The sequence below is a fragment of the Parambassis ranga genome, chromosome 3 (genome assembly GCF_900634625.1).
Source record: "Parambassis ranga chromosome 3, fParRan2.1, whole genome shotgun sequence".
In the NCBI taxonomy this organism is placed as follows: Eukaryota; Metazoa; Chordata; class Actinopteri; family Ambassidae; genus Parambassis; species Parambassis ranga.
Genome location: NC_041024.1, coordinates 24750710 through 24820633, shown reverse-complemented (window position 1 = coordinate 24820633; position 69924 = coordinate 24750710). Strand labels below are relative to the sequence as shown.

Below are 69924 nucleotides of genomic sequence, written 5' to 3'. Positions count from 1 at the left end.
CGAGTGTACTTTTTAACGTTTTCACTCAAACTCCACCTCTTTGCTGTTGATGAATGCAGTGAGACTCACAACCTTGGTTTGAAGTCCCATCACTTGTTAGCAATCCTAATCATCTGTGTGCTTTACTAGCGCATTCTGTGTCATAGAATTAAACATGAAAATCTCATAAGAAAACCATTCATGCTTTTGTTAGCTCCCGTTTGGACAACTGTAATGCATATTATACTGAAGTTAACCAAGCATGCGTCCATTGCTTACAACTAGTACAAAACGCTGCTGCTCGCATGCTCACAAACACTTGTAAGAATGATCATATAACACCTTTCCTCTACTCTCTCCACTGTGAAGTACAGAATTGACTTTAAACCTCTGCTGTTTGTTTTTAGTGCTGTCAACGGTCTTGCACCTTCTTATTTATGTGAGATTTGAAACATTCATCAACACTGCAGGGCTTTATGCTCTGCTGACCAGCAGCTTTTACGGGTCCCTCGGTCTAGGTGCAAGCAGTGGGGCGATCGCTCTTTTGCAGTGGCAGGTCCTAAACTCTATGTCTTTATCTTTAAATCATTTTGTTAGCAAATAACTAAAAGGTGACTTTCTAAAAGTTTTCATGCTCAAAGTTTAAATATTATTTATTGCTTCCACACAATTTGTAGGGGAGGGATAATAATCATGGTTTGATTATAAATTTAGGGATATAATTTGTTATTGTTAAATAAAAAATACATTATTCAGATTCATTTGATTTTTTGTGTACCTAAATAATACATTGTTTTACAGGATGAAACACCAGGAACTGTTCACAGCTGGGTGTGCAGATCCTAGACATCCACAAAGGACCTTCCAGGAATAGTGACGTCATTTTCAAGACAAGTGACTGGTGAGCAGGCGAAGTTTTACAGGCCTAAAATGACATTTTATCTCCAACATGTACGACTCAGGTGCCATTCAGGTTTGTCAGGTACTACTTGTGTGGCGCAAGGCAGAGCCGCAGTTATTCTGGTATGTGGAGCTCAGTCATAAGACATTCATCAGGTCTAACTCACTACATGAATACAGGTCGCACTCACTTGTTCCGTAGCACCTGCCAGGCCGCCTCGATGTCGGCATACAGGTTCTTCTCGGATGGCTTCCCGGTGCTGACTCCGTAGCCCGAGTAATCGTAGGAGAACACGTTGCAGTTTATCCTGGAGCCAAGACCGATGTAGAAGCTGCACATCTGTCCCAGGTCCACGGCGTTACCGTGTGAGAACAGCAGCGTGTAGCGACTGTTCGGGGCGCAGCGCACAAACATGCATGCAACCCGGTTACCCCGGCTGCTCCTGGTAGTGAATACTTCCACTGCATCGAGCTCCCGCTGGGAATACTGCCAGTCCGCCCGTTCTGTCAAGTGCAAGCTCGTTACGCCGTTTGCATCGGTGTGCATCGAGTATGTGGGCTCAGGTGGAAGAAAGGCTAGCTTGGCCGCGATACGGCTCGGGCAGGGCGGACAGCAGAACAACCAGCATAGTTCACCGATAGAAAACCCATTCATCCTGGGGCCTTGTTCGGGCATTTAGGCGCGGACTTAACAGGTGGTCAACAAACAGCTACTGAATTAATAACACAGTTCTCTTCCACCTTCGGTCCAGTTTATCATTACACGATGTTCCTGTGAGTAGCAGTGCAGGATGACAGTCTGGTCGGCTTTGCAGCTAACGCGCTAGCCGGCAGCAGGTAGCTAACAACAAAACTCAGACTTAACGCAAATTACAGCTTTACTAAATCGCAACATTAAGCTTCATATTATTTTACAGCACACATTTGTGCCGCGAGTGGTCTTGACTGAACTATTCCGTCCTTAGAACACATCACTTGCTGTAAGTCAATATTTGATGCTAATAGACTGTGGAAAGGAGAGCAGCCATTTCTCTTGAAGGGAGACGAGCCGGTCTTCCGGTACAACCGGATATCCGGTTCGGCATTTTTTTCTTTCTTAAATTATATATTATTTAATTGTATGTCATTTACTTACAAGCACTAATGTTACGGCAAAATTAATGTCATAAAACAAAATTGTTTTATTTGGAGGGCGTTTATTTTACATTATCTTTATTGTCATTATTGTGACATATATACACACATATTGGAACACCTGGGCCATAAATGAATTCAAAAACATACATTTTCTGATTTTGTCGTTTGTATGGTCCAGACAAAATGTTAGGGACAATTTTCAACAGGAGGTGCAGCTCAAACCACTTTTTTTTTCAAATCTCATAGCAGCAAAGGGTAATAGTCTTTCAAAAGCAAAGAACATTCACAGGAGTCATCCACTCATTGTCAGTGTCTGATGATGAGGGAGAGAACAAGCTGATCGTCGTCCCAGCAACAGTGAGTCAGAAGTGTGTGATGACGGTGACATTTTGTCCAAGTGTGACTGTTGAGAGCAAAGACTTTCAGTCATCTTTCTTCTGTGATCATAAGCCTGTGAGTGCTGTGGAAAGCTGCTTTTATTGTGCTGAAAGCAGAGAATGAGGTTATAGCAATAAAGACTGATTTGCTCTCATATTGTAGACAGACAGAACAGGTTTGAGATGGGAGTGTGGAGCAGTTTGTTTCATGCTTTATGTTGCTGCAGAATTCTTTGAAGTACACATCACAGATTGAGACAGGTTGAATTTATGAATCTGTCCTTCCCTTCCAGACATTAAGGTGCTTTCATCCAAAAATCAGACATGCAAATGACAAAAGCAAAACAAATAACTGACTTCAGTGGTGCTTAGCCATGTGTGAAAAAGCAGATTTACGTCAGCTCGATTCATTGTGACTGGTAATGAGGACATTAAGTATCTAAAAGACCTCAAACCCTGTTACTGTGTGTTGGAGGACAAATGTTGGATGGTATTGTTTCAAACTAAGGCCAAATTTCTCATCAAGTTCTTATGAGTTTAGCTTTAATCCATAAATTCAGAATTAACTACATTTCACATATTGGAGGTAAAAACTGTAATTGCTTGTTGTTGAGAAAGAAACCGGAAATGAGTGAGTATTAGCATTAATTAGGCTAACCATAGCCTAATAACCCCAAATTAACAAATGACATGACAAAAGGTAAACTGCTGTGATTATTATGGCTTGATCCAAAAAGAATGCCCAGATTCACAGCTATGTTCAATTAAAATGAGACCCATACAATCGTGATTAATTATTTATTACCAAATTATTCATAGGGTTTCTAGGTAGTACCCCCTCTTCTAATTCTGTGTTTTGTGTACATAACATAATAACAATCATTTTGTAACATTGAACTCAGTGAGGCCTGTTAGCTTTGACATTCAGGTCTTAGGTGGTGGGGCGGTGCACGTCAGGCCAACGTGTAGGGCTCTGCGTCAGTTACTATCATAATATTGTAGCAACTCCAACAACTCTTGTTTTTGCAATGACTTTTTTTGGTTTGATAACAACGTCAGAAGTTACTAAAGATTCTAAAATAAATCATATTCATATGAAAAACAGGAAAAGGTTTTACATTTTTCATAATGTCACGTTAAATGAATGTGAGGCAGAAGAAAAGCTACTGATAAATAATTCTGATGAATTTTGTATAAAGAGCACGCTATCTCTTGGCAGGAAAACATAACATTTCTTACACTTTATTTTTCTTATGGATGTTGTTTTTGTCCTGGTCTCCATCTTGAATCAGACTATCTGATGAAATACAGGCTGAAATCAAGGAAAACATTCACCATATCAAATATCAGCCTGAGCAGCCACTTTAGAGAAACACACACTAGTTTAGCTAACAATCAAACCCAATATATTCACATGGCAACATTAGAAATCTGGCTCAGACACAGCACATTGGTAGTTATGACTCAGGAGATTTGATCTACAATTCAAAGTAGGAGTGAGAATCAATGCAAGTTGAACATATTTACATTCCTTAAATAAATAAAAAAATAAAAAGGTGAGGTCTCAGCAGTCCTGCCGTCCCAGCCCAAGGATTTCATTATGGTCACTTTCCTATGATCCAGTCCTCCATTAGGATTTAGAAGATATGTGCAGCCAACATGAGCCTCTGATTTGAACAAATAAACGCAAGCCCAACACATCATCATACATTAAGAACAGATTAAATCGACATGTTGTTCCACTAATGATGGAGAAACTTTTTCCACATTAAAACATGCACCTACATTAATCAGAATGCCACTTCAATACCAAATAGAAATGTTATCGTTAGCATGTGGATCAAAAAAAATAAATAAAATTAAATTTCGTCTACACGTCTTTTTTTCCTCATCTTCACGTCATCATAAACATTTCTGAGAAAACTCTTCTTTGTCCCATCTTGTCCATCAGAAGGACACCATAGTGTCATGGTCACCCTTGGTCATGGAGTATTGTCTGGGGAAGTGTGTATGCAGTGATCCTAGTGGGGCATTGTCTTTGTCATATTAATACTGAAAGTACTGATTAGAAACAGCAGTTACATATGACAGTCTGAAGCACAAACTCAAGGCCCAAGGGCCAAATCCGGCCTGCTACAACGCTCTATCTGGCCCGCACTACAGTGACTAAAACATACATGATCCAGCCCAAATCTTAACTACCCACAACATTCGACCGAGTAAAACCACAGTAATATTAACAAAAACCATTTATTTTTTTGTAGCGAGTTTGACCCCTGGTCTAAAGACAGTGCTAGCAACTAGCCATTTAGCAACACTTGTGGCTAAAAGTGCAGCTGAGTGAATTTTGCTAACCCTTTGGAATTTCCTCATTTTCTGTATAAGTTTGACCCCAAAACATAAACCAATTTTCACACAAATGCTGAAAGTTGAAAAAGAGAACCTGATCAAATGAATTAAACAGAACTAATTCACTTTGTCATTTAGGTTATTTATTCAGGGAAATTAGCTAATATTATTGTATGAGTGGTAAAGCTGTCAGTATCATCTGTAACATCCAACATCAAAATAGCAACAAGTTATGACCCCCCACCAGCAGACTCACAAATCAGCGCCCCCGGTTCCATCCATGCTAGCAAGTCATCCTTGTTCAGATGCATCAAAACAAGCCCAAACCATGCTACTACCACTACATGTAACAGATGTGTTTGTTATGATCCTGTGTTTGTTCCTGGTTTTGTAATCTTATTGTTTATCCCTCTTGTCATTTATTAGTACACTCAACAAAAATATAAACGCAACACTTTTGTTTTTGCTCCCATGTTTCATGAGATGGACTTGAAGATCTAAACTTCATTCCAGATACACAATATTACCATTCCTCTCAAACATTGTTCACAAATCTGTCTAAATGTGTGATAGTGAGCACTTCTGCTTTGCTGAGATAATCCATCCCACCTCACAGGTGTGCCACATCAAGATGCTGATCTGACATCATGATTAGTGCACAGGTGTACCTCAAACTGCCCACAATAAAAGGCCACCCTGAAATGTGCAGTTTTGTCTCACAGCAAAATGCCACAGATGCCACAAGCATTGAGGGAGCGTGCAATTGCATGCTGACAGCAGGAATGTCAACCAGATCTGTTGCTCGTGCATTGAATGTTCATTTCTCCACCATAAGCCGTCTGCAAAGGCGTTTCAGAGAATATGGCAGTACATCCAACCGGCCTCACAACCGCAGACCACGAGTAACCACACCAGCCCGGGACCTCCACATCCAGCAGGTTCACCTCCGAGATCGTCTGAGACCAGCCACTCAGACAGCTGCTGAAACAATTGGTTTGCATAACCAAACAATTTCTGCACAAACTGTCAGAAACCGTCTCAGGGAAGCTCAACTGCATGCTCGTCGTCCTCATCGGGTCTTAACCTGACTCCAGATCGTCGCCGTAACAGACTTGAGTGGGCAAATGCTCACATTCGATGGCGTCTAGCACGTTGGAGAGGTGTTCTCTTCACGGATGAATCTCGGTTTACATTGTTCAGGGCAGATGGCAGACAGCGCGTGTGGCGTCGTGTGGGTGAGCGCTTTGCTGATGTCAATGTTGTGGATCGAGTGGCCCATGGTGGTGGTGGGGTCATGGTATGGGCAGGCATCTGTTATGGACGAAGAACACAGGTGCATTTTATTGATGGCATTTTGAATGCACAGAGATACCGTGATGAGATCCTGAGGCCCATTGTTGTGCCATACATCCATGAACATCACCTCATGTTTCAGCAAGATAATGCACGGCCCCATGTTGCAAGGATCTGTACACAATTCTTGGAAGCTGAAAATGTCCCAGTTCTTGCATGGCCAGCATACTCACCGGACATGTCACCCATTGAACATGTTTGGGATGTGCTTGACCGGCGTATACGACAGCGTGCACCAGTTCCCACTAATATCCAGCAACTTCGCACAGCCATTGAAGAGGAGTGGACCAACATTCCACAGGCCACAATAGACAATCTGATAAACTCTATGCGAAGAAGATGTGTTGCACTGCATGAGGCAAATGGTGGTCACACCAGATACTGACTGGTTCTGAGTCCCCAGACCGCCAATAAAGCAGAAACAAAATGCACATTTCAGGGTGGCCTTTTATTGTGGGCAGTTTAAGGTACACCTGTGCACTAATCATGATGTCAGATCAGCATCTTGATGTGGCACACCTGTGAGGTGGGATGGATTATCTCAGCAAAGCAGAAGTGCTCACTATCACACATTTAGACAGATTTGTGAACAATGTTTGAGAGGAATGGTAATATTGTGTATCTGGAATGAAGTTTAGATCTTCAAGTCCATCTCATGAAACATGGGAGCAAAAACAAAAGTGTTGCGTTTATATTTTTGTTGAGTGTATTTTTGAGATTTGGTTCCTCTTTCTCTGCTCTTCCTCAGTCCTTCCCTCTCTCCTTCTGTTCCTCCCTCCTCCTTCTCTGCTCCTCCTCAGTCCTTCCCTCTCTCCTTCTGTTCCTCCGCCCTGATTATTAGCTCCCCCCTGATTGTGTTCACCTGTGTTTCACCCTCCTTATTTAAGCCTTGTGCTTCCCTTTGTCTTAGTCAGATCATTGTGTTTGTCACTCCCGTGCCATGAACTTCTTCTCCCCAGGTTTGTTGTATTGCTTTGTACTTTTTGTTGCTCAGTCGTAGTTTAGTTTGGTCCTTCTTGTACCCTGGACTGTATTTTTGGCTTCATTAAAGCTCACCTTTGTTTAAACACTACTTTGGTCTGCATTTGGGTCCAATTCACGCACCGAACACAACAGAATGATCTGACCTAAAAATGGACCCAGCAGACCAATTAGTTGACCCGGTGGAGCTCTTTTTCAGTTGGAGGGTCTTAAACGAGCACATGGTAAAGATCCATGATGCCGTGAACTGGGTGGACCACATGCCATCTCCCCCCTCAGATGAAAGGGAGATTCAGCAGTGGTGTGCCCACCGAATGTCCCTGCTACTGCGCTTGGGGGACCTCCACGGGGAGATGCAGGAGCTTCGGGTCAAGATGGAGGAGGTCCTGGTCACTGAGCCGTGGATGCTCTCAACCTACCACCCTGTGTACCGGAAGATGGAGGAGTTCCCCCCTCCGGTGGCTCCAGCACTCCCTGCCTGGGCCGTTCGCCCAGCCCCTGCTACCCCTTCAGCTACTCCTTCCTCGCCTGTTCCTGCTTCAGCTGGCAGGTCGACGATGTCGCCCCCAGCTCATCTCTCCCTGGGTGTTCCTGCAGAGGCCGAGGGCTCCGTTCAACCCATGGGGCAGGTCTCCCCGCTCCGTCAGAGCTCCTCCCCGCTCCTTCAGAGGGCGGACTCCAGACGACGTCGCTCCTCCCCGCTCCGTCAGAGCTCCTCCCCGCTCCGTCAGAGCTCCTCCCCGCTCCTTCAGAGGGCGGACTCCAGACGACGTCGCTCCTCCCCGCTCCGTCAGAGCTCCTCCCCGCTCCTTCAGAGGGCGGACTCCAGACGACGTCGCTCCTCCCCGTTCCGTCAGAGCTCCTCCCCGCTCCTTCAGAGGGCGGACTCCAGACGACGTCGCTCCTCCCCGCTCCGTCAGAGCTCCTCCCCGCTCCTTCAGAGGGTGGACTCCTGGCGACGTCACTTCCTCCCGAGCCACCCGAGGGTGGTCTTCCCTGTGCTGCCCCTTGTGAACTGTCTAACGAGACAATGGATTTTTTATTTTGTGGAACAGCTGTGGCTTTGACGTTGACTCTGGGGATAGTCTATTCGGATTATGTTGGACTTTCAGCCTCAGCCTCCTGTTCGGTCCTGGGTCACAGTCCTGACCCAGTAGAACCTTCAGCCGTTGTGACCAGTCTAGTCACCGAAGTTTCCTCGTCTCTGGTTTCCTGTCCGGCCCCCGGAGGGTCCTCGTCTCTGGTTTCCTGTCCGGCCCCCGGAGGGTCCTCGTCTCTGGTTTCCTGTCGGGACCCCGGAGGGTCCTCTGCCTTGGCTTCGTCTCGGTCCTCCTGTCGGGATCCCGGAGGGTCCTCTGCCTTGGCTTCGTCTTCGGCTCTGGCCTCCTGTCCGGACCCTGGAGGGTCCCCGGCCCTGGCCTCCTGTCCGGACCCTGGAGGGTTCCCGGCCTCGTCTTCGGCTCTGGCCTCCTGTCCGGACCCTGGAGGGTTCCCGGCCTCGTCTTCGGCTCTGGCCTCCTGTCCGGACCCTGGAGGGTCCCCGGCCTCGTCCTCGCTGGTGTTCTTCCGCCCGGACCCTGGAGGGTCCGCGTCTCCGTCTCTGGTGGTCTTCCGCCCGGACCCTGGAGGGTCCGCGTCTCCGTCTCTGGTGGCCTCCAGCCCGGACCCCGGAGGGCCCAGCTCTCTGTCCCTGCTGGCCTTCAGCCCGGACCCCGGAGGGTCCAGCTCCCTGTCCCTGCTGGCTTTCAGCCCGGACCCCGGAGGGTCCAGCTCCCTGTCCCTGCTGGCCTTCAGCCCGGACCCCGGAGGATCCAGCTCCCTGTCCCTGCTGGTCTTCAGCCCGGACCCCGGAGGGTCCAGCTCCCTGTCCCTGCTGGTCTTCAGCCCGGACCCCGGAGGGTCCAGCTCCCTGTCCCTGCTGGTCTTCCGACCGGACCCCGGAGGGTCCAGCTCCCTGTCCCTGCTGGTCTTCCGACCGGACCCCGGAGGGTCCAGCTCCCTGTCCCTGCTGGTCTTCGACCGGACCCTGGAGGGCCCATGACTCTGCCTCCACTGGCCTTTTGCTTTGGTGTTTTGGCCCCCTGGCCATTTTGACTCTGTTTTGGCCCCCTGGCCATTTTGACTCTGTTTTGGCCCCCTGGCCATTTTGACTCTGTTTTGGCCCCCTGGCCATTTTGACTCTGTTTTGGCCCCCTGGCCATTTTGACTCTGTTTTGGCCCCCTGGCCATTTTGACTCTGTTTTGGCCCCCTGGCCATTTTGACTCTGTTTTGACCCCCTGGCCATTTTGACTCTGTGGCCTTTGGCCATTTCTGTACCTCGTCGTCCTCCTGAACTTTTGCCCATTGGGTCACCCTTTGTTGAACTTTGGCTCCTTGTAATTTTGTTTTGGTCCCTCCTCCGGGCCTCCCCCCTCCCTCCCGGCTCAGCTGCGCCTTTTGGTTTTCTTTCCTGGGACGTCTGGGAGCCGTCCCTTGAGGGGGGGGTACTGTTATGATCCTGTGTTTGTTCCTGGTTTTGTAATCTTATTGTTTATCCCTCTTGTCATTTATTAGTATTTTTGAGATTTGGTTCCTCTTTCTCTGCTCTTCCTCAGTCCTTCCCTCTCTCCTTCTGTTCCTCCCTCCTCCTTCTCTGCTCCTCCTCAGTCCTTCCCTCTCTCCTTCTGTTCCTCCGCCCTGATTATTAGCTCCCCCCTGATTGTGTTCACCTGTGTTTCACCCTCCTTATTTAAGCCTTGTGCTTCCCTTTGTCTTAGTCAGATCATTGTGTTTGTCACTCCCGTGCCATGAACTTCTTCTCCCCAGGTTTGTTGTATTGCTTTGTACTTTTTGTTGCTCAGTCGTAGTTTAGTTTGGTCCTTCTTGTACCCTGGACTGTATTTTTGGCTTCATTAAAGCTCACCTTTGTTTAAACACTACTTTGGTCTGCATTTGGGTCCAATTCACGCACCGAACACAACAGTGTTCATGTATTGGAATGCAGTGTCCTTCTTCCTACCAACATTGTGCTTCTCATTTAAGCCAGATAATTCTATTCTGGTCTCATCTGTTCACAGAATGGTTTCCCGCTGGCCTCTGGTTGGTTGAAATGAGCTTTAGCAAACTGTAGACAGGCAGCAGTGTTCTGGTGTTGGTAAGCAGCACCAAACATTCCTTGGTATCACTCTCTACTAACTACTCTGTAACAGGTTTGTAGTGCAACATAGTGGAGATTCACCTTTTTTATGAGATTCTGTTTGCACCTATGATGAAGAAATAAAAATGATCATGTTAGAAGTGTCAGGATAGTGTAGAGGAGAGGGCTCAGCCGCAGAGCTGAGAGTTAAACAGTCCAGATTTATTCAGTGGTCGATACACAGGAAGGCAGTCCAATAAAGCAGAGGTATAAAAGGATAAGTCAGGCAAGGCGGAGAGTCAAAACCAGGAGATCTATAGGCAGAAGTACAGACTGGGGCTAGTCTATAGCATTAATACAAAACAGGCATAGATCAACTAGAGGAGGAAACTCTGGCAGGAGTGCAGGGAGATGCATTAAATACACAAGGAGGGGGAAGACAACAGGACACAGGTGACACACATTAGGTCAGAACAGGTAATCAATGGGAGGATTGGGGGCGCACACATGAGCAGGGGAGGACAAGACATCTGAAGAGGGAGGGAGTGTTAGAACTACAAAATAAAACAGGAAACCAAAAGAGGAGACCTGACAAGAAGTGCTCACTAACACAGATTTAGACAGATTATTATTGTTTATACAGCACATTTTACAATCAGAAATTGTCTCAAAGCTCTTCACAGAGACCCAGAACCTGAACCCTCTTAAGAGCAACAGTGGCAAGAAAAAACTCCCTTTAACAGGAAGAAACCTTGAACAGGACCCGACTCATGAGGAGAACCTTCCTGCTGACAGTCGGCCGGGTAGAGAAGGAGAAGAAGAGGGAGACAGGACAGAGAGGACGAAGGAGAGAGAGAGAGAGAGAGAGAGAGAGAGAGGAGAAGAAGGGAAAGAGACACAAAACTACGAGGAAAAACTGGGCGTACATTTAGTACCATGATATAATGGATCATACGTCGGCCTGATGAGGGGAGAGGAGGGGAGAAGAATAAAAAGGAGAGGAGGTGAAGGAAGAGAGAAATTTGTGAACTCTATTTAAGAGAAATAGGCCTTTTGTGTACATAGAAAACATTTTATCTTTGAGTTCAGCTCATGAAAAATGGGAACAAAAACAAAAGTGTTGCGTGTACATTTTTGTCACACTTTGGACCCCTTAGTACCAACTGAGCCTGGTTTAAAGACCGATGTTTAAGCACATGTTAGGAATAGCAGCTGTATAGAAGTCGTTGTATAAATTTGACTTGAGCTACGGCAGTACATTTATAGCCCGATGCTGTTATTCACCTCAACATTTGCATTGTAACATTTAATTTCAGTTCATATTTAGACTGTCCATTATCATACATGTTTAATGGAGATGTATAATTACGCACTAGCTTCTGTAAAGTTTACACTTTCTTTCTGTTTGTTGCTCCCATTTAGAAATTTAATGACATCAAATTATGTCTACATCCTGGGACACTGGCAGCCTTCCCTGAATTCTGTGATGCATGCTGTTATGGATAAGTATAAAAAGAGTCAGAGATACATTGCTTCCTTTATCATGCAGTATAACAGGCCAACATTAAAAGGCTGCAAAAATAATCAGTGCACTTGACTGCATTTGTGTTGCTATATCGGATGCATATAAGATATCAAACATAGTATTCATAATAAATTTGGTGGCACACACACACACACACAGTGACTGTGAAAGATGGCAAGTAAGGTGCCCGGACTCTTTGGGTGACAGATGAGCCCCCCCCCCAAAAAGTCTTTTGTGCATTTCCTACTACAGGCCTCTCCTTTTCCCCTAGGCTCTGCTCCCTTCAGCACCTGGACTCTGAGCCACAGTTTCCTTCTTGACAACTTAGAACAAAGAACTGCAAGAATACAATGAGAATGTATAAAACTTTCTAACTCTTTTGAAGTAATTGTGACTCTCTGGATCATTCAGGACCCGGCAGCTTCCAGGAGCACTCCTTCATGTGGGACACACTTAACGCTGGGAATGGACAGTGTGTCTTGTCCGAAACATCATTGCTTCTTACCACTTCCATCAACCAAGACAGCATGTGTCACATTTTCACACATCTTTGTTTACCATTCAATGTAGTGTATAATACTTGTTATGTTAGTAGGGGTTTGGTGATTGTGATCCACAGTCCTCCAGTAGCAGAATCAGTGACAGGGGTGTGTGATGAAAATTTCATGTTCCTCTCTGTTGCCATGTGTGATTAAGAGCCTCTGTTCCACAGACTAATGTATATGTCTAACTCCTGTAACCTCAGAAGGGGGAACTATCCAGGGTGTTGGCATCTATAGTTCTGTTCTGTTACAGGTATCAGGTTTTTGAGGAGATTGATGGTAACAGACTCTAACAGAGCGATCCAGCCCACACACGAACACACGTACAGAGAGATTCTTCACAAGGCTTTGTAAAAGAGACCCCTAATCTCAGTCCAATAGAGCACCTTTGGCATGTGGTTGAATAAGGACTCAAAGTGCAGATCAGCTTGGTGTATCAAAGGGTACATTTAATGTCCAAACAACAGGTTCATACACAGAACATCAGTCAAGAGTAGGCAAAGGTACAGAGGATGATCCAAAAACGATCCCAGTCTAAAAAACAAGGCCAAAACCACAATATCAAAAAGCTAAGGATTAGGCAAACTAGGTCATACACGAGAATCAGAATGACAATACTAAGGCTGGAGCTGCTAACACACAAGATGTTCCGGCAACACTGACATTAAATACACCAGAAGGGAGGAAATCACGAGACACAGGTGACACACATTAGGGCGGGGCAGGTAATCAACGACGGGAGGAGACACAGGAGGAGGGGGGAGACAGGACGACAAGCGGTTCAGATGATGCCCCCCTCCCTGATTGTTTCCACAGGTGTCTTTTTACCCTCCTTGTATTCAATGTATTTAATGTCAGTTGCTTTCTACCGGTGTTAGACTCCTGTTTTGCTTCCTGTCTTGTTCCCATTCTCTCCCACTCTGGATTACCTGTGTTACTTTGTGTAATGTTTTCACTGTATTCCTTGTTTCTGGTTTGTTTCTGTTTGTTCTTAGTTTGTCCCCTTTGGATTCTTTTGGTTTGGTTTTAGATTTTTTTTGCTTTAACTTTGATTAAAGCTCACCTTTTGTTGTATACCTTGTTTTTTCTCTGCATTTGGTCACAGTCTGACTTCGACACAGGATTTGTTGAGTGTTTAAATAAAATCCAGCCTTTTGCTTTGCATCGGTCTCCAGGTGTGTTGGTTAGATGTGTCAGATGGGTCATGTTTTGCACAGCTGTGGAGCTCTCTGTCTGATGTGGAGCGCCACTTTGCCCACATCCTTCCCCTCACACAGTGATGCTGCTGAAATCATCTGCTAAATGTAAACAGAACCCAGGAGATCTTGGTGGATTTTAGATGGGTGAGAACTTTGCTCATGGCCATGAACATCAGGGGTTGGTGGACTTAAAACTGATGTTGAGTGAGGAAGAGGAAGTCACTGAATAAACTGCTCCTTTCTCCGTGACACACAGCAGAGACAGTGTGTTAGATAGGAAGCTTTATACTCTCAGCAGCCTCCAGATAACCATTAGAAACAAGCATCTAGCCCACCACAGTTCGCCTGGGAAACATCCTCAGCCTGATCTAATCTCTGAAAAGACTCTCTTCAGATAGAGTTTCCCCTCAGGCTCTGACTGAGTGTCAGTGTGCAGGGAGAACACACTGGCCTGTCAGCAGATTGATGTCATAATTGATCCTGTGGAGCCGCTGCTAACCTGTTCCTGACCCCTCCTGGTGAAAGTGAAGAGGGTTCTTCTGCAAAACATCCACCTAAGTATCCAACGCAGTTCCATAAATGCCATGATCTTATACAACACAATGGAAACAGTCACTGTCCTCACATTAAAACATGTTGACTCTGCCTTATATTAATAATCACGGTCCCTTTATGTTAATCTGATGTTGATGGTATTCATGTCTGAATAGGAAGCCTTTTAGTTGCTTTTATGTAAAAGCCGCAGCGTCAGTCCTCCAAGGCTGGGCTGAGCAACACATTTCTTTATCAACACGTCTGAATCGGATACAACATTAAAAAAAAGGCTGCAGCAGCACAAGATAAAACCTGCAGAGGGGGCGACCAACTTATTAACTCAATTCAAAAAGAGAGTCTCATATCAGATTTGTGGAGGCTTATTGCTGCTCCATGATAACAACACTGTGCTCTGTTACTTTCTCCTGACTCATGAAAAGATGTTCTGCATGTCATTAAGGCACATTTCCTCATGATACTTTTATAATTACTGTAGTAAATGATTCTTTGCATTAACATATTGCAGATGATGGGTTGTTGTAGAGAACCCTCCCAGAGGGCAATGAAACTGTAAAGGAAAGGGCTTTTAAAATACTTGAAGGTGATTGGATGGTCAGTCCTGTTTCCACTTCTCTCGTTGAAGTACGAAGGGGTGCAGACATGTCCCCATTGATTTGAGAGTGGAAGGTGAGAAGCTGCCCTGTGTGTACCAATGTTGATGGAGAGGTTTCAGTAAGGTGCTCTGTAACACAGCACATGCAGAGAGGACATTAACCATCAGGTAAACACGCAGTTACTACGTGATTTAGTGAATCTTGTAGAAGCTTGTAACATACACATGGATACACTACACTTCAGAAATGCATCTGGCGAGAATTGTTGTTGTCGTGCTAAAGAGGCAACAAAAACATGCTGCTTACGCTACGCTTCAGTTACGCAGCCTGTGTAAATCTGGGGTTAGACTGAGTTTTGAGATTTAATTTAATCCTTGTCAGATTATGCAGTATTCCTGATCTTCTGCCTTGTCCCTGCATGCACCGTAGCCTTTTTTGACTTGTGTCTTGGTGTTAGATCCCTGCCAAGGTTTGGATTAAAGGACACTAGGAATAGGTCTTCCTGTTTTCAGGTTTGATTTATTACAATTTTGTAATTAAGAGCCCTGTCCACCTTTATGTGTTCCTATTGTGTTGACGTTATGGCCCGCTTGTTATGACCATAACAAGAGAGGAAGACACACTGCCAAATTCAATAGATTTTAATCATTCATTAACAATTTATTTCCCAAACAAAAAACAGATATGAGGTGTGTAAATGAGTATCAGTGGTGTGTGTAAATGAGATGAGTGTGAATGTGAGATGGATGTTGTAAATATAAAAACGCACACAATGCAGAGTCAGCAGAGTCAACAGTGCTGGATCAGGCAGAGTTAATACCTTGCAGAACACCGGCCAGGTGCTCTGCCTTTCTGATCAGTTTAGCTCCACCCTGATGGAAAGCTGCAATCCAAACACAACAGCACCATAGCAACCAGTAGGCCCTGTGGCCGTCACAGTTGGACTAACCTATCACATCCTTAGCTATTTATGTACTCTCAGAGCAATTCTTTGTATGTCAGTGCACACTCGGCCAACAAAAACTGATTCAGATTTTAATCTCACAAATCTCATGAGTTGTTTTACTCAGTCGGGACCCTCTCGGGTCAGGAAATGAAGCCGGTGTAAAAGTGCCAAAAATTGCAATTTCAGCAATGACATCTTAAAGTCAATCCTCTGAAGACATCCATGATAAAATGTTAAGAAAAAAACATACAAATAAAAGCAAACATTGGATACTGATGAAGGTTCCAGGTTACAGATTGATGTTATAATTAACATGGCACAGATTGACAGCAAAACACAAATTAGTGGATGGATTAGTGTGTGATAATTACACATGATAAAATGTGAGGGATGTACAAATGATGGCAGCTATCCAGAACAAACCTGGGAAAAAAGAAAAAGGAGTGTGGAGGATCCATCCATCTGTATTTACAATCAGTGGTTTTGCTGACATTGGGCAAAGCATTAAAAAAATAAAGTAAAATAAATATAAAACAGCAGTCAAACACGGGACATGAACCCAGGACTCCTGGAGGAACATCTGAACTTGGGTTAATACAAACAACATGTTCTCACTCCCTGTTTCTGTGGTTTCTGTGTTATTATAACAATAATTTGATATGCAGTAATAGGAAAATATGTCATGATAACAAGGAACATGCCAGAATGTGATTGTTGTAGGTTCTCTTCCACACTTTACAGTCTGTTTGATTTTACAGGCGGAGGTGGAAACTAAGGTGTTGGTGTATATATATATATACACACACACACTAACACCTTACTGTTGAACTTATCTACACAAGAAAGGGGTAACAAGACACAGGTGAAAAACATTAAGGTGGGGAAGCAATCACAAAGGAGGAAAAACTAAAAGAACAAAATAAATTAATGTACACACAGCATCCCATATTGACAGAAAAACACGGAATTGTTGACATTTTTGGAAGATTTTTTAAAAAAGAAAAACTGAAATATCACATGGTCCTAAGTATTCAGAGCATTTGCTCTGTATATTTAGTAGAAGCACCCTTTGATCTAATACAGCCATGAGTCTTTTTGGGAAAGATCAGCAAGTTTTTCACACCTGCATTTGGGATCCTCTGCCATTCCTCCATGCAGATTCTTACCAGTTAGCTTGGATGGTAAACGTTGGTGGACAGCCATTTTTGGTTTGGCTGTAGGGCCAGCTCTAGGAAGGGTTCTGGTCGTCCCAAACGTCTTCCATTTAAGGATTATGGAGGCCACTGTGCTCTGAGGAACCTCAAGTGCAGCAGACATTTGTTTTTTACCTTGGCCAGATCTGTGCCACAACTCTGTCTCTGAGCTCTTCAGGCAGTTCCTTTGACGTCATGATCCTCATGTGCTCTAACATGCACTGTGAGCTGTAAGGTCTCATACAGACAGGTGTGTGTCTGTCCTCATCAAGTCCAATCAGTATCATCAAACACAGCTGGACTCAGATGAAGGTGTAGAACCATCTGAAGATGATCAGAAGGAACGGACTCACCTGAGTTCAATATATGAGTCACAGCAAAGGCTCTGATACTTAGGACCATGTCATATTTTACTTTTTCTGTTATAAATAAATCTGCAAAAATGTCAACGATTCTGTAAGTAAGTTCTGTGATAAGGGGGTCTGAAAACTTTCTGTACCCACTGTATATGGCCTCTGACCAACACCCTGTGTGTAGCATTGTGCACAACTGTAACACTTCTGTCTGCATGCATTTTTGGTATGAAGCAGTGCAACATTAAAGCAAATGTTAATGAGCTGACATGCTAGTTAGACTGACAGTGGAGAAATGTTGCTTTGTGCAAGTTATACTCATTAAACTATTTCATTACATGAATAATATACACTGCTCAAAAAAATTAAAGGGAACACTTTACCCATGAAAACACATCTCATGGGTAAGAAATCATGCTGGATATCTATATTCATACGGACTGAGTAATGCATTAGGAACACAAAGATGCAACATCGATTGATGGAAATAAAAATTCTCAACCAACAGATGGCTGAATTTAAAGACACCTCAAACATCAAAATGAAAAAATGATGTGGTGGACTAGTGCATTTTGCTGAAATTTCATAGCATGGAACTGCCTGCATACACTTGCAACATGAGGCCGGGCATTGTCATGCACCTGGATGAACCCACAGCCCACTGCTCCAGTGTAGGGTCTTACAATGGGTCCAAGGATTTTACCCTGATACCTAATGGCAGTCAGGGTTACATTCTATAGCCTGTAGAAGTCTGTGCATCCCTCCATGGATATACCTCTCCCGAGTACAGCTGAGCGGCTCAGGGTTGCACTCGGACTTAAATGAGAGGTCATGTGATGAGTTTCAATTAGATGAGATTTTAAGGTGTTACATTGTTGTCAAAAGGCAAACGAGCTGCATGCATGCGCACATTTGAATAATACGCATAAAAAGCTGTCAATCAAAATGTACTTAGGGCATCAGCCCCGCAGGCCTCCCTCCTGAAGTCTGTTTCTGATCGTTTGGTCAGTGACACCACCGGCCTGCTGGAGGTCATTTTGTTCATCTCTGACAGTGCTCAGGTTTTGTCCTCCTTGCACAAAAGAGCAGATACCGGTCCTGCTGATGGGTTGCGGACCTTCTATGGCCCTGTCCAGCTCTCCTAGAATAACTGCCTGCCTCCTGGAACCTGCTCCATGCGTTAAAGACTGTGCTGGAAGAACCAGAAAACCTTCTGACTCTGGCATGTGTTGATGTGTTATCCTGGAGGAGTTGGACTGTCTGTGCAACCTCTGTAGGGTCCAAGTAATAATAATAATAATGAAGATTATTATTTGTAATGCACTTCATTTGGTATCAAGTCTCAAAGTGCAACATAGTGGGGTTTAAAAACAGAGTACATAGTTGATAACAGATTAAAAAGACAATAATAATCAATAAATGATAAAAAACAAGATAAAAAGAAGAAACAGTGTAAAATAACTTATCTAGGATATATTTGCTTAAAGAGGAAGGTCTTCTTTAAACCTTTTCATGCTACCAGTAGCGTGCCCCAGTAGTGACCCTCTAATTTCAAGAGATTCACAGAGATTCAATGTGTTTATTGTCATGTGCACTGTAAGGAAACAGGTTTCCCTTTACTATGAAGTTCTTACTTCTGAATGCCATGAAAGATTCAGGATATAATAAAAACAACAATTGAGAAGAGCATGCAAAACATAAAAAACATAAACATATAAACTAAGTAAAGCTATATACATTAATGGTCATGGTCTCCAGTGCACCTGTTGTTAATTTCATTAGCTCCCAAGCAGCTAAAACTGATTAATAATCCCCTCTGCAACTTAACTGACCGGATCAATGTTCCAGACGTTCAGGTGACTTTGACTGAAGCTTTACTTTAGTTAAAAATGTTCCTTTAATGTTTTTGAGCAGCGTATATAAAGAAGTGACATAGCAATATTTGTGTCTATTGCACACGCCCCCTCTCCTTCTCTTTCTCTGTTTCTAAACTGAACACCTGGTGGTTTTACCCTTTTACTAGCCATTGGTGGCACGACAGTCCAGATTTACATGAAGCATCTCCCACAGTGTCAGCCAAGAGTCCGGAGTACACCATGATTGTGCCATGATTACTTTAGAGCAGTGTGTGTGTGTGTGTGTGTGTGTGTGTGTGTGTGTGTGTGTGTGTGTGTGTGTGTGTGTGTGTGTGTGTGTGTGTGTGTGTTTGTCAGGAACAGGAAAGTCCCAGCCTAAGCTGTCATGCAGACGACAAGACACTACAAAAAACATTTTCATAGTCATTCAGAAATAAAAATGAATTATATTTTTATAAAATATAAAAATATAAAATTATAATGATCTGAGATTTAACACAGATGTCAGAATCATCATGTCAAAAAGCCAAAAGTCATATAAATGCATTATTTAATAAAGAATGTAATGAGGTGCATGGAGACCGTCTCTGGGAGAAGGGGATTCTCTGTGTCTACAACAAGCACGTATCTTACACAGCTTACAGTATCAGATGTTAGTCTGAGGATGATCCCTGTTCCTCTCCCTCGGTTATCAGTATCAGTGGCGTGCAGAGCATCTCTTCCCCTCACATCACGCAGCATTAGCACAGCAGCACAGTGTGTGGCTGTCACAGCTGAGAAGCCTGCAGCACACACAGCTTCTTCTTTCCTGCCACTGCGTATGTCACCCTGGCTTCCTCAGCTAGATCTCCACCAAGGGAAAGTAGGATGTGACGGATCCACAGTGATGATGTGCATGTGCATCCAGCTTCTGGTTTCTGATCAGTGTTGGTCAGAGAAGGACCACTTTAAATATGGACGTGATGGCTTTACGGACATATTCTTCATATCCCTCCATAATAACCACCTGTTCCCACACATTAATCAAACACATCCTGGAGGTGGAAAAAAAAAACTCATCACCAAACTGAACCGGAGCTTCGACTTTGATGAGACAGCCAGTGGCGGAGGAAGAACTGAAGCTTGGTTGTAACAACACTCATGCATTCTGATAAAGAATGCAGATAGCTCCTGATAATACTTATGACTCTATACAGATGTCACACTAGTAAATTCCTGCCAGCAACTCTATATCCACCAATCATTTTTGGGCCCTCTAAATTCAAACATATCTTTTGATTACTCTCACAGGTGGCTCAGTTCAGTGGAGGCTGGATCCATGTTCAATGGTACCTAAGGAGGTCTACAGTCTATTCTACTGCTGTGCTGCTGCCAAATGCCGATGGAGCCGCCTGAGTGGTTTAAACTTTAGACACATATTTTGAGTAGATCAATAGAGGCAAAACTATATTCATAAAATGTAACGAGTAATGACAACCATTGTAGAAATGTAATGAGTAAAAGTCTGCACTATTATTTTTACTTTAAACTTTAAATATGTAAACATTTACTTAAGTACAGAAAAAAGGAACAAGCACATATAAAGAAAGCCTTGCTCTTATTTAGCTGCTAAACAAGTGATATATACTAAAAATAAATACTAAAAGGTCACATAATACATTATGTATTTAGGCTAGATTAAGTTAGAACTCTGATAAAGACTACATTACTTATTAACAAATAAAGAAGTAACCTGTAGTAATAGAGACAACAGAGGATGTGCTGCATTGAGTTTACAGCGGATACAAAATGAAGAATTACCTTTGATTTCTTTGCTTCCTGTTCGGTTGAAAAACTGTGTAAACAGCTGATTGACTGCAACACCTGGATGGAGAGTCACCCTCTCTCTCTCTCCCTGACGCAACAGGCTACTGAGAAATGGGAAGCTGCTGGAGTGGGTTAATGAGTTATTGGATGACAGAGCTTACACATCCTCGTCCTATTGCAGCAGAAGAAATGTTGTTTCTTTGATCAACAACTGCTGCAATTAGGTTTTAAAACTGCTAATAGTGAGTGACCAAGTTAACTGCCTACTGTGAGTGACTGGCTAAATTAACCCTTCGCATGCAGAGAGCATATGAGAGTTATGGAGCCATTGTTGTGCACACATATGAAGCACATGTGAGAAATCAAGACCTGTAGTCATTGCGTCCATGTAACTGTGCGTCTGAGTGAGCTAGTTAGCCGTGCACAGGTGCGGGCAACCTTGACATTGTGTGTTAACTTGTCCATGTGCAGGCTGATTTAAAGTTAATTAATAATATTATGTATTTAAATGAGCAACATATGGGACCAGTTATTAAGCCTGTGAGGGCACAAGCAACCAAATCATTTGTCATTTTAGACAGAAATGCTAAAATCGAAATTAGTACTTTTTCATAGTTTCTTATTCTGCAGACCAGTAAAAGTATCAGCTAGACCACATCTCTCCTCATTAAGTGATGGTGATGTGGCTTCCATGCTTACATGTATGAACATCATCCAGAGCCAAGCAGCTTCGCCAATACTAAAAACATCTGTCGGTGCAAGAAGAACGCTTAGCGGTGTCCTAATTCAGCTCCCTTTCATCATGCTCCCTTTTGAAGACGGTCAAAGTCACTTGTGACGTGACTTTATACACCACCTTAATGTGTGCACGTTGCCATAGCAACCACTACTACGCCACAAACCTACAGTCATAGTATTAAATTACTGAGTGGACTGTGTTTAATGATGTTTTGGCCGATGTCCAACATGATGTAGAAGATGAATGAGCCTTTCCTGTATTAATCATAACCAGGCAACAGAAACAGAGCAGGTCCACATGTAAATAAATCATTAGGTGAGAGGAACAAATAATAAATAAATAAAAAACGAAGAATTTAATTGGGTTGCTTCACTTTTGGCAAGCCTGTGATCCTATTTCCTCTGAATAAATTGCTCCTCTGTCAGACATAAAAACATCTTTGTTGCAGCCTCGGCTATAGAATTTGTAAGGGTGAGACATCACAGGTTAGGTGTCAGACTCATAAATATTCCACTTAGACTTGGAAAAACAGAACTTGCCCCTATCTGTTCCAAATATCAGACATATGGTGCTGAGCGATTGGCACTTCTTCTTTTTTTCTGCTGTATTTTTAATGGAAGCTTGGCCCAGACTCCATCTCTGCAGTCTGTCAGATTTCAACACATTACACTATCTAGTAATGGTTATCCCTCTCCGGGCTATGACAAATGCAGCCAACTTCCTGTCTCCATATGGTTATTAGAGGCAGCACTGAGATGCGTCTGAGGCGCTCTCTCCGCAGCCATCTGAGGACAGCATGCTGCCGCTGCTTTCATGTCTGCAGCTCTCGGGCAGGTGAGGTACAAGTATGCTCTAATGACAATATTTCTATCCACATATCATATGTGATGAATCATTATATCACTTTTTTTTCCTGTTGCTGAGCGATTACATAATACTGACCAGGGCAGAGCAGATGAAAGTCAGGTGAGAGCGCTCAAAGCAGTGCAACTTAACACATATATAAAACACCAGCAAAATAAGAAATTACAGTGGTGCTTGAAAGTTTTTTAGAATGCCCTAGAAAGTAGACAAAGAGAACCCAATCAAATTAACCCTTGTGCAACGTTTGCAAACACTTTCATGTTGTTCGGGACAAAAACGTCCCCTAACTTTAACAGTTTTAAAAATATATCAAATAAATATTTTTTTGAAATTTTTTTGCATAGACCTTTTAATTAACTTCAGTTCTAATCAACAGTAGTGAAAAAATCATTTTCCCCCAGGATTTTAACCCTTTAATCACCAATTTTATAAGGGGTGGTGCTGAAAATTGAAAAAAAAACACACACAAAATGGCTCATTTTTAATAGAAAAGGTGAATGTGGACTGGATTCTTTTTAACCTTTATTACAGTCTTGGTCATGTCAAACATCAGTAACAACATTGACTTTATTGCATTATTAGTTTTTGCACAGCACTGGATTTTCATTTTTTCTCCCTTACGTGTTGTTCGTGGACATTTTTGTCCCATAGACTTCCATTATAACCACATTTTTTGACTGCACAGCCATGGCACTACATAATCATGCATTCTTGATTGTTGGTGGTTTACCCTGTTAGTAGGAGGTAACATTTGTGATTTTTACAGTTAACAACTTAATTACCATATTAACCCTTTACCTGCAGGCCTGTGCTCATGTAGTGTAGTTTCTGGCTTGTATATGGAGTTATAGGGAGTATTTTAGCACATAATTGTGTGTCTACACACTGTGTGTGTATGTTAGAGAGGAAGAGAGCCATTTGCACACGGATCTTGTTGTCTGTGAGTACACACAACCACAGAGTCTTCATAGTAAACAAAAACAAAGAAAGTGTTGCTATACATGTGTGGCCCTTTGATGTCTACAAGTGCAGACTAAACAAAACAAAAAGGCAAGTGGTCTTACATGTGACCTTGTGGTCATGTGATGGTGAGAAGAGCAGAAAGCAACATGAAGAGAGGATTCACTTGTGCACAATCTCTGGAAATGATTGTGCAGCCGGGCCAGGCTGTGAAGCTGTGAAGGCTGCACAAGTAGATCCGTCACTTGTTCACAAGTGAATCCTTCATTCGTGCACTAGTAAATCCTTCAGTCGTGCACAGGTGAATCCTCTCTTCATGCTGCTTGCTGCTCTTGTCACCATCTAATGACTAGGAGGAGAAGTCCACTAGTTTTTTTGTTTTGTTTAGTCTGAACCTCAGAAAAGCAGCAGAAAAGCTGGGGTTTTAGCTCACAAACAGCTGTCCCAACACTTTCCGCTAGAATCAGGTGGCATAATTCAGAATTCATCGTTTCTGGCTCGAATGCAGCAAAACTGACCCAAACCCTTATACCACCACCACCATGCTTTGCTGATGAGAATAGGTTCTTATGTTAAAATGCAGTGTGATTCTCATTTAAACCAAATCATCTTATTTTGCTCTTAAGCATGTCCACATGATCTTTAGCAACCGGCAGACAGGCCACAAATTGGTCTTTTAAGCCTGGGATCTATTGTGATCTCTTTTTTAATTGGTCCCAGAAGCAGATGACAGACAAGGGTTTTTAATAACAACATGAGACCATGTATACCTGTCAGGGGGGAAGTCTTTGTTTGGGTGGAGGAGGAAATGAGCAGCTCGGCTAGTTGTGGTGTGAATAGTTGAGAATTAAGAGAAGTAGAATCATTAGTGTGCACAAAATCAAATATAAAAGACCCACAAAGGTTTTGACTGTTTGGACAGAGCTTTTTACTATAGCCTCTCAATTCAGAGCGGAGCTGAAGTATATGAAGAGGGGCTGATGAAAAGAAGAGGGACAGGGGCTAATGCTGTTAGCCACCAGAGCACAAAAAACAACAAGGGGGAAACCCATGGCATCACATGATCTTAAGGTACTCTATTTATTGTTTATTAGCAAATAAATGACAGAACAGCCACATAACTGAGCTTCAGAGGAATGATTATGATCACCTGACTCAATGAGCACGACACATGCAAGGTTAAGATGTATAAGGCTGCTGACTTCTTATACTTTTAAATTTTCAATTTAAGCAGTGTGTGTGTTGCTCATAGTCTCTAACACTCAGACAGCAAATAAAAAAAAAACATGTTCTATTTATATGTTACTGTCATCAATAAAGAAAAACAGTCCAACAGTCCAAGTCCTTGGAAATAACTGTTAAAGATTCCTTCTCTAATTATGTGTTCATCTCCATAAAAATGATTGCAGCACCGACGTGTTTGCTTATCATGAGATGATTTTCATTGTTGTTGCTGCTATTTATTTATTTGTAAGAATAGGTCTCTGGATATGTAGCACCAATGTGAGGAACAATTAGAGACAGAATTATTGGTGACCATATGGAAACGTGATGATATTTCCCATGGTCTGTTTAACAGACCAAGGAAGCTTGCACTATTTTACCTTTCTTTCTTTCTTTGGGTTATTGTCCAACTGTATGCGTTGGCTCTGTTTTAACAGCTGAGAAATGAGGCCAGTGTCAGGTTTTACTTGGCAAGATGGACTCAAAAATGCAGGACAAGTTTCTGAGGCAATTACCAAAAGGTACAAGGGTTCGATACACGTGAGTTCAGTCCAACTGGGTGAAAAGAGAAGGCAAAGGTGAGCCTGGATCAGAAGAACGAGGTCAAAACCAGTAGTCAAACAACAAGGCAACAGTATCAAAAGGGCTAAAGACAGTAACAATGAACAGACCTGGATCATACTGGAATCAAAATGCAACAACAAAAAGCTGGAAGCCGCTCAGTGACAAACACACTCTTCTGGCAGAGAGTGCAGGTAGACGCAGAATAAAAATACAAAATCACTGCTTGTGCGGTCGACCATCTATTGCCCCTCAGGGACAAATAAAGTATTGTGAATCTGAATGAGACGCAGGTGACACATTAGGGTGGGACAGGTAATCAATTGAGGGAGGAGACACATGAGGAAGGGGGAGACAAGACACCTGAAACAAGAGGGGACCTGACAGCCAGTGCTTAAGTGTCAACAACTGCAGTTCCTCCCTTGGCCTCTAGGAGATTGTCTCCAAAAGTGAGTCCATCCTCTTAGATTTTATTTTATTTGCAGCACAACTAATAAAATAAATAAACAGAGCACTGAACAGATTACATGCACTGATGTTCCGTAATCAGAATACAAAATATGAGTAACTGTATTCCGTTACAATCTAAAGAGATGGTAATTAGAATACTGCTACATAGTTGAAATCAGTGGATTACGGGGCGGCACTTTATGTGTTTTTTCACTGCTGCTGGAGTCACATAAAAATCACTGCCTGCAAAAAAAGATCTTTTTTACAGAAGATGTCTGACTTTTTCCTGATCACTTTTCTGATTCTGTGGTTGTGTACATGTGTATGATGGTGATTTGGAGTGAGCACTCGTACCATCAATACAAAATCTTTGATCAAAGATTTTGGCCCATGTCAAACTGGACATAAAGCGTCATGTGGTGACAGAGAGGACAGTGCAGCATGTAATCTGTATTCTGAATAAGTATCCTTTCCAACACTGACTGGAGGACACATTTATGTCTGAGATAGAGTGTAACAGAAGGTTCAGCAAAGCTCAGAGATTGTGCATGTCCTACAGGCAGCTTGATTGGCCTGAGTCACACACACGCTCTGCTTGAAGTAGCGGCCCACATGTCAGCCCCGATCTGCTTCCAGCTGGTGTCAAAGTCGGTGCTTCATCCATGAAAAACAGCAAGTTAATCAGCATTTTTTTCAGATGCCATATGTGACAGGTCAGTATCACTCCAGAGCTGAACGCTTTCCTTCACAGTTTTCACTTCAGAAAGACCGTCATAATGAAGCGGATGATGGGAGTCGGTGACACTGGGTGTAATTGGATGCCCAAAGAGCAGTCAGCTTAAACAAAAGAGTTCCAGAGCTTTAAAGTGGGCATCAGAACAAAGAGAGCAGGGACCAGCCTTTTGTTGCTTTTCCTCTTAGAAAGCATCAGTCCTCTGACAGGAGGCCTGTTCATCCCAGTCAATTAGCTCTGCGGACACACAGAGAAAAACAACTGATGGTGTGTTTTTTACGATGGCTTCGGTCGACAGGCTGCTGCACGTCATTAGCTGCACTTTGTAATAGCATAATTGCTATCAGTCAGTCGGGGCATGTCTGACCCTGTGTGAGCTGTCACATAGGGCTCACAGGCTTTTCATGTTTAATCACAGCTTTCACTGAAAGCTAATTGCTGCTGAAGGTAGAAAATACCAAGAAGAGTTGACAGCAAGACCAACGGATTATTTTTTAAATGTGAGTGCTAAAAGACAAGTTTCATAAAGAAGTGTGGGACAGGGCAACTTTGTAAAGCACCTTCAGGCCAGTGGCAGAGCATAAGAAGCTAGCTGAACAGTAGAAATCACCCCCAAGTCATCAACAAGGGCCCCCCTTACTGTGAAGTTAATCCCTGGGCCTGGCAATTTTAAGCACTTTGATTAGGTAGAACAGGACAACATACAGCACACGAACACAACAGATCAGCAGAAGCTGGAGGTCTCGGCTGCAGCTGGTGCCCTTGCATGGTGTTGTTACATGCAGGGTGTCCAGAATTCATGTCACAAGTACCCTTTTGCACTTATGGACATGGAAAGTATACATTTGGCTGAACTTTTCCCTCTCTGCCTGAACTTGGAGTCCCACCAGGCACATGGACACCGTAGTGGTTTTCTTTTCCATCTTCAGCCTGACCTCAAATCCTACCAGGAGTGACTATGTGCAGCCAGTCCAGTGAGAATCTGTACTAACAATAAGAGTCTTCTTTGTCTGTCTGTGCTTTGTGCTGTTATACTTCTAAAATGAACCTCTCACCGCCTGGGGTCTCATCAGAGACCATGTGACTGCTTTATCTGTAGCCCTACTAGTAATATGATGTACAAGCAGTTGCAACATTCATGGGCAGGATGTTAAGGTGGAGCCATGCAGGCAGGGTACATCTCACATACCACTATTTGCAGATGATGTCCTTCTGGTGCCATCGTGGGAGGGTCCAGTGGACTCACACAGTGTGCATCAGAGTGTGAGTTGGCTGGAATGAGGTGGAGGAGTTAAAGTGTCTTGGAATCTGGTTCATTAGTGACAGGAAAAGGGAGATTGTAGTGGTGTAGCTCTTAGATTAACCTGTTGTTCCACCCTGAAAATGGCAGCCAGTCTATCTCAGGGTTAACAGAGAGAGAGAGAAACAACCAGAGAACTTCTATCAATTTTCTTAAATGTACTACAGGGGCATAGGAGACTGGACCCTTGACCCTGTCAATGGAGAAGAGGCAGGACTATCAACCTATCAACACCTTAATAAATTGATAGTCTATCACAGGGGTAACATCGACAGAGAACCATATGAGCTGGCAGTGCCAACCACTGCATCACACTGCCACCCATCCTAAGCTCTTTGTGGTCCTCTGGGTAATGACTGAAAGAATGACCCTACAGATTTAATGTTTTTCAGCAGCAAGATCAAATAAGAAGTTCAAAAACCCTGAACTGGCAGTGCAAGTTCCTGCTTCTCCACATTTAGAGGAGCCCATTGGGGTGGTTCTGGCACCTAGTTAGAATGCCCCCAGGGTTTCTCTTTGTAGAGGTGTACCAGGCATGGCTATCTGGAGGCAACCAAGAGGCTAACCTAGGATTCGGTGGAGGGATAACATCTAACTGATTTGGTGGAAGTGGCTGGAGACAGGTAGGTCTGAGGGGGTCTGAGCAGTTTTAGCATTGCAGCATGTCTGGTGGGACTGGACATATTGACTATTCATTCTACAGATGTGTCTGGTGGCGTAACATATCCCACCCACAGCTGCCACCACTTCATTGTCATCTTGTCTTAAACGTACAGCTCCTGAAAGCAGAACTTCTATTTTTAACACAAGACTTAAACTGTGATGACAACACCTCTCTCCCCTGCGGTCAGTCAGCTTTCACATCCAGTCAACAGCCTTAACAGGACTGGAATACAAAGGGGAGGATGGAGATGGATGGAACACGGTAAAAGTTGTGTACAAGTGCGGGTAAAGAGGCAGCAGTGTTGATGGGCACAGCGTGTTGTTTTCCTCCCCTCTCTGTGGTTTGAATACTGTTGTCAGTGTGTTTGGAGGAGATTCACAGCAGCATGATTTAAGATAGACCTGTCAGCATGGAGACACACTGACTGCAGACAAGAATGTAGCTATGCTCCGCCAACCACCATGCACACACACAGCTACACAACATCTCAGTGGCTTATGCAAATTCAACACTATCTCAAACACACACGCACACACGCCAACACACACACCGCAGCATGAGTGTCTCGCTGATGGTTTCAGGGCCCAAGGCGTGGTGCTGTAAAAGAGACCAGATGCCATCCGAACACTTTTTTTTTTTACAACACTCGAGTTTTCTCCAATAAACACCATCGCAGCAGTTATCAGCTAATGACAATCAAGGAGGAGATATGGAGGAGGGCCAGACGACGGCAGCATGTTGATGCAGAATGAAGACATCCTGAGAATAAAACGCTCCTCCACTCCCCTCTTCGTCCTCCTCCTCGTCCTCCTCCTCCTTCCTGCCAGTCCATCACAAATGCTGCAGAGCTTAGCGAACGTCAAAGGGGAATTTAGGAGTGTAATCGCGGTGCATGTTGTGTCAGGAAGGAATGTGGGGAAACTATTTCTTTTCAAATCACCTACCAGTTTGTTCAAGACCCGAGACTGAGGAATTGTGTTAAAGTGGCAAGTAGGAGAGGTGCCAAAGAGCTGCCAGTTAGTGTTCAGAGAAAAAAAAACACATCTGAGTGTTAGCATTCCATATGTAGCCTACCTGACAGGGTGTAGATGAGTTTCCACAGCTTGTGATGCTGATGTGCTAAGTGGGAAGATGAAATGTAACAGGATATATGAGAAGCTACAGTAGAAGTGTTATGATATGATCTCATATGATTCAAAGTATCATGTAAATGATTAACCAAAGACAGATGGAGTGCTAACTTTCCTTACTCATAGGTGGCCGGGTCATACCATCACTGTGTGATAAGATTTTGCACACTTCTTTGCTCTGAATCTGCAGGTCATGTGCACCTGTCCTATTTTTTTTTTTTGGGGGGGGGGGCAGTCTGCTAAAGGGGTGGAGCAGTGAAGAGGAGCATGTGGCACAGATAAAGATAAAGTGACTTCTCAGTGAACTGTCTTGTTTCATAACCATTTTTGACATGCCATTAGGAGCAATGGGTCATTAGAGACACGGATGGGACCTGAGTGAGGTCAGCAGCAGGTCTTACCCTGTGGAGTCATTTTGAGTTCAAGACAAGAAAGAAGAGAATGTAGCTAAATGAAAATATGTAGTGTGATTTCAAATCACTTAGCATCAATGGCAACACATCCATGATGTGAATCTCCTGTTCCAGCACGTCTCAAAGGTTCTCTATTAGACTGAGATCTGCTGACTGTGGAGGACATCTGAGTGCAGTGAACTCATTGTCATGTTAGAGATGATGTGAGCTTTGTGACATGGTGTGTTCTCCTGCTGGAAGTATCCATCAGAAGATGGTACACTGTGCTCATAAAGGGATGGACATGGTCAGCACCAATACTCAGGTAGGCTGTGGTCTTTAAACCAGACTCAGTTGGTACTAAGGGGCCCAAAGTGTGACAAGAAAACCTCCCCCACACCATTACAGCAGCAGCAGCAGCCTGAACCACTGATACAAGGCAGGATGGATCCATGCTTTATGTTGTTTACACCAAACTCTGACTGACCGTCTGAATGTGTCAGCACAAATGGAGACTCATCACAGCAGGCAGAGTTTTTACAATCTTCTATTGTCCAGTGTTGGTGGGTCTGTGTGAGTTGTAGCCTCAGTTTGCTGTTCTTAGCTGACAGCAGTGACTCCAGCTGTGTTCTTCTGCTGCTGTAGTCCATCTGCTTCAAGGCTGTTGTGCGTTCAGAGATGCTCTTCTGCAGACCTCGGTTGGAAGCGGTGCTTATTTGAGTTCCTGTTGTCTTTCTATCAGCTCCAACCAGTCTGACCATTCTCATCTGACCTCTGACATCAGCAGAGAACTGCTGCTCGCTGCATATTTTCCAGTGACCACTGGGTAATGTTTCCAGCTCATGACATTTGACAAAGTTGACAGAAGATCACATGCATGTCAAATGTAATTAAAAAAGGGTCATTTGCAAGCAAAGCAGAACATATAAAACCTGAATCAGTGGTTCCATAGCGGAGGAGCATGTGTTTCATTTGCCTTGTAGGACCCTGTTCAGGCTTTTTCCCTGGTCTAACAGATCTTCAGCTATTTATGGCACAGCAGAATGTTTTCAGAGTTCACAGCATGGTTTAAAGTTTAAACACAAGTTATCAACGAATCAAAGACAGCTTCTTCAGCTGTATTTTAGCTTTTTGCAGCCAAACGTCTAATCTTTCAGTGCATGCTTTTGTCTTTGTCAGACAGTGTAGCCAACAATAAATGTATCTTTTTTTTAAAGATGAATATCCTTCACTCTTTCATACAGCTAAGGTAATTTTGATCATACTGCTACAGTTCTGATGATGGATTGGATGCTGATTGGTCAGTTCAGTTACCACTGATTGCAGCTGGAGCTCCTGCCTTGATGGCAGCTGGAGTCCTCAGACATATCTCTATAGGGGCTCAGCTGCTGCTTCTTGGATGTGCTAAATCATAATGAAGGTGATTATGATTATAGAATGTTACATATAAAAATGTGGGGCTTTATCTGTTAACCTGAAAACTGTTCCAGCATCATGTAGCATCGTGCATTATACTCTACTATTCAGCTGGCAGTGATGCAGCACATCAAATAATGGCACGGAGTAAAATATAAAAGTAGTGTCCTTATTGCACCAGGCACATGAATTCAATGAATGTTAAATCTATTGAAAACATATCTTTTAAATGTTTGCAGTGGTAAAGAGCAAAAAGCTTGTGGTATCAACACGCTGCTCTTCCCCTACAGTCTGCACATATTCATGCCGTTTGTGTAGTAATGGTTGCATGTCAAGGTGAAACGTGCAAAAACACAAGGTTCTGTTGCCCTGTGCATAACTTCATTAAATGCAATAACAGCAGATTATCTTGTTGCTAGATTGCAAGGTAAGAAGGGAGTGGGAGAGGAGGAGGATTGGGGAGTCAAGTAATGAGGGCTCTTCTCGGGTCCGCTGTGGTGAAGAACAAGCTGAGCCAAAAGCCAAGGCTCTCAATTTACCAGTCGATCGATGTTCCTATGCATTCCTAAGTTATTGATAGTGGAGCTAAAACACCATCAATAACCACTAAAGGTGGAGCTACAAGCTGTTGGATCATAAGGGTATTAATCCTAGGTAACAAATGACTGTGAAGTGTCCCTGAATAATGATAGACCAGACTTGGAATGGAAGCCACGTAACCAATAAGAATTTATTGTCACAAGCACAGTTTGTTACACAAAAATAATGGGTCACATTTACACAATTTATACAGTTCTAGAACTCAATGTACAATTAACAGACTAACTAAATACCAATAGTTAAATACGCACTCACATTGCACAGAATATCATTAAAACCTACACAAAAATGTACTGTGTGAAAGTAACACGAGTCGACATAAAAATCACATTATTTACAGAAAAAAAACATCGATTTGAGATCTTTAGCAAAAGGACTCTGATGTCTGAAGGTTCTCCCGTCTGTCCGTCAGAGACGTTATACAATCTATCATGTAAAAGCTCCCCCACTAGAAAGTATTATTCAGTCTCTTAATTATTGAAAAGATTATAAAGTAATAAAGTCAAGTAAGTAGCGAGAGCTGAAGAACACCAAATACACTAGTAAATACTGCGCTTTGCTCGGACGGTATGGCGGTTTTTCCCTTTTAAAGCAGGCTGGTGTGATTAGCGGTTAGCTTCATGAAGTGCACTTTAAGCCTTAGCTTAGCAACTGTCTGCAATGATTTTTTTAGTTACTTTTTTTAGATACATAGAATCCTTCTATACTCGCATCAAGTGTTTTTTTTAAGGACATCACTACATATAGGTTATACAATAAGGTTGATGGACAGAATGACCACAGCGGCAGGCGGAGAGGAGCGGCTTCTCTCCCACTTGCTGCAGAGTCAGTGATGGTGTGCAAGAGGCTGCGCCAAACAGATGGAGGTGTACATCTTCAACGCTCAGACATAATACTTGGTAATAACCAGAGAACACAACTATTTGACCGGTGATATGCCGTCTGGATGGAGCTCTAAGAAAAGCAGAACTATGCACACAATGTCCACACTGTTCTCTCTGTAAATGGATGTCAGCTTTACTAAACACTAACCAGACTCCCTCTGTCCCCGGCTTGGCTCTGAGCCATCCTGATATCTAAAGCAGCCTGACATAAGGACATGGGAATGACTGTATTAGCCACTTGTCTCTACATTGCTACACTGCTGTTCTAGATGTCTCTCACATTCTGTCCATCCTTACAGTGACTGTGCTGTGTTCTTCTCCCTTTAAAAACACACTCCATTTTGCCTAGAGGTGTTTTGCAGAAGTGTTTTGCAACTTTAAGCTGAGTAGTGCAAATTCCTCAGGAGATAAGAGATGATTTATCAGCACGTTGTTACTTTGTCTGTTTACCGTTGAATAAAATGTGAAGATATGGTGCAAAAAGCTGTGCCAGGATCTGGATATGAACTGGAATTGCTGCTTCCTGCTTGTCTACTTGCAATAATTTACATCCATATGAATCATGCTTGCAGAGAAGACTTTGTAGAAATGTCATCACTTACTAAATATTGTGTGTGTATACATTTGAGAAGAAAATGAACTTTGTTTACATTTGATTTATATCCTGTTCCTGTTAGAACAGTAAATGTATAGCGGTGAGTTCTGTTGTGCGTTGTTCCAGTAAAACTTACTGGATGTAGCATAGTACAGGAAAAGCCATCCATATTATTCCTGTGTCCTAACCGACTGTTTGTGCCTAGCTTTAAGAGTGCATGTAACCTCACAGTGATCTTTGATCATCACATTTTTCATCATTATAGCCTGGAGTTAAGCTAATTGGGGCAAAACTTAAAGTTCTTGCTCTATTGATCTTCAGACTGTGACCTTTAACCTACTGTATACACACTAAAACACTATCAGCTCATCATTGAGGATTTGCACTGCTTATTGCAGCAAGTTGTAGTTATCTAGAAACAGGTGTAGCAGCACTAATTGTAGTTAAAAAGTTAAAGCACTGCAGTAGTTAAGAAGTGATACTACATGGCAGGGCTTCCTCCTTTGTTGTGGAAAGCAAATAAAAGTCTGTCTCTGTTTTTCCTTCCATCCTTAAAAACCTCCAGAACAGACATCGTTGGGTACTGCATGATGCACATTTGGCACAAATGTTGGTAACCTACGGGGATGCCTGGAGGTGACAAATGACATCATGTGGGTTGTTTTGTTTGATGATCATAATAGTGATTTAAGTCTGTCAGATACAGCAGACTATATCATCGTGTCAATTACTATGACAACATAATAATAATAATAATGCTCAGGGTTGACTGATGTTCCTTCCATCTGCAGTTGGGCTCCTCTTTGCAGCGATGAGGTATGTGTATGTTCACAGATACATACTGCAGGCCGTGCAGCCTGCACATTAGTGCACTGTGTTTGTAAGTGTGCAAATGACACCCAGACATTCACCGTGTTGCACGTGGCTGTGTGTTGGTGATTCAGCTATACAGAAAAAATAATGGGACAGAACAAGAGAGATAAATGCAAACATCAGTCCAGTTCTGGAGAGGCAGGTATTACTCAGAGAAGGGCGGGAACATGCCGAGGTCAGCAAAGTCCTCGATGTTATAGTTGGCTGTTCCTTGGGTGGGATCTCCAGCCATGGGTAACATGTCCTGCAGAGACAGAGACAGAGAGGGTGGGTGGGCGTCAGAAGTCAGGGGTGGGCTAAGAACATGCAGCTGTTATCAGACGTATCGTGTATCTGTGTACGCTGGTCTGCAGCCAGCACACACAGCCCGAAAGAAGAAAAAGTCAGCGTGCATCCTACCTGGAAGACTTCTGTCTGGCTGGGGTTGGGGTGTGTGTGCTGCTCCCCGGCTTGCTGGGAGTGATGCTGGTTCTGCCACTGGGACCAGACCTCGCTGGGGCGACCCTGGAACTGGGCTCCACTTTGACTGCTTTCCCCCGACACATCTGGAATCCGACAGTCATTCATAAAGAAAAGATTAAAATGCTGACATAACACAACAACAAATACAGCACTAGTGGGGCAGCGGACTTAAATAAGTTTAATGTCTGGTTTGTCAATAGACAGTAAATAACTACGGACAAAGTGCCCATGAGTCTCTGTGGGAGGCTCCCACTGTCGCCATGTTGGCAGTGTCTGAGTCTGCCCAAATTCGATGTAGGATGAAAATGAGCTTTGAAAGGGATCAATCTGGATCAGGTTTATCTGTATAGTCTGTCAGGGCTACATGTTAGTTTAAAGTAAATTATAGCATGCTTTTGTTGACCAGTTAAAGTCCACACGTTTAGGTTGTCTGCATGTGTTTATTAATGGGGTTTCTCCTGATCCCAACAGTCACTTCCTTATCTAAAGTGTAGGAGTGTAAGTGCTGGAATGATTTTCTTGTGCACTCTCTCACTCCAACACAAAAATACTTTCTTTGACTGACAATGCTCAGGAGCAGCTACACAAATTACTTTCCATACAGGCAAGCACATACATACACTCCCTCCCTCCCTCTCTCCCTCCATGGCTGCTTTAAAGGAATCTACTGAGCATATTAAAGCAGATTGATAAGCTGCCTGCCTCCCCTACAGAGGAACATTCTTGCTGCTTCACAGTAAACATAATGCTCATCTCATCTCTACATAAATACAAGCAGGAGGAGTGACTGATGGAGAGAAGAGAAGATAAATACAGGAATTAAGCAAACCCATAGGAGGCTGACTTGGCAGACAAGCTTATCAGCAATGAATACTGATTAACACATAGCAAGTGAATAGAGCTGGCTGTAACTGACATCAAGACAACAAAGAAGTGAGAACAGATCACATAGAAGGAAAAGGATAAGAACAGAAGGTAATCTGGTTGCCTGAGTTCATTAAAAGACCATTACATAGCAGTTTCGTGCTACATGCAGTACACTTGCAGCCATTTGGACAACAAACAGTGTGAGTCCTGAGCTTCTGCCTGCTGAGCCATCACTGACCACAACCCACTGTACTACGAGATTGATTGACAGTAGGGGGAGCTATTTCTGTGACTGGTGGGTATTATAATTCTGATGGGACAGAATCAGCAGTGTGTCATTTTGTTGTTGTGCACACTAGAAATATTACCTACATTATTCTTTATTGTTTTTGTGTAGTTAGCCACAAGGATAATATATAAACTAAATGCCACAAACACATGCTTATCATGTTAGCATTAGAAGTAGCATTCAGACATCCTAAAAACATCCTAATCTGTGAGCAGCGAGCTCTGTTTTACTTTTTACTTCAGGTGTGCCTCTGACAGTGTTTCCAATGAACACCCATTCACATGCTCCCAGCTTATGTCCGAGGATGACATGTTCTAAAACCAATGTCAAACTCTGTGGTTGGGTTTTTAAAGTAAATATAGTCCATTTTTCCAAGTTCATCAGAAGCACTTATCCGATGCAGCCTTGCTGTGTTATTCATCTCACTGGTGAAATGGCTAAGCTGTTAACACAGTGTGAGGTGGGGAAAAAAGGCACTGAATGGTGGATATAAAGGGTAGTTCGAACAGTTAATGAGTGACTCCGGCTCTGTCTGCTCTGCCTCCCCATCCATGTAATTACCTCTACACCATGACAAAAAAAGCCTGTAAGACTTAAAAGCCAGTAAATGGTTATCCTAACTGATGTGAATACAGAGCTCACTGTATATCAGCAGGGTTCTATATTGTAGTGGACAATGAACCCACACAAACAGGAAGCAATATAACATCACATGTTGGTATCACAGGGTCAAACACTGACACACAGAGGCATTCATACCTAAAATAATGTTATGTCACATAGCTCTAGAATTACAACATTAATGAGAATCAGAGGGAGAGAGGGGCTCACCAAACGCTGTGCTGCGATTTGTCAGTCCTGAGTACGCATTGCCGCTTGGAGACGAGGTTGCCGGAGACGACAGGGGACTGTAGGAGGCTGGGTCGGTCTGGTAGCTGTGGCCAGAACCAATACCAAATGGACTGGACTGGGCTTTACTAGACTGAAGAACACAGATACTGGTTATACAGTGTAAAACTAAATACTGGCTCACAGGTCAATGTTAAAAATAAATCATTTGTGTACTTCTCAAGCTTTACGGGAAATACAGGAAAGATCATTCTTGCAGCAAAACAACTTTGTTTTCAAAATATGCCTTTTCCGGTATCAGCAACAAGTGTGTGAGAAATGTGAAGTTAGCGTGACCCGTAGCAGGTGCTGAAACCAAAAACAGAAAAAACAGGGGCTGCTCTTGTGAGCTGTGTTGTTTCAAGCCAAACACAGCTGTTAAAGTACTTTGTGAATGGATTTTACTACTTTGAAAAATTGTGCAAAGTGAAAACACTTTATCTTTCGTCACAGTGACCCCAATCGTAAACACTGCTAGTACAGTTTTGGCGTTAAATTGCATTTTGATATGACGCTGCTCTGACTTGTAGCAACAGCTGGGCTGGGATCAAATAACTGCCGGGCAACTTCTGGTTCAGTGTTCGCATACGACCCTAAAGAACAATAGATGTAGTAAAATGTATGAGGCTGTGTTTTTTTATACAGCATGAACACATCTGTATAAACATGGTCATATTTTGAATACAATGAAAAACACCAGAATTTCAATTATACTTCAGTAAAATGTTGAACATGTCTGTACTGTCACATCACATGCTTTGGTTGTTATTCACCAGAGCACTTCGTGTATGAAAAGAGGGGAAAGTTGTTGAGGTCTCAGTGCTTCCTCCCCAATAGGAATTCACAAACACCCTAAAGTTCTTTTTACTCCCTATGATTTAAGCATTGACCTGCTGCAAGTCATGTTCCTGTCTACAATTCTCCATTTGTTGTGTTTCACTTTGTCTTCTCTTTGTTTGTATGCTTGGCCCTCAGCAATCTTCTGAGTTGCAATCTGCCGGCACACCTGATGCCGCTCCACCACTCCAGCCTACGGTAGTTCACTCAGTTTGTTCTCAGAAACAGAATGTTCTCTGGTGCCTCCTCTTGACCTGACTCTAATACCCATCTTCTCTGTGTTTTAGGAACACAGCCCCCCTGCACCTTCCTCCCACCTCTATCTGCACCCTACCATCCTGTCAGGCACTGCAAGCTGTCAATTTCAGCCGGGTTTTGTCCACAACCAACTGCTAGAATAACCACGTTTACGTCTTGGTCTGAGCATCTGTACTGACTGTTTATCCTTCCGTCAGGACATGACACGGCAAATACACGGTTTGTTATGGTTTAACAAGCTGACGAGTTTGTTTCAGGTTTAGAATTCTTTCAAGGCGACTCACTGTTTTTCAAAAACAGGGTGTACAAATGTGATTTTCCAATATTGGGCAACTGTATGCTGAATGTTGTTAGGTTGTCCACTTTTTCCAGGGCATTTGGAAATCCTGTGTGATGTTAAGTTAAGTGTGCCGTGTTTAGATTGGCGAAAACATTCCACCATCTATCCTGCTAATGTCATCTTGCTCCAGTTATTGTGAAGCCTTAAGAGGTTACTGAAGAACAAAGAATTCAGTCCTGTGGAATGACCTGACAAGTGCAGCCGCATGTGTGTCTGTGTGTGTGGGGAAGACAGATGAGCCTGTTAAGAAACATATGCTGTGCACATTCCCTGAGCAAGACTGCGAAACAGACACACAATATGGCAAATAAGACAGGTCCATCTGTTAACTGGCACCAGAGACTGGACTCTGTGGTACAGGAGGAGCAGACAAAAAGAAAGTTTGGCAACTGGAGATTGACGCTGACTTTAATATTGATCTATTTGCTTCACTTTAATGTGTGTGTGTTTGCATATGTGTTACCTGTCCAGAGAAGGGGGGCCTGTTGCCTGACCATGCTACCTGGCCTGGGTTGAGCTGTCTAGAGATCTGAGCTAGGTTCTGATTGGATGAGCCCGATGGCTGGATGTCGTTCACACCAGGGACGTGGATCACAGAGGAACTAGGTACACAAAAGAAAATGGTGAAAAATCAAGCTCAGTCATGCTCATTCTCTCTACGGAGACACCCTGCTACAACAACAGATGCCTGACCAATTTAGTTATAGCTGTAACCTGCTGTAATGCAACTATTACATGCACTCATAACACACATATACCTGAAACTTTTGCCAGAGTGTCCCTGCTGGAAGGGAGAGCTCTGGGAGTACAGCTGCTGTCCTCCAGCTGTAGAGGAGGGAACCATCATCTTCTTATCTCCAGCTACACACACACACACACACATCAGGTTTAAAATGATAGTAAAAAACAAAGATACCGGGTGATGAAATAAACTGTTTGTGTTAGTGTCATACAGCCTGATATGCCGGTGTACATCTCAGCAAAGCGTGGGTCTCTCTCCTGGGAGAACAGGGCTTCTGTTTTGTCGATGTTCTTCCCAGTCTCGTGGACTCCACTGCTGACGCTGGCTACAGGTACCTAAGGGTGACATTTTCATATTATGAGATAATATGACTAAAAACAACAAATACAATACAATTCATAAAACAGATGTGACTAAAGCTAGCTTTAAATCCACATATTTTTCATGTGTGTTAGCTTCTCAGCCAGGAGCGCTACTGTTTAATGTGTGGAGTGCATCACACTTTTGATCAGGGGCAATAGGCAGACCCACCAGGAAACATCTTCTAGAAAGTTCGGACAAGTCAGCCCTTCTAAAGGGTTACCTGGGAGAGGTCGTAGGCAGTCAGTCCATCTCTCTGGTGAACCTCTAGTTCTGCCTGCTGTTGCTGTAGCTGCCTGCAAAACAACAATATCCTGTGTTACAACAAATATAAGACCCTGGTCACAAGGTAGTCACAGTAGTATCTAAATTAATATGATAGGAAAATTATAGTATTAGGAGAGACAGGCATTAGCAGACAGAGTGCAACCTGAAGTTGAAGTTAAAGTATTAACGTAATGTGTCCTCTTGGGTGGCAATAAGATGATCTGGTATCACCCAGAGAGGAGGAGGGATGTGTTCAGTCAAATGGAGAAATGGCATTTTTTGCAGGTTGTTAGCATGCTTAGTTTTAGCACACTTTGAGATGTTTATCCATGAAAAAACCCAGCTATCTCCTGACCTTATCACTACTCTCTGCGTGTGACTGTATGAGCTAGTTTATGTGTATGTACACTCACGCCCTGTTCTTCCTCAGTCCTTCCAGTATGAATGTAGATGTAATTTGACAGAAAGCAGTGAGGGTTCAGCAGCATGCTGTTACAGCAGGATATTACAGGTTCATCAACTCAGGCTCCACAGCCTGCTCACATTTGCCACACTAAAATCAGCTGGAAGTTGGCTCCAGCAATTCCTATTTTATGGTCAGAGATGGCAGCAGTTTGCCAATTGCAGATCTGAATGGCTAATGTTCAGCTGTAGCGCTGAGATAAAACAGGAGAGGCACTGGAACCATCGGCAGCACTGTTTAGCGCCCATTCCAAGCTTTCAAATCAACAGCTAGCTACTTGCCATTTCACTGATCAGACTGGCATGGTGTATTGAGGAGCAACTGTTCCATTTTGGCAACCAAATTCACTGCATTCATTATACTTCCAGACTCGGGCTGTAAAAGTGTCAATTTATATGAAGAGGCGGTAACTGATTCGTCAGAGCAGGTGGAACATGCAGAAGGAATTTAAATGTTAAATTTAACAATCAAGCAAAATGCCACTAAGCGACACTGTAGATAACTGGCAACATCTCTAACAGAAAAGACCAGATTTAGTTTAAACAACTGTGAGCTAATCACAGCAATCTTGGTGAAACATGGCACAAGTTCAAAAACTTATATTAGAATTTCTCAGTCGTAAGTGTCTCATATTTATTACCGCAAAGATAATACTCAAAACATCAATGTTGAGTCTATTTATATTAAATGATATGCATCATGTTTGACAACAATTAAATGATAACAGAACACCTGATGTGCATGTGTAACTTATCATTAAATGTATTTATCATACATATGATCCTGGATTGTTCAGACACATGTGAAGTCACAGGCCTGGATCAGAATACTAAACATGTTTCTACTACCTGCCAATATAAAAAGGTTCAAAACAAATCAGTGGCACATACTATATACATATATAAATAGATTAAGATGCACATTCAATAAACAGGGAAAAGCAACAACCTGCTGTGCTTCAACTTAGACAACAGACACTGTACTGTATCTATATAAGCATTTAGGCCAGTACACAAACACCAGAATTCCCCATGATTTGTGAAGCTGTAGAAAGCTATCTGTTTCAGGATCATGATAAATGGGACCCATTTTTCCACAGCGACCGCATAAATCTAACACATCTTCTGTTAGTAGTTTTGCTGGCCCTCTTAGTCTGAGGCAGCTGTTGCTGGCGATGCATGCCAGCATATACATATGTGTGACAGAAAGCTATTAGCTATATGTTTACATTGGTAATTGGTTGAGCTCATGACAACCATTCATCATAAGAAGCACATGCAGGTGGAGCAGGATACAGTCGGGGTTGATCTGCGGAGGAAGGGTTGTACCCATCAACAATGCACGCACAGCGTCCCTTAATGACTAACTCCCGTGTGCTACTTGCTATCAGGAATCTCTGTCAACGTCACAGTAAATTCTAAAGTAAATTTGTAGCAGCACTTCCATGTGTAGACCAAGCGGCATACTCTGAGGCTAAAAAAATGAAGGCAAAGACAGCACCAAAACGATGCTATTCACTCTAGTTGCACTAAAGATTTTCTCTATAATTTACCTGCAAAAAAAAATCACCAATAATGTATAATTAAACTCGTATTTATGATCATATGCAGCTTGATGGCTAACTGGAGCTACATATTTACGAAAGACAAACAATGATCAGGGGCGAGTTGCTTATATCTACTGCAGCCTTTTTAATTGCTGCTCCAAATGATTGATTTAATACAACAAGACCATCAATAACTTGAGTAAATAGAACCTACTTGACATTGGTGTTAGTGCAGATGATGTACTCTATCTCGTCGGAGTATGGGTTCTGGAAAGTGAAGCTGCTGGTTCGGATAAGCATCCACTCTCTGTTTTTCATCCGGAAACGATACATCACTGACAGGACCTGACCCTTTAATTTCACCACCTGCAGAGGGAGGAAGATTGGTGGTTATACAGCTGAGGGTCTGTGAAAAGAGCAGCAGAGATTAAAACAACTTTGTGCATTTTTATATACCATTACTATTGCCTTCAGCTTTGGAAATGACAACTTATGGTGTTCACTGAAGAGAGAAGAAGTCTCAATTAAACCATTTAAGCAAGGCGGTCTGTCTGAGTCAAGAACAGCAGGGGAACTGTTTATTTAAATTAAGATGCTTGAATACTCATTTTAATAACACTGGTTTTAAGATTTGGAGTTCAGCTGTCATTTAGTAATGGTTTCGGCTGTATTATGTGCTACGTGTGGTAGGCTGCTGGTTCCAATAATGTGTTCCCGACTTTCCTCCTCTGAGCCAATCACTCTGCCGACTGTCACTCTGAGTAATGAAAGTAATGCTTCTAAATGTGAAATGGATCTAAAATCACTTTGAAATAAACTGCAGAGGAAGCTAAGAATTTATTCACTGCACAAACACAGTTAAACTCCTGAACATGCAGTTGCATGATGCTGACAAATGGGAAATATACAGATTTTTAAACGCAGATTTTAGTCAGTCAACCCCCAAAAGGACATAAAGACAAAAACAAAACACAGGAACGTAATGTCCTTCACATCTGGCAGCGAGCCTGTGGAAGCTCATGTGGTTTACTGGATGTGTGAACATGTTAAATGGACTGACCGTGAGAGTAAGAGAGATTTTTAATGACTTAATCAAGTTATTACATGAAAAAGGTATGTGACCTGAAAGAAAATTACAGCCGACCCACACAGCTAAATACTTGCAGGCATACCCAAACACCATAATCAGTGAACTCCATCTTTCAGCCTGCCAGCACTCCAGTCAGTCAGAGTTGAATTGAGCTTGATGGAGGATAGCATGTCTGCTGAGAGACAACCCACTTGTGGAAACACTGTACCGGTACTTGAGTAACAAAAATGTTGATGGATTGTGTGTGTGCGTGTGTGAGCTGGATGATAGCCAAAGGTTTTTGCAACGAGCAGAGAAATGCAACATTCCTGGTGGTGGTGGTGAAATTTATCATCATGCAGCTGAGACAAAGAAGGAGTTTATTAACCCCCATGAGTCTTTAAATCTTTAATATTATTACACCTTGTAATACTGGACACACAGGTGATTTTTCACTGCCCTGCAGTTGATCTCTTAATATGATTAAATTACCAGAATTTTCTTTTTCTGATCATGAGTTTCCATACCCCCTGTTATGCTATAAACCAAATCCGATTTAGGTTTAAATAGTACTTAAATAAGGTGGTAAGACGTGTGTCCAGCTCTTCAAGATTACAAAGGTCTAACACATGAAGGCAGGGATTCCCTGATCACTTGCAGTCTAGTCTTACCTGTTGGAAACTTTCTCTCAGGTGACTCTGGTCCTCAGGATGACAAAACTCCAGGATATCTTTCCCCAGCAAATCCTATACAACATATCAAATAAAGAGATTAATATAATAACATGAAGAGGTCGATAAATAAGTATAAAAATATTTTTAGTGCATCAAAAGTCAGAGTACAAAGTCAAACTAACTAACCCTTTCCTCTGTTACACAAACTGACACATTATGTGTGAAATGATGATAGTAAAGCAACGGCTGCAAGGGGTTATATTATAAGTTCTTAATAATGGTACTACAAAATGATGCTGATAAATTACAACAACACTGTATCCACATGTATTTTTCTATATAACTGAACAATCATGAACAGGGTACAGGGTTATCAAGATATCGCCAAAAAGCCAAAAAAACAAACACAACTGGAACTGTTTGAGTGTTTATCAAGATATGAAATGTTGACAGTGCTCTGAGCAATGTGTGAAAACCCAACCTTGAGACAGGTGAGAGGCTGTAGATGATGAACATGGGTGAAATAATAAAATAAAATTCCAACATCTTTTTCTAAATTAGAGTCCTGCTGGGGTCTTGTCAAGAGTATATTGCTCTAGAAAACAAGGGCACACTGGGGTCTTCTATAAGCTGGAAACAAGGGCATCACTAATGCAGCCTTAGTACCTGGATTGTAATAGTGAAAGGGGACTGATCAGATCAGCCAAGCGGCAGCATAGTCACATTTAAATTTTTTGGGAAAATAATAAAACATATATGATTATTTATAAAAAATAATGGTCTATTAATGGGGACAAAAGTAAATGAATTTTGTACTTGTATAGAGTAGTGTACCTTCCCCAGACACAATAGGTTTTGTCAGGATTTTTACGCAACTCAGAAAAGGCACAAGCTAACTGGCCACAGGAATGTGTTTAGCATTCCAGTGCAGGCAAGAAATTTCCATTGTCAACACAGAAACACAAATGTGGAGCTGGTAATACATTTGTTGCATGAAAATCTTGCTGTGACCTTTATTCAGTGATTTTCCTCATCATCTACAGCACGACAGAAGCACTGCTGTTTGCAAGAGTGGTAAACAAACTGAAACATCGTAGTATATGTAAATAATATAAATACAAATATTATTATAATAACAGGTGGCAGTGGCTCAGTGGCAGGGCGGTTCGAACCCTGCGCCTTTCTATTTGTTGTTGTGTGCCCTTGGGCAAGGCACTTTACCCGCATTGCCTCCAGCTCCAATGTGTACGAAGGAATTGGCGGTGGTCGGAGAGGCCGCAGGCGCACATTGGCAGCCACATCTCCCCCTGGGGAGCTGTGGCTACATCTGTAGTTAACCACTGCCACAGTGTGAATGTGGTGTGAACGAATAATGCATTTCAATGTAAAGTGATCCGAGTGCCCAGCAAAAAAGTGCTACATAAGACCAAAGCATTACTATTATTACTAGTCTAATTTAAGTCATCAATAAGTAATTTGCTTCAGTCTGAATTTGCATAGTTTTATCAGACATAGATGTATCATCATTCATTCTGGGATAGGGTGGAATTTGCACTTTGCAAGTTAACTGTTCATAATCATAATTTCTCTGAGGCTATTTTTTAGATCAAAACTGCAATTTCTACTCTGCATTGTTCATTCATTTCTATCTCGTTATAATTTCATAAAAACAGGATTTTCTCTGTCTGGCTTGTTACAGTAACAGGATTGTGCTTCAGCTAGTTGTGGGTTTAGTTCAGAGCAGAATTTTCTTTACTACGATTGTTGTGGTGACAGCTTTGACTGTTTGCTGTGAATGATGGAAGTCATCTCCTGCATGGTTTCCCTCTGTTAATTAGTGCAAAAAGAATAAAACTAAACGACTCTTTTGACTGAATGTTGTGTTGCTGTGCATGCTGTGAAGGCAATCACAGGGCTAATCAAACCATCGAGTTAAAGAGGGGAGAGAAGGTGGTGGGGTTAAAGTTCATTTAATCATTTCTGCTGACCTGAGGCTGATAACCAATGACATTGATGCAGCGCGGGTCGACGAAAGTGATGACACCGTCCGAGTTGTGACGTGACAGGAACTCTGTGGGAACCGACAGGCCATTCATATCCATGGACACTGGGGAGCTGGTTACCTAAAGGAGGCGCGGACACATTTAACATGCATCATTTGAGCATATGGAAGATGCGTACGCGTATGTGTACGAAGCAAAACAAAGGGCTAATGTTGCCTGAATGCAGCAGGCATCACACGTATTCACCCTCAATTCAAGCACAGCCAGAAATGATTTTGTCTGTCAACAGTGGCACAGTGCCAGCTCAGAGAGGCTGCAGAGAATCTGAGTAGACTGTGGCAGACACTGAGACTAAAAAAACCCGAAACATTTATGATTAATTAATGGCAGAAACCACAGCAGCCATCATTCATTTTTGCTGCAGTCTTAGTTCATAATAGTATCATCAAATAAGGATAAAAAAACTGTAGAAAAACAAAGAAAAATGTCACTAAAACAGAGAATAATCCAAAATCAATTCATAACACGCAGTACATTTCCCTGAAATAATCATCAAACTGAATTTGTTCTTCTAACAAACTCCAATTAATGTTTGTTGCAATTAATTTCAACTTCAAAGAAAAACACATAAATAAAAACAACTAATTAGATACTGGATAATTTCTCTGTGTTCACATCTGAACCAGGAGCGTCAGAGTACTTTTAATAGTGGTTATCCGTCTGCGTTGATCTACATTATACAGCAAACAAAAGGCAAATTCTTTTCACCAGACTCTAACGACTGTTGAGCTAGTGTTGGTGAGTTGGGCTGTGCATACTTTGTACCCTTACTGGTAAGGGGTTCTGACTAAGGGCACACACACAGTGGTCTATGCTGATTATACACAACCACTATAATTATAATCATTCCCTCCATCTATAGAGGTGAGGACTAACCTTTAAATGACTTCTAGGCTCTGCTGCTATCTTGAGTTTTTGATTAGGTGTGTTTTATGTAAAAACCCCTGGATGTTCATGACAAATATCTTAATACTCCTACTAAGTACACATGGAGCAATGCTCAACTGTATACTGAAAAGCGGTAACTCTCTTTTGCAACGTCCATGAACTTGTTGTTATCTTCCTCCTGTATGACTGCACTCTGCCGGGAACACGTAGAGCTGTGTGTTCTCTTCCCAAGTGCACTCAATAAAAACTTGCAGCATCAGTTTAGACACTCTATGCTAAAACGTGCACAATGGGTGACAAACATAATTATAGTCCAGCGAGCAATAGTATAATCAAAGCTGTTTTTGCATAAAAAGCATCTTGAGTAGACCAGTGATTCAGAAAATAATGGCGTGAGTGCAAAACACAGTCTTTCACAACAACACAGCTGTCATGGTTTCTATGTATTTACGGCTGCATGACTCCACTGTTTAAGATAGAGGAAAAGGGGTTAGACAGCAGATGATGTGTTGAGTGTCTGTGTTTGATTTGTCAGTCCGCACTTGAGAGTGCTGCACTCTGCAGCAGGGGCTTTCAGGGGATACTGTATGTATTTTTGAGCAATGCATGCTTTAATTATACATTTAACAGTAAGTAAAAATGATCCTGCAAAGGTAATGTACTGACATACACACCTGCAGTCTTCCGATGGCAACTAGGCAGTATTTTCCCGTCTGCCCAGCCTCTGTGTCTTCATCTGGTATAGTCATACCTGAGAGAAGGAAGCGGGATATGTAAAAAAAACAAAGGGACCAACGAGTGCCATTTAATGAGAATATCTTATGATGTGTAAACACTTATTTTTCCATTTGCTGCTTGAACTTTGCAGCAGTGAGAGGTAATCTACTGGCTGACACAGCCGCTGCTCCTCCACAATGATTTATAAGCCATTTTTTCATCATTACGCCTCCACGGTGTGAGATAGATTTCAGCGAGAGCGCCACGCTCTGCTGACATATTTCATTCAAACAAATATTCAAACTTGCTCCACTCAGTCTCGTGCAAATAATTCAGCCAGAGAGAGGGGAGGCGCAGACAAAGACACAAATCAATATGATTCTGATGGCATCTCTCCTGTGATAACTTTTCCACTGTTTACTTGGTGCTAAATCTACTGAAGTCATATTAAATCAGGCCCAGTGAATGTCACTGTGCTGCTGTCACTGACTGAGAGACAACATTCTTTCTTTGCTAATCAAGCTGTCCGTGGGCAGCTGCTGGGCATTTTCAGGTTGATCACAAATCAAAAATGTTATAATAAAATGCTTGAAACAACTAAATTTCAAAAGACACTGTTGTGGTTTTTTTGTCTGGCCCAGTACATAATTGCATAGACAATCTACCATTAAAGGTTTACCAGTAACACAAATAATCAGGTGTCTGCAATACATCATTAAAACAGCTTCTAGTTCATTAATATGTCTCGGTTTTTATGTCCTGCCAACATCTTCAAATCCCACCATAGTGGGGTTCAAGTCAGGTGATTGTGACGGCCAGTCTGGAATCTTCCAGGACATCTGAAATCAAGCCATGGTTGACTTTGGGATCATTGTCCTGTTGGACGGTCCAATGCCTCACAGACAGCAGGACATTACCCCATACTCGCTTCTCCCTTCACACGTTGCAGGTTTCCAGTGTCAGAGTAGGCAAAGCAGCTCCAGAGCATCACCAAGCCTCCATGCTTCACTGTAGGCAGGGTGTTTTTTTGTCTGTAGTTTGTGCCTTACTGTGCATTCTGAAACCTCACTGCCTGCTGTCACCAAGTCCTGGTGCAGGTTCACTAAAGTCACTTGGGGGTTTTTCCACTATCTGCCCTCTCAGAAATCTGGTGTCAGCTTTTGTTTTCTTCCTCTTTCTGCCATAACCAGGTAGGATAGACACTATTCCTTCAACTTTCAACTTGCCAACTATGCTTGCAAATGTATCTTAAGTAACAGTCAGTGCTGTAGCTGTCTTTTTGGATCCCTTTTCATGTCTGATAACCATTCTCTGAATTCTGTTTGACTTTGCCAGAATGTAACATGCAATCAAATTAAACTGCACCTTCAGCCAGTTCAGGTATTTTCTGTGTTCTCTCTCAAACACACCTCATGCAGCTAATCATACCTCTGATTAGCAAGACCACACCTGATTTGTAAATGTGTGCTCATAGAAGGAAATGTATTCAGGTAGTCTGTTCATTTCGTAAAAGCAGTAGCCATCACACATTGCAATTTATGTTAAGTCTGGAAACACTACTTTTAGTAAATTTAGTTAGGCAGTTTAAATAGTTTTTAATCTGGCAATGACTCACAAACGAAACTTTGTACAACTTGCTTATAAATCTAGGCTTGACTCAACTCAACATCCATTTGTATGCCACCTAAATATGTTTTTAACCCACTTTTCCATTAGTCTTGCTTATAAAAAGCCATATTTTTGTCTTCTTTCATATAGTAATCACTTCCAGATTTATTCACATTCTTTTCCTTGCACCATTCATCAAACACACAGTGTGCAGCATGTGTGTGTTTGCAGCGTGTATCACTGTTATCCATCTGCAATTTATGAGTCTAAGAGCGTGCGTCTCGCCTGATGGACTTTGCCAGTGCTATTGTATCCAGCACATTCCAGAGGAGTATTTTTAGAGCAAGGAAGTGAACCATGTGTCTGTAATTTCAAAACACACGTGTGTGGGTGCATGTTTGTGTTCTACCTGGAAGTATTCCAGCGTGACCTCGATGTTCTAAGAAGGGATTTAGCTCTGTTTACTTGATGTTGTTCAGTTTCATCACCCCACTTCACCGTATCAGTCATATAGACACCTGGTTTGAGATCCTGGGGGTGCATTCCAATCCCTGTCTGTATAAACACTGCACAGTCTGTGTGTCTGGAGGTATTTGATGTTTTCAGATCATCTACATATCACTCATCTGCATACAGCAAATACCGGTATATGACAAAAAACATAATTTTAAAATATAATTTAGAAGTTAATCTGATATATGGAGCAATTCAACCCTTTTCCACCTTAGATCATCAGATCAGCAAAAATGCCAATACAACTCTCAATAAAAATGTAAATATGTAGTCTATTTCTTTTAGAAATGTATCATTTTGGGGCAATTTTCAAGAACAGATGAATCCGAATTTGGTGCTCTGGTTATTTTTCAGGATGATGTATGATCCCAATCAATTTGGAACTGAGCCAATGTACAATGTGTCCTCATTATAATGACAGAAAATGTCACCCAGTGCAACATACTGGTTTGGAAACACAAGGTATTTGTTGTGGGATTGAATGATCTTGGTGGTGGTCTTATTATTCACTGCTCTATCTCTATTGGAAAGCTAGAGGTTTTGCAGTTTAACGCCATTACAAAAACATAAATCATAAAGACCAGCTGAATACTTCTATTCATCTGAGCAGATCCTATCAAGCAGCATGATACAGGCAGATTGTGGTATCACTTCATTACAGATTTGAAAACTGCTTCCCTGCATCTGCACTGTACAACATCAACCCTATAGAAGAACGCAGAAAAACGTGTATTATCAGGGGAATGATGTATGCACATATGCTAAGATGAATGACAGCCAATCCTGAGTGTACACAGACAAAAGCATAGAGTAAGAGGGACACCTGGAGTTCTTTGTAAGTTCCTAGTAGGGGAGACACACTGCACACACAAGATTGTTGTTACAGCTAACATCCGACTGTCAGCTGGGAAATTTATCAGCCAAAAGACAGACTGCAAAAACACTCCAGCTGTCGAATTCCCACAAAGACAAAGAGATTTAATGTTTGCTTTGCGCCATAGGTGAACACAGGCTGGATGGAACAAAGCCTAAAGTCAAAAGAGAGCAGACTTTCATAAAAAAGTCGCTCCAGAGCCACACAGGCTGCTGAGGATCTACAGCTGAATCCCACTCCTGATCCAGAGCTCAGGAGCTGCTGTAGGTTACACACAGGCCACACTTGTTCAGGGGACCAACGTGCAGTTTAGATGAGGCAGTGATGTTCTGTACAAGATCACCGACTTGATGAAACTTTTTCTCACACAAACAGTAGACAATGTCCATAGAACAGCTCCTGTATGTAATGTCCAGGGCTATAGTGCACGTGTGCAAACATCTTTTAGGAGTGTTGGTTTACCTGCAGGAGGCCAGGCTTTGATGTAGCCAGTGCAATGCACCACGGAGTACTGAGCCTCTCCTTCTTTTGAGGGTCCCAGCCCATTCCTGGCACACACAGACACACACACATACAGCAACATGTTAGGTAAAGGTACAAGCACAGAGGGACTCAAAAACTAAGGCTGTGTCACAAACTAGCATAATATTAATTGGTGGATCTTCTGCTTGCAGATATTATTTAATAGATAAAATCTGATGCAGCTTGGAGGTTTATAATTGATGGCTTGATGTGACAGAAACAGTCCAAAATAATTAATGTTTTTTTATTTTATTTTAGTGTCTTTTGGGACAATTTAGATATTCCAATTAATAGTTAATTGTATAATGTCAGATCTAAATTAAATCAGAATAGAGTAGATGGCTCCTCAAACCTAATGTGAGGTTTGTTGGGGCTTAGATCAACAATGTACCTGTATCTCTTCCTCATGTTGGACAGGCGGTTTAGGGAGATGTGATCCAGAGGAGCGCTGCCACACCTTCACACAAACAAAGACAACAGCATAGATTATTCCAGTTGAACGTGATTCTAGAGACACATAGTAATCACAGAATTCACTGAATTCAAGCACAGCTAAAAACAGGTAACACATATCAACGAAGGGTAACTGGCTAGTTTTGTGTGGCATTTGGCGAATGGGATACAGTTTTGCCAGACAGCATGATGGATCAACAGAAAAGTGGTGTTATACTACAAAACACAGCCTTCTGTAGCTGAATTACCCACACGTCAAGGTGCATCTGGATCTATTCATCCTTGATGTAACAGTGACTGATGGGAAAAAAACCCACAGGTAGCAGGGGCAGGCAGTTTAACATCAACCTGATGTGTACCAGGTGGAGTTGTTTTGCACTATATGGTCTGAATTAAGTTTAAGGATCAGTGTTATCTCTAAACATCCTGAAAACATCCTGAAAACAGCGATTGCCCTTTCGATTGCCCTCTTCACTAAATATATTATCTATGTTGTAGAATATGATGTATTTAAACTAATTTCATATCACAACATCAGCCCAAACCCTGTCACATCGGCTGTATTTGTCTAGCGATTAGCTAACTGACTGAATTTTGTCTCAACACAAGAGTGTAATCACGTTTATGTTATAGTGTGTGTTTGTAGTGACTGTGACAGTGTGACACCAATTAAAAATCCTCATTAAGAGTTTCCTCACTGTGCTCCAGCTTCCTTGATTGATGACTGAGTGGCCACACTTTAGAAATGTCTGCCCCAGTTGTAAGTCCAAAGAGGCCTGATTACATGTCATCCTTGTTCATTGTAAAGTATGAACAGGTTACAGCCTCCAGCTGAGTTTCCTTGAGGCCATGAGTATGTGGACGGCGGGTGTTTTTCTTTAGAAAGGTTAGTCTTGTGGCCGAACATTACATAACCGGGCCTGGATCTAATAATGGCTTCCCCGAAATGTTTCAGCCTGCTGATCATGCTGTGCTGCTCTCGGCGATGTGTGTGACAGACGGGGTTTGCGTTTCACTGTTTGCTTGCAGCCTTTTTCGGCAGCATGTTGTTTGAATTATGCAGGCAGAAAAAAAACGTCAGTTCAACAGATTCCTAACAACATAACACACTGGCTTTCGTGCGACTCTCGGGCCTTTGTGACAGATCCAGACAAAACAAGGCTAAAAAGCCCCTGACGCTTCTACACACTTGGACACAAACAGAATGTGAGTGGGGGGGTGTTGGAAAAGGTGTGTTATGTTGCTAAACTAAACACAAGCTTTTCCAAACCCTTTAAGCAGTTCACGCTCGCTGCTTTGATGTTGTATGTAGCCAATGAGTAATGAGGGCTGTAGGGTAAACTGTGTCATATTTTGACATGAAACACCAAGAAACAGACAGATTGGAGGATCTGGGTTTGCAAAAGGTCTTAAACTATAGAATAGCACTATCCAACAGACGGCAATGATTATTAGAATACATGGATGGAAAGACTGACAAGGTCTAATTATCGTGAAGAGTGGAAACATCAGCACTCCACAACAGAGGGGAGAAAAAAATCTGAATGCTATTGCATCAGGAGAGAATATGGAATTATAGATATGAAGCATATGGCTTAAGGGTCATGTGGTGTGAAATAGGTTATGGGTCCATGATCATCTCAATTTAAAAGGTATGAGTCATATATTGTACGTTTGCCGAGTGGTATTAAGAAGACTGGTGTGCACACTGACAGCTTGAAGGCCAGTGTTACAGAACAATATTTTACTCTTGAAGCACATTTCCAGCACTATCAATGCTAATGCATGTTATCAATAAAACACAGGCGCCTGTAAAAGAAAGTAAAGGAGTAAAACAAATGCAGCAACCTATCATAGTTCTAGCTGAAGAGTGCACAAGTACATTCTCAGCACGAAGCAAAACCTTGAGTGTCATCAAAAAACTGTGTGCGAACACTGATAAAAAAAAAGGAACAGAATAGAAAGATATGGACCAACAGTAATGCCCAGGCTTTATTGAGCCTATAAGTTATATAGTTCTGTGCTGTAGTATGTTACTCATAACTAAGTGACTGCCTCTACACAAATTGCCAGCCAGCCTATAGATGTGTTCCATTAGCCAGGCAAATGCGAACAAAAACAAGCACTTATGTAGTGGGAGCTCCAGTGATAAACTGGAGTAACAACTGATATTTATCAGTAGCATCATAATAACATCAAACCTGGCCAGCCAGCCTATGTTTCTGTTCCATCCCATACATAGAATAAACGCAACCAAATAGATATATAACCAATCAGAATCAAGGCATGTGATGTAGGCAAAGTGACAACCAGGCAGGTACGAATGGACATTTAAAATGGTGCAGTGCGGTATGTATGCTGGTGAGTGACTGCTGCAAGGAAAAAAGGCTGCAAATATTTTGGAATAAGGCAAGCAACCTAAGATGAACGCTTACAATTGGTAGTGAGTGGCTGGCTAGGCTATGTTACATTACATTAATGTATTCTGAACAAATATACATATAATATGATAAAAATACAGCTTTGTAGTAGTGAATAAGTAGTGTAGTAGCATTTCTGTCATCAGTCAGACCATAACAGGAAAGAAGTAATGTGAGTATGTGTTGCAATTGGCAGCTCCTTAGGATGCTGACACAAATTAATCCCTGGGCTTGTGTGTTCCTGCAGGGGGGTGGGGGAACATGAGTGTACATGACGGAAATCAGCAGATGAATATGTACCACAGAGGACCAAGAGGAACTGATGCAGAATATCTTATAAAGGCTTGAAACATCATACGATATACCATGTTGTTTATTAACAGTGTGACAGTGTTAAGGTGCTGTGAGGAGTGCTCAGTGTCTGCCGCAGTCAGCTCTTTTACATCCTTCTGAAGAGAGAGTCAAGCTGAGGCTGTAAAAAGGTGTAATGACTGTCACTTTGTGAATGGCTAACTGCTGCACCAAATGACTATAATTTATTATAGAGTGCATTTGACATGTGCCATTGAGCTACATGCGTTTTAAACAACTGAATATTTACAAACATAAATAGGAAGAAGTGAAAGGAATCTGGCTTAAATGCAGTGCATACTAATTGGAATAAGTAGGAAGGAAAAGACACAAAAACACAAACACACCTCATGCGGCAGATGAAGGAGCGTCTGGAGCCCATGCACATCCTCATGGAGGACTGCTGTCCCTCCTTCTTCACTGTTCCTGTCTTCAGGTCTAAAATCCGTCCTGTTAATACACAAACAGCAGCTCAAATTAAAACAGGGTATTTCAATTACAAGACAGAGAAATGCAGCCCAGAGAGTTTTGAATAACCCGTCAGGTGCCCACACTGTTGTAAAGAAGCAATGACAGCAAAAATCAAAGGAATTACTCTGTTTCTCATTTTGCAAAGGCCCTCAGAGGTCAGAGAGGGGTGCATGCAAGGTTAGGCCAGCAATGATGCACAGGAAGAAAAAGGTGAGACCTCACAGCTTGCTTTTGTTGCTTTAACCTGCACAATCAGTCTCCATCATCATTAATGCAGGACTGATCCGTTCCAGCTGGAGGAGGAATTCTCAGTCTCTGGTAAACATAAAGGGAACAGGAACCTCACACGCAAGCACGCGCCTGATATGATGGACAGAGGTGAACACTGAACATCATGGTAAACACATAGCAAACCGCATTACATCAACAACAATTAGACAATTAGCTGTGTCTGTCTGCTGTTCTGTTCTTTCTCAATTTGGGCCATGCGTGTTGGGTGGATGCTGTATTCACAGCAGGTGTGAGCCCTTTATAAAAATAATTGTAGATGTCAGCACCGACACAAGCACACAGACTAGACTGTGAGGAGAGCTGCACCCCTGAGTCTTTGAGGATTAACCTGATTGAGGAACAGATCTCACTGCAACTTTCTGCCATCACTACCACCTGTAGTAAATGACGTACCACAACTTCATAGATTGATGGCTTCAAATTCCTAAAGTCACAATTCTGAGCTGTGGAGAGCACTGATTCAATGATCGGGCCCTAGACCTTCCAATGACTTCTAATGCAATCTCCTTATTGACAAATCTAAATTGGTTTATTAAGGCACAACAGCAAGTCTTTTATTCTGAAATTCAGTCTTAATAAATATAATATTTAAAAGAAGACCATATGGATCTCATACACACCCAAAAGCAAATAAACAAGCAAACACTAATTTCTAATAAACAAACTTAAACAACTCTGATACTTCTAACTCTTGCCATGATTATTACTATTTATTCTGATTCATCATCCCATTATTGTGCCTTCCAAGTAAAACCTTCTTTTGTCTCCCTATGATAAAATAAACATTTTAGCTGATAGCATGCTGATGGATTTTTGTTTTGACATACGCATAAAAGAGCTAAAATTATTCCCAGACAGCAGGACTGAAGATATTGCTATGTGGAAATTCAAAAACATAATTTCACTGCACTATGCATCCATTCATCTTTTTATTCATTTTCCTGATGTGCACAATGCCACCTATCTGTTCACGCAGTTTCTGAAACAGACACTGCATTTGCTGCTTTTTGGAAACAGGAAAAAAGCAACAAAGAGCTTGAAACACACTTTACATGCACTCATTATACTCATAGTGCAAGACGGAGCGTGATCTAACCTGGAGAACCAATCCAAAGCAACGTCACACTTTCACGGTAAAGGTACAGAACTGAGGATAGAAATAGTCTTTTATAGAGTGGGAATGTGGGTTCTAATCCACGGAGCCTAATGTAACTACTCTACAGTAGAAAGTCTACAGATCAACCAAATATTTTACTCTTAATGACTTCAGGTCACAAGTGAGTCAATCGTGGCTTCCTAGTTGTGGTGAGGAGTGCAGAATTTTCTGTTTTTACACAGTCTTACACCATCCGAGTTCCAGCGACTGGTACTGCTGAGTTTAAAAACATTTTTGAAATGATCTGGGTCAGCTGACCTTAGCATTAGGACTGGAAGCAGATTAGGAAACAGGTGTTATCTGTTGTTTTAAATTAACAATAGGTCAACTGTTCATTAAGAAATGTAATTGCATGGCCTAACCACATCCTTAAAAATCAAAAAAAATCCTGGCCTGGCTTACAAAACATGCTACAGGCTTACAGAGCTGTTCAGAGGGTTCTAAATGCTTTATAAACTCTATGTGCTTCTACATTCCTCTCATTTGGCAAAAACAAATAAAAATCATAAATCGATGTCTTAACAACAGACAGCAACAACTGGTGTGCAGGAAAGCATCACTTGTTAGCTTATTTTTGTTCAGTCCTTCCACGTCGGCATGCTGGAAAAACATGTAGTCATAATAAAGTTCAAACAGCGAGCAACAGAAAAAGCAGAGAGCGAGCTCACCCAAACATGCTGCTTTAGTTCCAGTAAAAGAAACTTAACTCACTTCAAAGGCTATGCATGTGTCTGTGTGTGTGTGTATTTTCATCTGGCACAGTTCTACACTGAGATTACTATGTTGTGTGCATTACATGGCACTGCTGGGTTCTTGTGTATTTTAGCGGGCCTCTGGGGTCAGATGGACAAACTGACAGACACAAACTCACATGCTTTACTGAGATGCTCTGGGGGGGCTCCATTTAAAAGGCAATGCTGCCCCCTAGTGAACACTGTGAGAATGTAAGCTGTTTGTATATTTCAATATGACACATAAGCTTTATTTAGTGTGTTAAACATGGGGAAAACAATACTTGCTTTGATGTGTGTGTCTTCCAACAGAGTTTGTACTTAGTCACGTGTGGCCATATGTTATTTGATTGACTGCATGACATAAAGTTGGGGACTGCACTTTTATTTCACAGTTATTAACTGCTGTTAAGCAAGATGTATAATTGAAGTATGTTATACTTCAGACTTATAATGTACCTTATAATAATGCCTTCTGGCAACCATTTTTATATTTCATTTAAGGCAATGGTGATTAAGTACAAATACTACTTGCTCTTATCAAAACCTTTACCGAAAGAGATCCTAATTGTAACGGTGCTCTTCAAAATTTTACAACCACCTAAATAAGCACTGGGTGATAAATTGATTTTATTGATTAAATTGAATTTGCTCTTTAGTACTATTTGTTTTTCATGAAATTTGATTTTAACTTTCACCCCTGTCGCACACCCTAATGTGTTAAATGTTAAAGAACATGGCAGCCAGCATGGCAGCATGGCTGGAGCTTGCCCCTAAAATACGCAGTTTTGGTAGTGGTTCAATCAGTCAGAAGGAAGCATGCCTTCATGCTGAATGTTGCAGGCTGAGATGCAACAGGCTGAGTTTTATGGGCTAAAACACACAGTAAAAATAGAGATTTCCTATTTCTTTTATTGCATTTTATTATCTTTCCATGATGCCCACAGCCTGCCCCATGACAGAGACTTGACTAGTTGCAGAAAATTTAATTTAACTACATATTGTCAATTTTAACTCCCAGATGTTTTCTTTGATTATTTCAGCACCTCAGAGGCATGCAGCTGAGTGAGACACCCGCTAAAACACAGCCCACATTGGAAGAATCATTTCCAAAATGTGTTGTTTTTAGGACAGCAGAAAAAAAGGATTTTTAAGCCCAGCCCTAACCTAAATATTTATCTTTCCGTCTTAACACAATAAATTTTGAACAAATTGTGTCTTTAACAATTAATTAATGCTTATTGAAAACAATCTCAACAATCTTTAGTAGAGAGTACAGTGACAGTCTAAGTCACTAATTACCATCCAAATATCAACCAAATATTCAGCTGAAAGAGAATTGTGGCTTTTCTACCTGTCATTGAGTTCTCTGAAGTGCTGAGCTGTTCCCTCAGCTTGTCTACATCGTCCGGGTGGACCTGTTCATACAGAGTGCTGCCGAACCACTCGGACTGGGGATGGTTCAGCACCGGTGTCACAGAATCAGATACGTAGATGACGCGGCCTGTTTCTGCAGCAACCACAAACAGGAAGCCATCTGCTGCCTCCAGGATCAGGTGCTTCAGTTCCTACAGGAAGAGGTCAGATACATCCAAGGTCTATGATCTGTCAGCTGCTCATTTTCTTCCAAAAAAAACTTTGATTAGCGGTAAATCCTGATCTACAACGCTGAATCTAGATCACCTTATAAAATCACAGACTTTCAGACCTGGAATCTCTAATAATAAGTAATACCTGCATGAAGCAATGCTACGTTTAATACATGTAGATCCACTTCATCACAGTAAAGACCGTACTTTACCTGTTCAGTGAGAAAGGAGGGCTTGTAGGCCCCATCAGTAGATGTGTTCCCGGTGCCCCTCATGGATTTCATGTGGGAGACGGCCATGCGCAAGATGGTCAGCTTGTCAGGTTTCCGAGCCAGGGCGCTGCAGGTAGGGACCATGTCTGACAGCTCGGTGATGTACTGAGTCATTTTATTGCGCCGGCGTCGCTCAATTTCACTGTGGTTCTCTCTACAACAGAGAAAGGGGCAGTGAGGCACTTGGAGGTTACCAACTTGGAACCACGTTCTAGCTCTTTGTCACTGTAATAAACCGAATCTTGTCACCTGCTCATTTCGGTTTGCGAAGCATTTCTGCATTTGACAGGACAAAGTGAACAGAGCTCATGGATGTGTTTGTAAGAACAGAAGGATTCAGCCAGCAAGGTCTCTTGTGAGGACCTGTACTTTGACATAGGCCAATTGTCCTTAAATGGCAGCAGAGGGAAATACAAGATTACAACAAAAGGGCTGTTAGAGCCACCCCAAGTAAGTATTTAATCTGCAGAAAAAGAACGAGCTTTGCATAAAATACAGGTGAATAATTTGTTTATAGCAGAACTCTGCATCTTCTAATATTCATCAGTTTGATTCTTTCATTTACAAAATGTCACCGTGTGCATGTGTTCTACTATTTCAAAAAGAAATGTGATGTAAATGACATAATGTGTCCATAACACATAATGCTAAAAGTATGTGGTAATGTTTGTTCCAGAGGATGTGTCTAATTCCTGGTTTATGTCACTATTTTTCTTTTTAAAATTTTTTGGGTGTTAATGGTGCCTCGGGTTGTAAACTAAGTTAGGACATTCTGTGTATGAGTTATAAATAACCAAATTTCACCACACCACCTACAGTACGTCGGCGTTTCCTCATTTATCCAATCCAGCTCTCGAGAACGTTGAGCTGTTTCTGCACTGAGGGAATATGTCTAACCAGATGAGCTCGCTGCTTCCTGTCTATGACACTATCACTGTTTCTCTAACTTATAGTTGGTTTATAGGTTAACTAAAAGAGATCTCTACACAGGTAGCAATACTGACTTTTGTTGACAAATCTTATCCTGATTTTGCACTTTGATAGGCTGTACAGTCTGTCGATCCCTGAGTCAAGGGAAGGATCCTCTGTGAGCCTAGCTGGCTAGGCCTACCTTGCATATCTCTCCTTATCTCCACCAGAAATCTGATCATCATCATACCTACAGAGAAGAGAGGACACAGCATATAACACATTGTACATACACACAGGTGAAAAGCATTGTACCTGCCTGACTGTGCTCACGTATTCCTCGCATGCAGTGGTTTTAATGTATTAATGCATGATGCAGATGGTCTGATGGTAACAATAATGGATAAAAACTGACAGAACAGGCTGGCAATGGCTGATGAAGTCATAAAGGTGTTCTGCTATACTGTGGGTAAGGACCAGCTATTATAAAACTTACATTGTGAATCTAAGGTTGAGAATTCATTTATACTGCTCACACTGACATTAACATTAACTGCTGACAACTCAAAGCAAGGTGACATCACTGGACCTGGTACAGTGAGCAAGGCAGCAAGAGGCGTTCAAGATGTGACAAGAAAAATATTAGAAAATGAGCGAATCAAATATTGCTTATTAACCAAAATAAGAAAAAATAAGAGTGTGCTCTTTTCAACTTTAGTCTTTGCATCACTAACCAGTAGATGTCACATACAAAGAAGTAAGGCAAACCTAAACTCCTCACTATAACATGCAGCAGTGAGTGATATAAATATGGGAATAGTCTATGTACATTTCAATCCCTTTTATAGTATGAATATGAGGATTTCCTGTAGCCCCATAGATCACATGTACATTATTAAGACTGCAGTTCCTTGTGTGGCCAGCAGAGAGCAGCTCCTCCTCCTCACTGTCACCACTCCGCTCAGCTGTGGCTTCAGCTCAAAAATAAAGCACTTACTACACAAACCCTAAAGACTTGCACAATACACAATATGAGAAGGAAGAAAAGGCAAAACATAAAAAATTAAATATGAGAAAACAGCTGAGATGCAGTGATCCTCTTAAAAAAGAATATATAACAAAGCATTGTATTTTTGATGGGGGAATAAAAAATAAGTCATGAGGTGTCCATGTCAGTGGTACAAACAGGGTATCTGCAGGTACAAGTGTTTTTATCAAGTGTAAAACCAATGGAACTGAAGCTGGTGTCAGATTTAACTGCACCTGCTGATACCCTGAAACAACTGTGTGGTCTTTATGAAAGAAGTTGAACAGGACCGATGCCATTTGCGTTCTTACCTTGAAAATTTGCTTGGGCCCTCTCCATCTTCATCATCAAAGTCCATTCTGAGAAACAGGGAGACAGTTACTAGGTCTGCTAGGTCGGCCATATACAACATTATCATGATAAATAGTTTCTGGGGAAAACCAGCAGACGTCAGTTAAGCGTGACAGTCTCATACTCATAGGTCTGCCGATGTGTATGCAAGTTAAAAGCAGCACCTGCTGACAACTGAGCCAGTGATTCAGTGTGTTTATCTGGATGGCTTAAAGATCGGATGCTCTCATCGCACTGTGGCTCCACGGGCACAAGCGATGACCACTGGAATCAAATCACTGCGGCAAACGGTTTAAAAAAAATTAACCATATTTAACTATTGTGTTGTGATGATGAGCCAGAACCTGCATCGGAAACAATGGCAGAGACCTGCCAAGTAATAAGACAACACAAAACACAGATCTCTGACCAGAACCAGAATCTGATTTGTGTTTATTGCCATGTAAGTGAAGACCTTTTACATTACTAGGAATTTGCATGAGTGATTTACTGCATACATAAAACATGAAACAAGTAACATGTAATAAGAAGCATAAAGGAGGAGGAGTGACAGCAACATTAAGGTCATGTATTGTAAAATGCAGATTGTTATTAATAATAAACACACATGCCCAGTGCTCCGAGCTCAGACGTTGAATGTCAAACTACATCTGAACCAGTCCAAGTATTTCTTCTGCAACCATTGTCACCAGCACCCTGGATAGTTCTCACAAAATAAACTTTAATATTAACAAGAAAGAGTTTCCTCAGTAAAATCTCTAAATCCAGAGAAAATAAATAAACTGCAATGACTGCATCGTCCTGCGAGGACTCCTTTCAAGGTAAACATTTTTCTTCTGTGGTGTGAAGCTTTATGTGACTTACTAAAAGTCTAATTCTCTCCATCTGTTTGCATATTTTCTCTGAGGCAGCAATGTTTACACATGTGCATGGAAACAAATGACAGTAACCCCTTTGTTCCTTGTCTACGAATTGAGGACATTCTGTAATAAATGACTAAAATACATGTAGCATTTGTTGTGCTTGATGTTGCATCTTACTTTTTGTCACATTTTGTCAAATTCAAACACTGGTCAAAAACACTCTCTGTATATGGTCTTGCAGAGGTCACCATGCTGATTTGTGTCCGTATCTCCTCACTTCTCTTTCTCTTGCCTATTGTGAGTGTGACTATTAGTACAATGATGACTTCTCATAGTAAAAGACGTATGTTACAATAAAACATGATAAATCGCTCTGCCCAGGACATCTTGGAGGATATTAGTGTCTAAAGTGAGAATCTTGCCTGTTTCACTATGGATTCTATGGCAATCCACAAGGCATGCTTATAATACGCAGGTTTAGATAGACTTCAGTTTTAAATGTGAATCATATACAGTATATGTGTAGATTGACTTGCAAAACTGTCTAAGATAATGAATTGAAGTCTTTGTTGAAAACGCATGATCACCTATGTACACCTATTCTATTCTAGTGCTCCCACCACCCTACAATAACCGCATAGTCCTTCAGAAATGATCTTATACTAGAGAAGGCAGGCTGCAACCCGATTGGTTAAGTGCAAGTAAACATACTGTATTTTATGCATGATCTACCTCTATAGTCAGTACATGTGCAACACTGTCTGCACAGAAAGAGAGCTGTTGTGTATCTGTCTTGGAATCATCCTAAACACCAGCAAAAACATGTGCACTAACACTCACAGCGGAATAAATAAATCAACAATTGGACAGAAAGGTAAAATGTCTGTTGCATCCCTGCACCACTGCCTGTATCTAGGTCTGTATTATTTATTCATGTTTATGTAAGCATATTGCTCGGTGCATGGGTTAAATGCACTGCTTTGACCCCTAAGGATTAGGTTCACATGGTACACAACACATGTAAACACACAAACGTACAAATCTCATCTAAAGCATCCCATTCTTTTTCCGTTTCTTTCCGCACTGATGCAGAATCTGAAACTGCCTTTTGCACGTCATATTGCTCTCCATATAAACCATAGAACCGAACAATTATTGTTCGTAACTTTCAACTACTACTTGCTTTTACGACTACTTACTGTGAAAAACAAGTGCCATTTTATCGTGATAAACAGTTAACACCGCTGGTTGACTTCTAATAACTTATAAAAATGATAATTCTCTCTATTACACATCTCCACACATTTGATTAAACCCAAGATGGCACACTGGCCTATCAGAAAACAGAATACACCATTTTTTGTAAACCTGCTAAAACGTATGCTTCACAACACCACAACCATGCATATGTGTGAGAGACTCTTCAAGAGACTTTAAGAGGTTTCATTTTTGGACCAGTATAAAGACTTTGACAGCTGATCTTTAGTGCAGATACTCACCCTGCTGATCTCCTCTTGCCCCCTCGACCTGACACGGTTCCTCCCATCCTCACCTGGCCGGATCCAACTGCTCCTGGCATTGCTACTGTCCCTGGCAACTCACTGCCCATTTCTGGAAGAGATGACAGGAACAGCATACAGTTGGCTTTAGCATCACTCACATTAGATTACACATTAGTCAGTGTAGTGGTAGACAGTGTATCCATTGATTTAAGCTGCATACTGCAAGGCTGAATTTGCAGTGTGTTCTCTCTAATACTCTAGCTGAATTTGACAATTATGGCAGTAAATATTCTGGCTGTTCTTTTCAACATGAAGCTGGTGTGTGTTCATTATGTACCATTACATCAGCAAGGGATTATACTGCCTGCCAATTCAGCCTCTATCTTCCTCTAATATTAAATGTACACTGCATTATTTTCCTCATCCACAAGCCCATTCTGTGTGCTTGGCTGTTTTCCCTCCATCTTTCCGCTCTATTCACTCGCTCACTCACTCATTCAGCCAGATGCAATGGATAGGCCAAACAAACCCTCCGGTATGCCTCAGTGCACCAAGTAACAGAGTTAATATTTGATACAGTGTGCATTCCACCCCGCGTCTTTTCTTCCAGAGAAACACTCACACACACGCATTGCAGCGAAGGGCCTTCCAAAGATCAGTCTTCCATCATTCATTCATGCAGTGGGTATGAAGAGACAACTTCATAACACAATCAGTGTGGTTTTCAGCCTGAAAAGAAAACTAAGCGCACACATTGTTCATGTATGAACGTTAATCGCTATACTTTAAGTACCTTTACGGCTAGGGAGGAGTTGGGATTGAACCACCAACCTTCCGGTTACTGGACTATACCACTGCGCCACTGCTGTCCCCAAGTGCAATGATATTCTACATCAGTTATTACCTGATGAGATACTGTACATATAAATATGTGTGAGGTCATTTCAGAGCAGCTACCCCCTTGTAGCAAAATACAAGTAAACATTTAACATTTGTTAACATTAATATTCTACTCACTCCTGGTTTCAGCCTATAGCTGCAGATTTACAATACAAATTTTAGTGCAAATTAAATTAAAATGTCAAAATAATAATCTTACATTTATTACATTATTTTCAACTTAAAGTGAAGGGTATCTTGTGTATGTAATTAAAACCATTAAACTATTTTATGCTGGCATATAGTTATAGTTCAAAGTTATCCACACCATACCAGTAGCTTTACAATGCAATGATCTTTAGAGTTACACATACACCACCAGCCAAAAGTAACTTTTAACTGTTGGTTGACTAGTGCATAACATCTTCAGCATCTAATTCTGCTGCTGCTTAATCTGACGAGCAACAATAAAGGGTTAGTCAGGAGTGAAGTGCTGGAGGAAAAAATAAGATATTCCAAACAGTTTCTGTAGGTAATGGTGTTACCATCCATCACCTGTGTTCTATATTATGCCAGAGAAAATCAAAATTTTAACACTGCAGACTGGGCACTTAAAGCAGCTTGGAACACATGCTCACAAATGCACTCAACAATGGATCCATTTTCACCAACTCCAAAAACGGCACACAGTTGTTTTTGCACCAGATGGACACGTTTCATCAAAAGACTGATGATTTAAGTGTATAAAGGCGACTGTATTATTCACAGGTATGTGACATGACACAGTTGAAGTGGTTTCAATGAGGACAGACCCGCTTCTCTTTTATTTTCACGGCTACAATGGTGAGAAGTCCCAGCCTGGGCAACACATTTGCTGTGTGCTATATTCACAAAACCAATTGTTTTAACAGCCTTGAAACATCATTCAAAGTTTTCCTGCTGGTGACAAGGTGGGTGAATGTGTTGTCCTAACAATCTGCATTTCTGTTATTTTGTATCTTTTCCATAATCTGTAAGCAACACAGACAAAACAAATGTGTAAATCCAAACAGCTCTGATGGAAATCCAGCTGTATTAAAGTGCAGAGTATGTGAGCAGAAAGAGAAGCAAACAGATGTTGAAGGCCCCTCCTCTGCTGCTCTGCCCACTTTTTAGCATTTTTAAAATTTATGCAGGAGGTGGAGTTGGGCTCAGAGCTGCATGTTAACTTACACTTAAAAGAGAAACAGTAACAGTCACATACAGAAGCCTGGTTTTAACTCAGTTACATATGCATCCTCAGACAGCCGAAAGCTGAAAAGCCCTGGGGGCAAACATTACTGAGCCTGTTGGAAAACCAGGGGAGAAAGCAGAGTTTTTCCATTCCAATCACTGCTCTACACCTCAAAATGGTTTTACTTCTAAGACCTCTCTTCACAAACATGTTTTATTTCTTCCTTTGCTGATCCCATCTTCTCAAACAGAATTTAGGACGACCACTCAACATCTGAAAATCTATACCTTCAGACAATCTATGGTTCAAACCAGATGCACTGTAAGATTCATATAATTGTTGAACTGCACTCACTACAACACAGTCTTTCTGTTTTGCTAAATTGAAACCTGAAAACCAAGTTATGAAACAGCAAACCAGCATGCCACAGATTCAACACAGGCCATCAACAACAAAGTGCTGTCGTTTAGATCGTACTGAGGAATGAAACAATTCAAATGTTTAGACATTGCTGGCTTGTGTTTTTGTGGTTAAAATGCTGAAAGTTTCCCACATGACAAATTCTTGTCTCTGCTTTAAACTTTCAACATCATAGGATCAGTTTAAAACACCTTAAGAGATCAGGGAACATGAACCCATCTACAAACATGTAGATAGATATATATATATATATATATATATACACACACACACAATAGTTGTGATTTCTCTCATGTTACTGTTCAAAATCCAGAGAAAGGTAAAATAATCATTGTAAGTTAAGCTTTGTTTTTCAGCTAAATATGTTTCATTCACAGCTCTGAAATCATCTTTGCCCTCTCTAAACCTGCAACCCTCATTAGATCATTTCTAATCATTACTTGTCATGTTTCAAATGCTCTTACACCAATTGGATCTGGGGAACAGCCAGCTGGAGATAATCCAGATAACACAGCGTTACCACATCACCAGGTATCTGCTCTCAGGTCAACGTGACTGTACCATAACACAGGGAAAGTCTTAACGCTGATCCCGGACCAGCTGTTAAACTTTGTCCTTCTCTGGTTAGCAACAGTAGAAGCATTAGGCTAACTGGGTGTCATCAGCAGAAAGAGGAGCTGCACATAGCTCTCAATGCACACTTACATTACAACAAGTATGACATACACAGAGGTACAATTACAGCTACAGGTTTTGACAGCGGCCTGGAGGCGTTGGTACTCCATCCAAATATGCAAATTTTGTTTTATGAGAGAAAGAACGGGGTTTTGTTGTCTTGTAATCTGACAGGATTGTGTTTTTTCATCTCGTCATTGCTCATTCTAAGTGCACCTCATTTCAACACTCTGCATTCAGCTAAGGTACTAACAAGCAGCAAATTCTTTATTTATTTTCCTTTTTCATTTACATGGCCAATGAAGTGACACGGAGCGTGAGGTAGAATATGCTTGACCTGTTTTGATATGGAGATCTCAGGAGCTTAGTCTCTGTCCTCTAGAAAAATAATTACTTTGCCAATCTCTACTGTTACTGGTGCAGTTTATTTTGCACATGCATGGCAGTTACCTCGGCTGGTATAAAAACCATTCATTGTATCATAACAGTGTCATCAAACTCTTTAGAAACAATCATTCCAGCTACACTTTACAAAAGTGTCAACATAAGTCAGTGTGATGACAAACGTCATGCATGCAAATGCTCATAAACCACCCTCACAGACTAAGCACTGGGCGGGATTAAACCAGACTTTAGGCTACTTAAAATGTTGCAAAATTGCAATGTTCAGAATTTTCAGCCATGCAAAGCTTCACACAAAATTAGTTACATAGCAATATCACAATCTAGTAAGTAATTCCACATGCGTGTGAACTGGATTAGATGTATAATGTGGCTTTAATCCGAACTTTAAAAACAGATTAACACTCGTTTCTATTGAAAACACTGGGTTTCCCTTAATGTTTAGATCAGGTTTAAAATCCTCTTGCATTGACCTGATGATGGAAAGCGAGTGACTTTACAGGGAATGTAAAATGTTTACGCTCGGTGCTTTTAAAACAGTGGGAATCACATTATACTGGCAGCGGTTCAGCGGGATTCAGTGTCCGTGAATCTAAAGGGTTTCTGTGCAATAAGGAATCAACAGGCGATGGACAGGGAAATACAACAATAAGACATAAATGTTCTCTTTTAGGACAACACATGCTCAGACGTATCCGTGGTACCACACAGCAGATGAAGGGCAGTGATGTCGGGCAACGATATGCAAAATAACCTTTTGTATCGAGGAGAGCAGCGGGCTAAAGGCACGGGGCTAGCTTAACCGAGGCGAACAGCAGCAGAAACACGACCACACCGCGGGATAAATGCATCGAAACGAACAACATCCAATTCCTTTGACATTTGGAGGCCAAACTGTGAAGAATAGCGGCCGTGTGGACGTGGGCTCGGTGGGGGGAAGGGGATGGATGCTGTAGCCAGGCTTCGGCGGCCTGTCGGTGCTCCAAACCTCTTCAGCAACAGTCTGAACAAAACCCAGCGTTTCTATATATTCCTACATTTACACCGATAAACATCCCGTTTCGCCTTCAAGGCTGAATGTCGACTTACCGGACGGGTTGACCGCAGCGGGAGTTGCCATGTTTCCTCAGCGGAGAAAAATAACAAAACGGCGGCGATGGAGATGACGCACAATACGGCTCGAGAGCCCCCGTGAGAGACCGCCTAAACTCCGCGGGATTGGCACGCGAGGCTCGGTCCCACCTCCAACCTCACATCAGCGATCGCGGAGAAAGGAGCTGATTCAAAGCCCGGACAAAAACACGCGTCTTTGCTGCACACGCAGATATAGAATGCGCGTTTAATGAGCAGATCCTCACACCAGACCTAATAAAATGCAAGATGTCTGAATGGTAACACCGCGAGATTTTAGGGTGCTTGAATAAATTAATGTTCCAGGCTCCAGTGCGACTGGTGTGTGGTGAAAGCAGTGTGTGAGGCTGTGAATGGAGGCTCTCATGTTGGGAGGTGTGAGTTAAAATACCTAATCTGTTGCTACCTCAAAACAAATAACATTAAAATAATTCAATTTACAAATGGATAAGTCATCACAGAATTCCGTTTAACCTATTTTATGAAGTTTGGAACCAGGGGGAGCCTGTGCAAACATAAGTTATGGCCTCTTTTACCCTCCTCTCTTTGTACAAAAGGATTTTTTCCCCTAACTTGATTGATTTGAAACACATACTCTTATTTAGAAAGTCAATGATATCTTTAGTTGAGAGCAAAGGTGTGAAGAGAGAGAACTGGCACAGGGAGGAGGACTTCACACAGCTGACAGGCTGGAACCAGGATCCTCCTCCCACCACCATGCAGTGGAGAATATTTATTGATGCGCAAAATTAAATCCAACCAGTATAATATTATTCAGCCTTTTGTCTATTGACAATGGCAATATACTGCATAATTTGGTTGTAATGTTTACACAACTTTGTTGGAAGACTGACTGAACAACTGCATTCATGATGCACACGCTGAATATTTGTCAGTGGTATGATGATATCATCTGCTATGCTAAAATATCATTGAAAGACTAATATCTGCAGATACTGGCATGTGTTACAGTATCATAAATCACTAAAAATATGACAATGAACTTACTTAAACAGCTCTTTAGTAGACATTATAGATATGCTGAATATGTTTCTATGAGGAGCAGAGGCCATGTGATGCCTTTTAATACATTTTATATCACAGACGTCCTAAAATGTATTTCTCTATGAAATACACAGAAATGAATATAATTTGTAACATATCCTGTGAACTCACGGTGTTCACTTATTGCATGTAACTCTGAATGAATATTTATGAGTTGCATCATCACAGCCTCAGACAGGGACCAGCTGACAGGTATACTGTAAACCTACGACGGTGCACAGACGGGGGGAGCTAACTGTTACTATAAAAGAAGTTTGTTTGTTTGAGAAATGGTCAATATCAGAGTTTTGTTGATGAAAATATAAATGACAGCCCTAAGTAACCTGACAACATTCATAATGTCTTTGCATGGTAGAGTATTTGTTGCATGTTAAGCAGAAACGGTGCCATAAACACTTGCTGCATCTTTCCTGTGGACACACATGCAGCTGCACACACAGGGAGTGAGAGTGGAGCGGGAGCAGGGATGTGTGCAGCACTCTGCTCTGCTCTGTTTGTGGGGCTCAGTGTGCAGAGAGGGGATGCAGCAGGAACCAGTGACTCTTCCCCCCCTGCTTTTCACTCATCTGCCCCCATCATCTCCATCTGCCCTTCTTCTATCCTGCCTCTCCATTACCCTGCCACCCTCCCTCGACTTCTCACTTCCCCAGCCTCCTCTGCTTCACAGCGGTTCCTCAGCGCAGACCGGGAACCTTCAGCTGCTGTGCAGGATGTGAGAGGAGCAGGTAAGAACCCTGATATTCCGGGCTCTCTTTCTGGATTTGCACTGCAACAGTTCTATGCTTTGGTTGCTGGGATGCTGGCTTTGCTGGGCGGTTACAGTCGGAGGTGATCTGATGTGGAGGTTTTTTTTTTTCCAGCAGACATCTAAGAGGCTGAGGTATTCGGGTGTGATTTGACACCATACAGTGTAATCTGTTATTGTAGTTTATAATTCTTGAGTGAGCATCTGGTTTAGATCAGGCTGGAACACAGGAAGGTGCATGATTCAGTGGTAACTTTCTGCTGATTGCTAAGCACCACTGGGACAACAGAAAGGATTATTTTTCTTAGAACACGATGAATAGTTTAAGTAATAAAAACAAATAATTCTCCCATGATTAGAATCAAAACCACAGTTTCTCAGAGCCCATATGTGTCTTGCTGTTTTAGCTGTGCTTTGGTAATCACTGCTTCATGCACTATTCTTTACTTTGCTATTATCAGGTCCACTAGCTAGTCTAGTTGAGGTCTGCTAAGGTTAAATTTGGTTTCCATTTGCATTATAAATTGCACATGCACCATACAGTGTGTCAAGAAAGTTGCAGTTGAATATACAGCCGTGACAGAACACATGAATGTGAAAGACTACTCATACCGCT

General features: G+C 42.0%; 2 protein-coding genes across 3 annotated transcripts in view; both read right to left on the bottom strand.

Annotated features, from left to right (window-relative positions):
- abhd17c (abhydrolase domain containing 17C, depalmitoylase) overlaps nt 1-1932 on the bottom strand; it is a 21382-nt gene extending 19450 nt beyond the window's left edge. Inside the window, exon 1 of the mRNA XM_028402693.1 lies at nt 1071-1932. Within this exon, the coding sequence (XP_028258494.1) occupies nt 1071-1555 (485 nt within the window). The 5' untranslated portion in view covers nt 1556-1932. The remainder of the gene's footprint in view (nt 1-1070) is intronic.
- A 30580-nt stretch (nt 1933-32512) lies between these two features.
- On the bottom strand, nt 32513-67748 carry arnt2 (aryl-hydrocarbon receptor nuclear translocator 2). Of its 2 annotated transcripts, XM_028402663.1 has the most exons (20): nt 67457-67748; nt 62776-62887; nt 60374-60421; nt 59238-59285; nt 58067-58280; nt 57620-57833; nt 53964-54066; nt 50784-50849; nt 50333-50418; nt 46833-46909; nt 45196-45330; nt 43205-43279; nt 41679-41830; nt 39412-39484; nt 39040-39163; nt 38845-38947; nt 38550-38688; nt 36595-36745; nt 34545-34690; nt 32513-34389 (listed from the first exon to the last, which is right to left on the bottom strand). In XM_028402663.1, exons 1-20 carry the CDS (start codon nt 67485-67487, stop codon nt 34291-34293), a joined length of 2196 nt encoding a protein of 731 aa, XP_028258464.1. In that variant the 5' UTR covers nt 67488-67748; the 3' UTR covers nt 32513-34290. The 2 variants fall into 2 exon arrangements, with proteins under 2 accessions (XP_028258464.1, XP_028258465.1); XM_028402664.1 differs by lacking the exon at nt 59238-59285.
- Between the last annotated feature and the right edge of the window lie 2176 nt (nt 67749-69924).

Coding starts and splice junctions, on each gene's coding strand:
- arnt2 (XM_028402663.1), bottom strand. CDS start 67,487: ATGGCAACTCCCGCTGCGGTCAACCCGTCCG. Junction 45,331..46,832: donor TTGCCATCGGAAGACTGCAG/GTGTGTATGTCA, acceptor CGCCTCCTTTAG/GTAACCAGCTCCCCAGTGTC. Junction 34,691..36,594: donor AAATCGCAGCACAGCGTTTG/GTGAGCCCCTCT, acceptor GTCGGATTCCAG/ATGTGTCGGGGGAAAGCAGT.